Source organism: Zalophus californianus, chromosome 5, assembly GCF_009762305.2.
Source record: "Zalophus californianus isolate mZalCal1 chromosome 5, mZalCal1.pri.v2, whole genome shotgun sequence".
NCBI classification, from domain to species: domain Eukaryota; kingdom Metazoa; phylum Chordata; class Mammalia; order Carnivora; family Otariidae; genus Zalophus; species Zalophus californianus.
In genome coordinates, this window is record NC_045599.1 from 122431463 (window position 1) to 122492002 (window position 60540).

The 60540-nt window shown below is 37.7% G+C and overlaps 1 protein-coding gene across 1 annotated transcript; it reads left to right on the plus strand.

The window, feature by feature from the left end:
* The first annotated feature begins 3508 nt into the window (after positions 1–3508).
* Positions 3509–49619, plus strand: LOC118356967 (60S ribosomal protein L30-like). The gene is made up of 2 exons (XM_035727533.1): positions 3509–3638; positions 49223–49619. The coding sequence occupies exons 1-2, from the start codon at positions 3509–3511 to the stop codon at positions 49576–49578; spliced, it is 486 nt and encodes a 161-aa protein (XP_035583426.1). The 3' UTR covers positions 49579–49619.
* The last annotated feature ends 10921 nt before the right edge of the window (positions 49620–60540 follow it).

Consider the following 60540-nt stretch of genomic DNA (forward strand, 5'->3'; position numbering starts at 1 on the left):
GGTGTTGGGGGATTTGGGGCTAGGAGAAGACACTAAAAGGAGTGGGGTATTGGTGGAAGAGAACAGCAGGATGAAAGCTGGGGATGTATAGACTATTCTCCACTAACCTAGACAACATCCAGGTGGGGATCCCTAGAGAGCTGAGCAGTGGCTCTCCATGCTTGCATATGGTGCTTTGGGAGGAATTGGATAGACCAAAGGCGAAAAGTCGTTCTTGGTTTCACCCCTTTCCCAAACTCACTACAGCTGGACTCAGCCACCGTGAACTTAGAATAGTTGATTGAGACTTGTTAGGGTATGTGTTCACATGACAGAGGGAAAGGAACAGACCACGTCTCCCATCTCCACCTGGTCAATGACAGATATCTAAGACACTTTCAGTGTGTTCATCATTGAACACAATGATGAGGGTGGGGCCAGCAGGGAAGCTGTTTTTCATTATTATGAGGCTAGAGGAGCACTAAGACCTATTTCTAAGCTTGTAGCATTTTTATGCCCAGTTGTTTGCTTAGCCAAACTAACTTCCACCCATACTTCTTGTCCCAACTGAGGTGCTTCTCTCTCCCAGAAGGGTTTTTTTTTTTTTTCAAATTAAGTAATGCTCTTTTGCTCTCTCCCTTTACCTTGCCCACAGTTAGCATGGCACCCTGTACTACCTCTGTCCTAGCAGTTACAACTTTGGGTTGCAATTGCACGTATATTGTTTGTATTCCCAGACTGAAACATAAGAGGGCAAGAACTGGATCTTGTGTATGATCATACCTGGGACATCCAGCTCTGTGCTGGGAATATAGCAAATGCTCAGTTTGCTTTGGTGGTTGTATCTATCATTAAAGAACTAAATAATAACAATCAATAATACTTGTATAGTGACCACTATGTGCCAGGCTGGATTCTAGAAACTTTACATATATTAACTAATTTAATCCACACAATAGATAGGTACTACTTATTATATATAATAGAAAAATTTTGTATAATTTAGTCTGTGCACTATAAGCAGACACTGTTAGAAAGGATTTAAGTTTTGCAGATGAGTAAACTAAGGTACAGAAAAGTTAAGTAACTTGTCAAAGGTCACACAGCTAGGAAATGGTGAGGCTAGGATTTTAATTCAGTTGATCTAGTACCTGAATGTGTGTTCTTAGCAACAATATTATACTGCTTCTAAATTAAGGTATTCTCTACCTCCAATAATTGGAAATAATAAATTTTTTTTTCACTTAAAAGAGACCAATTATCCTGGACAACTCTGAGATAAACATAAATATCCTCCCAAGAATGACTTCAGAGGTCAGGAAAGAGCCAGTTTATGAAAACCATAACTTGCATGCGGAGGAAAATTATTTTCCTGTAAAAAGGTCAAAGGAAATCACTTACCAGACAAGCTGAAAGATGTGAAGCAGGCTTGGGTTTTTTAATATTATTCTTGACAAAGAGAATAGATATTGTAGCTTAATTGTTCACCTGACAGAGATCCAACAAAGAGGTCAATGGCTCTGTGAAACTATATTTTCAAATGATAGCTTTTCTCTGAGTACAAAGAATGATCCTGGTGGGCAAAATTTCAAGTATGCATCTCCTAGGTATAATTGAAATACATCAAGTCTTAGCCCTTTTCCCCTCTTAGGTCAGCTACACAATGCACCTGGAAGTATGAATATTGCTAGGTTTAATCTGGGTGTGGATAATGTCCTGTAACAGAAGTTGAGGAGGAATTTGGCTTACAGTCTTAGCTTGCCTGTCAATTAACATGGTGAACTTGGTCAAATTACTTAACTTCTTTGTGCCCTAATATAACTCTTCTATACGTAGCCCTCTATGTCCAAACTAGAGACTGAACTTTGACCTCAAAGACCTGATCTTTGACATCACTGCTCCTGTTCCTTCTTTCAACTGCTCAGCAAGAAAGTCAGAGTTCTATCTTATTTTTAGCGGCAACTCTGTAACCAACCCAACCTCAGAAACAATGAGACACCAAATGGTTGGTTGTTCATGTTCCAGTAGTAGAATTGAAGGTAAATCCGAAGTGCTTTCTGGAGGCTGGGCTACTTCTAAAGAGGGAAGAGAGTGTTGAGGTATCAGGATGCTTTCAGTTAAAGTAATGGGAAACTAATTCAGCCTTGCTTATACTGTATAAGTACTTTTTAAAAGTTTCACATAACTTCCATGGGTAAGGGGGACATTAGGCTTGTTATACAAGGCCTCTAATTTTATTTCTTTGAGATTTTATTAATTGTATTCTTTTTCTTGTGTTAACTTTATCTTCTGGTTGATTCAGAGATGGTGGTAGTATTTCAGACATCTCATTTAAATATGAACATGTATGGGGAAGAAGAGTCTATTTCTCTTCTTTCTCCATAATAATGAGACTATTTCTAGAAGTGCCCCAGCTGACTCTCCTCATGTCTTATTGGCTGGGATTGTATTAAATATCTATTCCTAAGCCAATCACTGACAAGGAAAATGAATTGCATGACTGGCTTAGATTCTGACAGTTTTTGTAGTTTATTAGTTGTTTTTGTGAAGAGGCAGAGCTCTGATGTTCCCTACAGGGATGTCACCTTAGCTTTCTGATTGGCTTAGATTAATCAACATTTACCTTTGGAGCTGGGGATGCATAGAGTCATTTTTAGAAGAGAGAGAACCCAGATAAATCAAGCTTAGCAAGGAGGAATGGACAACAGTGTTTACTATGAGAGATGATTCTAATAAAAGAGTTAAGCATCATGAAGGAAGGAAGGTGATTATAGATGAGAGTATCTATTTAGGAGGAGAGTGCTAGGCCAGAGCAGCGAAAGGAGCAATCCACCAATGGAGAAGACATCAGAGTCTTTGGAGGAGGATAGACTTAGGCTCCAAATCTGCTTTATCACCCTCTAGGTATATGAGTGTGGGGAAATCAGTTAACTTTGTTGTATCTCAGTCTCATAATCACAATAAGATGGGGATGATAATGTCCCCATTTTTGAATTGATGTTAAAGAGATATAGGAACTAAAATATGTCTGAGGGAACTTAGCGTATCGTCGATGGTTATGGTTATTATGCTGATAATGTGACTGACCCTCCTGGAACAGAGACTAGCAGAGCAGACTAAGTAGGGAGTTATTGGTAGTTGAATAACTGGTTAAATCACAGTGTTCAGTCTTTATTGAGTGCTTCCCATATGTCAGGGGTCACTTATTGATTCTATCAACAAGTCATTACTGAGTGCCTATAATGTGTCAGGCACTGTTCCTGGTACTGGAGATACAGCACTAAAATACAAAAGAAAAACACCCGGTTCTCAAGGAGTTTACAGCCTAGCAGGGGAAGACAGACACAAGTAAATGTATGACGCATTTTGAATGTGAGATAGTGCTGAGTGCCGAGGGGAAGTGTGAGGCAGGGAAGGAGGATAGGGAGGGCCGGAGTGGGAAGGCAAGTTTAAACAGGGTGGCCAGGGAAGGTCCTCCAGAGGAAGACGATGTGTGAGCAAAGAACTGGAGGATGTGAGGGAGTAAGCCATGTGGCCTTCTGAAGGAGGAGGTCGCCAAGCAGAGGGAACAGCAAGTGGAGTGTGCCTGGGAAGTTCAAAGACGAGCAATGAAGACAGTGTGGCTGGAAAACAGAGGGCAAAGCAAAGATCAGGAGGAGGTAAGGTCAGAAAGGTGGCAGGTGAGATCAGGTGGGGGAGTTTGTAGAGCCTTCAACGTGATTTTATAGACTTTGGACTTCATTCTGAGTGATACAGAAAGTTGTGGAGGGATTTGAGCAGAGGAATGGTTATTTTCCTTCACTCTTCTTTTGATTTTCTTCTATTTGCATTCCTTTTATTTTTTTAAATTACTTTTTAAATTTATTTTTTTTGGTCAGTCCCTGCTCAGTTCCTAGTCTTTGGTATATTAATATTTCCTACACCTGTAGCAGCTGTTTTCTCCAGATGCCTAGACATTCTTCCTCTGCCCTGAAACTACTCTGAAGCAGTTTAGCAATAAATCAGTAGCCTCGTTTCATTTACCAATAAGGTGTGGGCATAACCTTTGCCTGCTTCTGCCTGAGAGGACTCTTAACATGTCCCTAAGGAGGTTAGTCCTTGGCTTCTGGAAATCCTTAGGAGGCTGGTGCTTGTTAAAAGCTACCTCCTAGCCCTTGAGTTACCTGGCTAGAGCCTGGGTCAGGGTTGGTGACGCATTGTCCTGGTCTCTTTGCAATGTGGGATGGATTCCCCAGGCTCTGCTGTGAACTAACAATGAAGTCAAGCCTGGAGACTTCCTCGAGTGCGCTTATGTACATTTCCCGGACCTTGCTGACAGCCTGCATGCATCTAGATTGTAGATGCCTAATCTCTTGGTTAGCGGTCTCACCTCCCCTTTTAGACATGTGTTAGGTTCTCTTTTTCTATCCCCTATGTATCCTAGCTGCTCTTTCAAAATTTTTATCCTTGTCCTCTGTTCTGCATATGAGAAATTCCTCAGCACTATATTTTTATTTATTAATTCCTTCTTCGTTAAATCCTGAGTTCATCTCTTTTTTGTTGCTGTTTTCATTATTTAAAAAATAACTAATTTTTATATCTATACTAATTCTTATTTTACTTTCCTGTTTTTCTGTGACAATTTATGATTCTCAACAAATGTTCTCTGTTTCTTTATTTGTATGAACGTTCAAAATACTTTTTATAATTCTTGGGTGGAATATTCTTTGAATGTTAATCGCCTGAAGGGGATTCTTTTTCCCATTATGGATTTTGTTGGCTGCCTTTCTTTACAGTAGATTTCTTTTTTTTTTTAAGATTTTTAAGATTTTAAGATTTAAGATTTTTTTTTAAAGATCTTTAAAAAAAAGATTTTATTTATTTGACAGAGAGAGACACAGCGAGAGAGGGAACACAAGCAGGGGGAGTGGCAGAAGGAGAAACAGGCTTCCCGCGGAGCAGGGAGCCGGACTCAGGGCTCGATCCCAGGACCCTGGGATCATGACCTGAGCCGAAGGCAGACGCTTAACGACTGAGCCACCCAGGCGCCCCCTACGGTAGATTTCTTCCTTTAGTGTGCAGGATCAGCTTTTGAGTGATACGATTTTATCTTCTCTCTTTTCTCTTTTGTGCTCACCTCCTCCTTGGCTAGTGGTTTTCTCTGTTGTCTCCATCCAGGTCTCAGGGCCTCCAGTCTAGAATCAGGTTTTAGCAGATTGGGGCTCCTGCTTTGTTGTGAGATTTGATATAGTGTAGATCCAGTCTGGAAGCCAGTTCCTGAGCATGGGGTCATGCCTTGTCAACCAGCTTCACTGAGTCCACAGTTTATAAAGCCTTGCTTGGGCTCTGGATGAAAGCAGTTTCATCAACCTCTTTCTATGAGCAATGAGGAGGGGAGGATAGACAGGAGGGAGTACTTCTGTGCCAGCACCTGTCTTTAAGCAGTGAGTCTGGATCCTATCCCTTGTCTGCTGTGGATTTTAAGTCCTCCCATCACTGTCATTTCAACTGCCTCTGCCTGTTTCCAGACTACAAATCCTGGAGACTCTGGGCTATAGTCATATTCCCTGCTTTGGGTTTCTGTTCCAATTCTAGTCCATAACAGTGTTTTTTTTTGCTTTGAAGCCTGGTTATATATTGTGGATTTTCTCATTTTACATTTTTCAAGTATTCTTTTGGAGGAAAAAGGGTATGTCAAGGTATGAAGTTAATTCACCATCTTGATTGGAGTTTTCAAATAGATTTTTAGGTAGAAATTTAGAATGCTAGTTGTGTCAGTAAGTTGTGCAACCAGTTAAACCCTAATTTTCTTACCTGGGTATCTCAGTCTGCTCAGGCTGCTGTAACAAAACACTAGGGGGCTTCAACAGCAGACATGTATTTCTCACAGTTCCAGGAGCTGGGAAGGCCAAGGTCAGGGTGCCAGCAGATTCAATTCTTGGTGACAGTCCTCTTTCAAGCTTGCAGATGGCCATCATCTCTCTGTGGGCTCACATGGTCTTTTCTTTGTGCTAGTGCAGAGGGAGAGAGAGAGCTTTAGGGTCTCTTCCTCTTCTTATAAGGCCACTAATCCCATAATGAGAGCATCACCTTCATGACCTCATCCAAACCTAATTACCTCCCAAAGGGCTTAGGACTTTAGCATATGACTTTTTGGGGAACACATTCAGTCCATAACATTGGAAAATCACTACATTATTGTTTCTGAGTTTGATTCAGAACTGTGGTTCTAGTAAATTCAATAGGTATATTGATAACAAAGAGTGTCCCACTAAAACAAATTTGATAAATTCTGTATTAATCCAGGTCAAACAGATTTTTCCCTGAAGTTCCTTTTGGAACCTGAAATGTGTGTTACTTATAAAGAGATTAAATATGCATAGTCTCCCAAACTCATTTCAACATGACATTTTTTTCATGCCATGCTTACTACTATATCCCAGAGGAGTATTCCATGGAACAAAATGTAGAAAATGTTAATACTAACCAGACAAAAATGTTTACATATATACACATATATATGTATATATATAAATGTTTATATATATGTATGTATATAAATGTTTACATATATATGTATAAAATATGAATTTGAATGTGAATTTACATTTATGTGTGAGTTTCTGAGTACCTAGAAAAAGAATGGTGTTATATATATATGCATGTGTTAAGTATTATTGCATCATATGTAATTAACATCAACAAATAGCATAATATATGAATAAAAAGTCATTGTAAAGTGTCTTGCTTCTTAATCAATGGAACATAGGAAATAGGAATTATAGAGCAATCGAATGTCAGAATGAAGGGTATATTGATACAGAATTGAATATTTTTCAAATTTTTAAAGTTCAAATTTTATACGGAAACTATCTCATATGTATGCATATATATCATATATATATATAGCAGAGTTGCACTGTTTGAAGTGAAGTTGGGAAAATGGGAGTCCTCACTCTTCCTTTTTAAGGTCAATCTTGAGGACCCTCGAGGACCCTTCTTACCTTCATAGGGCCTGGCTTAAATTCTACCATCTGTTGCTTCAGTTCCACAGCAGGGGAGTCAGGCTCTAAAAAGGTAACATGAGTTCTCAAAGTCTACTGGCTAATTAGGGTCAGAAGCAGGACTAGAGTGAAGATATCCTAATTCTTAGTTCAGTGCTCATTCCCCCACAACACTGGTTCTTCATTTTTTTAAAGCCTTTGAATTACTTTTTTCAAATGAAATATCATATAGAAATTCTACATATAAAACAAATAAAGCTCAGCTTCCCTGGTTGAAGGATGAGAGATGGGTCAGATGTCTGGAAGGACGGCTGAGGGTACTGTGGCTTTGTGTACTACTCTCTAGTCCTCCCATACTGGCCCTTAGTGGCTTAGGGCAACACTGTTTAAAAATGATACATGAAACTGGGCAGAAACAATGCACCCTGTTCTTCAAACCAGAGAGGATACCATTAATACACATGAGAGGGAATCTCTTGATACCCATTGGTCTTACCCCTTACAAGAGATCGTGGCTCTTATCTAAAAGAGAAAGAAAACTTTGTCTAGCTACGGGATTGTTCTTTGTCAAAGAGCAAAATGGCAAAGTTTATTCTTTAATTTAAATGAGGAGACCAGAGTTCCTGCAAACTTTACCATTTGAGCTGGCATCAGAGTTGTCACACACAGCAGAAGCAGAAATAATCCAGCTCTTGGGCCTTAGGGCACAAGCTTCTAGAACTTCGGTCATTATGCGTGTGATTCAGTGGTGAATCAGTGCCTTTCTGTGATTTCAAATAATAACAAGTACCCAGGAGGGTACAAGGCGGCAGCATTGTTCAGAGCAATCAGTCTCTCATTTGTGTGCTCAACTGAATGAGGAGAAACACAAGTAAATATTCCGCGTTAATAGCAAAATCATGCCTTTGTGCCAAGTTATTCACACAAAGTTGAAAATGAGTCACACATAACATTCTGTGGGTTTTCTGCCTTTTGTTCTTCCTATTTAAGAGAGTGAAGATGAGCTTAGAAATCTGATTGCTGTGTTGCCAAGGGAGATGAGAGGGGTAATTGGAGCAAGGACTATTTCTTACAGACTCAGCCCCAAGGTAGACAATGGGAAGCTAACTTCTGTTGGAGGATTGGTCCAGTGCTGAGATATGAGGGGTTTCATGGCTATTTTTCAGAATCTTCCCTCCTCAGAAGAAGGCAAGGAATCCTATTACCAGGGACTCTTTATTTGAGAACACAAAACAGTAAACATCAAGCTTTGACTAGGAGAAGTTACATTTAGGAGTAAAGATATATATATATATATAATCTACCTAAGCTAAGAACAAATAAATACATATTTTCCTATTAGAGTCTCTGCAGTATTTTGTTTTGCTTTTATCTAGGAACTTATTTTTAATTAGAAGACCTGCATCTAAACTTGTTTCATTTCTAGTTTGTCTATGCAGGGATTCTGTGGAATCTGGAGACACTTTAATACTATTCAAAAACAGTCCTTAATAGATTTTAATCTCCATTCTTTCTACTGTTTAGAAGTTGTGGGAAAATAGCTGTGGTGTTTATTGGTTTATTGATTGATTGATTATTTATTTCGAAAAATATATTGAGCACATACTATATGTCAGCCATCATACTAGTGTCTGAGGAAGAGAAATGAACAAGAGAGACAGTCCCTGCTTTCAATGAGCTTAAAGTCTAGTTGTAATTATATATATTCTGTTAACCTACATTTATGAAGTACATACAGCTTTCATCGTTTTAGCATTTTGAAACAAGAATGTTTTGTTCCAAAAGTACTTGAAACCTTCAAGATACAAGATACACAGTTGGAATTAGTTGTAATGGATGCATTAGGAGTTGAGTAGTAATGCCCGTAGAGGTGATCAGTTACAGCAAGAGATTATGACTTTCAAAAGGAGGGTGATGAGGATAAAGAACAACACCGAAGAATAAGAAAAATTCACTTGCATTTAATTTTGGAATGTATATGACACTTTTTTTTTTTAAAGTTTGTTCTCATTAGAGACATGTACCTTGATTTATTGATTATTTTGATTGGGCTATTTGTATTCATTCTGGAAGTCCATGCTGAGTACCAGGGAAATCTGCCTAAAAGGTGAGTTAAAAAAAATTTTTTTTAAGAAGGAACAAGGTGGTAGAACTCTGTCATTTTCTCATCTCATGAATGTATTATAGGGTTGCATATTCAATACACCAGTCTTGGTACCATGCCCTTGGTCATTCCTAAGTGAAACTTCTTTACTTGTAGTTAATATAGCAGGTCTAGGAGTACTATGTGACCTCATAGTCTTTCCTACCAAAATCCAGAGACTGGCTAATGACCTATATTTGGCCTGGTGCAAAAAGATGTATAAGCCAAACAGATTTTTTTCTTGTTTGGACCAAATTAGGAAATACAGAGAGAAGTGGGAGGCACATCCAAGAACATATAGAGATAATTAAGCTATGTGGTTGAGGTGATAAGTGAGGGTCAAGCTGGAGTTAGAGGAAAGCAAGGAGTATTAAGGAGATACATAAGAAAATGTATGAAGGTGAAAAGAAAAAAAAAATCAAGAAATTGGTGATAGGTTAGAAAAAGGCAAGCAGAAGAACTCATACAGGAATTTAGTAAAGTGGCAAGATATAAAATCAATCCACAGAAATCAGTGGCATTCCTATACACCAACAACAAGACAGAAGAAAGAGAAATTAAGGAGTCGATCCCATTTAAAATTGTACCCAAAACCATAAGATACCTAGGAATAAATCTAACCAAAGAGGCAAAGAATCTGTACTCAGAAAACTATAGAATACTCGTGGAAGAAATTGAGGAAGACACAAAGAAATGGAAAAACGTTACATGCTCATGGATTAGAAGAACAAATATTGTGAAGATGTCAATGCTACCTAAAGCAATCTACACATTCAATACAATCCCTATCAAAATACCACCAACTTTTTTCAAAGAAATGGAACAAATTATCCTAAAATTTGTATGGAACTAGAAAAGACCCCAAGTAGCCAGAGGAATGTTGAAAAAGAAAAGCAAAGCTGGTGGCATCACAATTCCAGACTTCAAGCTCTATTACAAAGCTGTCATCATCAAGACAGTGTGGTACTGGCACAAAAACAGACACATAGATCAATGGAACAGAATAGAGAGCCCAGAAATGGACCCTCAACTCTATGGTCAACTCATCTTCAACAAAGCAGGAAAGAATGTCCAATGGAAAAAAGACAGTCTCTTCAACAAATGGTGTTGGGAAAATTGGACAGCCACATGCAGAAGAATGAAACTGGACCATTTCCTTACACCACACACAAAAATAGACTCAAAATGGATGAAAGACCTCAATGTGAGACAGGAATCCATCAAAATCCTCGAGGAGAACACAGGCAGCAACCTCCTCGACCTCAGCCGCAGCAACTTCTTTCTAGAAACATCGCCAAAGGCAAGGGAAGCAAGGACAAAAATGAACTATGGAGACTTCATCAAGATAAAAAGCTTTTACACAGCAAAGGAAATAGTAACAAAACCAAAAGACAACCGACAGAATAGGAGAAGATATTTGTAAATGACATATCAGATAAAGGGCTAGTATCCAAAATCTATAAAGAACTTATCAAACTCAACACCCAAAGAACAAATAATCCAATCAAGAAATGGGCAGAAGACAGGAACAGACATTTCTGCAAAGAAGACATCCAAATGGCCAACAGACACATGAAAAAGTGCTCAACATCACTCGGCATCAAGGAAATCCAAATCAAAACCTCAATGAGATACCACCTCACACCAGTCAGAATGGCTAAAGTTAACAAGTCAGGAAACAATAGATGTTGGCGAGGATGCGGAGAAAGGGAAACCCTCCTACATTGTTGGTGGGAATGCAAGCTGGTGCAGCCAGTCTGGAAAACAGTATGGAGGTTCCTCAAAAAGTTGAAAATAGAGCTACCGTACGATCCAACAATGCACTACTGGATATTTACCCCAAAGATACAAATGGAGTGATCCAAAGGGGTACGTGCACCCCAATGTTTATAGCAGCAATGTGTACAATAGCCAAACTATGGAAAGAGCCAAAATGTCCATTAACAGATGAATGGATAAAGAAGATGTGGTGTATATATACAATGGAATATTATGCAGTCATCAAAAAAACCCGAAATCTTGCCATTTGTAACAATGTGGATGGAACTAGAAGGTATTATGCTAAGCGAAATAAGTCAATCAGGAGACAAATATCATATGATCTTACTGATATGAGGAACCCTTATTCTCAGGAAATAAACTGAGGGTTGCTGGCGTGGTGGGGGGTGGGAGGGGTGGGGTGGCTGGGTGATGGACATTGGGGAGGGTATGTGCTATGGTGAGCGCTGTGAATTGTGTAAGAGTGATGGGTCACAGACCTGTGCCTCTGAAACAAATGTACATTATATGTTTTTTTTTAAAAAGAAGATAATAGGAAGGGAAAAGTGAAGGGGGGGAAATTGGAAGGAGAGATGAACCATGAGGAACTATGGACTCTGAGAAACAAACTGAAGGTTTTAGAGGGGAGGGGGTGGGGGGATGGGTTAGCCTGGTAATGGGTATTAAGGAGGGCACACGTTGCATGGAGCACTGGGTGTTATATGCAAGCAATGAATCATGGAACACTACATCAAAAACTAATGATGTAATGTATGGTGACTAACATAACATAATAAAATTAAATTAAAAAAAGAAAAAGGAAGCAGAGATATTAGTAACATATCGGTACAGGGTAGTCATAAAGTCTGAAAACAGTAGTATTTCATCATGCATTGTAATACAATACCAGTAATATGTTTGGCTATATTCATAGACTTCGTGTCTAGGCTGTAAGTAAAGATTTTGTAGCTTGGCTCTACTATGGATCCTACTCTAGTTGTTTGACTTTTCCTGGATTACTGTGTATTTGTATTCATACAGTACACCCCCTCACCATCCCCAGCATTACTTTATTACTTGGGATAACTAAAGTGAGCCATCTTTTCTTGCAACCAGAAGATACTAACTGAACCAGACTCTTTGAGGGTGGAGCACATTTCCTAACATGGATTTATATGCTTTCTATGAGTTTTCTTTGTTCTTACTTTTCTTGTGATCTGTGAAATATTTTGGCTCCTAGAATTTGTAAAACTTACATTTTCTTAATGTTGCACATCGATTAGTGCTTTTTTCCATGTAAATATTTCTACCACATTATAAACGCAGTATTTGATTTAAACCATAGATTTGTATTTACAGCATGGAAAACAAACTGTTTAGTTTACTTCTGTCCATCTAATAATAACTATAATATCATGCTTGCCAAAACCTCCATTAAAGACATATGCCTTGACTCATTGATTCCAATAATAGGAAAAAGCACCATTTCCCAGCAACTGGAGATTTGATGTTGCTTTTGAGGAGGGACAGAAAGGATCCCACCGAAATATTTATATAACATGAGAACTTGAGGAAGCCCTCAGTAGTAGAACAGGAATTGAAAGTTTTTGTAGGGATATAAGTTGGCTAGTAGTGAGAATATGGTACAGATGGATGAGACCAGTAACATAGAATAAAAGTCAAACTTTAAGTTATATAAACTTGAAGAACAGGGGCATGAAGAAGAGAGGCAAAAATAAAACAAATTTCAGACTGATAATAGTAATAATAATTAAACCCAAACTTTAATTTGGGTAGCCCAGGCAAGACAGAAACTAGGTAATGATGTAGTTCTCATTATTTGACAATAGTATATACAATATATTAGCTTATTAAAAGAAACAGCTTTTTCCTGTCTCTTTGATCCCAGGTGAGTGTATCATGAGGTTTTTATACAGACAGCATTGAATTTCAAAATTATGAATCTCAACATATAGGCAGGACACTAAGTCTGTAAGTATATTAAAACACAAAATTATGTATCAAATAGCATACTTAAAATTAAAAATCCATATGGATTACACAACCAGTGGTTTCTTACAGTGGCCTTTGGTGAAAGTCAAACTCTAAAGATAAATTTATGGAGGCTTGGGGTGGACATTGACTGGTATCTTCAAGACACATTGCTGTTATGTGCTTTCTTTGGGTGCAGAGTAAGACTTATTCCCCCTCTAATATCAATGGATTGAATAGAAGCCTCAGTTAAAATATAGACGACTAAAAAGCATCCTAAGCTTCTGACTGAGAGAAGAAGATTGATAGGATTTGATGGTATGCATAATAACTGAGAGTATGAAATTGAGAATTCAAGGATCCTGTGAAACACCTTGCCCTCTTCTGACTCCCCTTCAGTCTGTCTTCTCTCTTCCTCTCCTCCCTATCAAAACTCTATCTCTTTGAGGCTAGTTTTAATCAGGTGCTGGTCATATTAAAAAATTAATAACAAATTGGGAATAATCATCATCTTCTCCAGAACCTACTCATCTTCCTGTATTTTCTCCCTTTGGCCAGAAATAGTCTTATCTTTTTTTTCTCCTTCTTTCTAATAGTGTACAGTCCATTAGATGCCAAGAACTTCATCCTGCCACATTAATAATTTTCAAATCCATTTTATTCTATCTCTTTGCTGCTGTATTACTTTATGATTTTATTATTTCTCAACTAGATTATTTTTTTTTAAGTTTTTATTTGTTTATTTGAGAGAGAGAATGAGAGATAGAGAGCACGAGAGGGAAGAGGGTCAGAGGGAGAAGCAGGCTCCCTGCTTATGCGGGACTCGATCCCGGGACTCCAGGATCATGACCTGAGCTGAAGGCAGTTGCTTAACCAACTGAGCCACCCAGGCGCCCTCTCAACTAGATTATTGTAAGTCTTCTAACTCATTTCCAGTTAAGTTTTCATATGGTTCTAGAATGATCTTTCTAAACTGCCAATTTTGTCTTCTGCTTATAACCATTCAGCATCCCCCTAAAGTATGAGACATGAAGCATGGCAGACAATGCCCTAAATTACCCAGGCTTTGCTTACAACCCTGGACATATTTTGACATTCTCATATAAACTGTTAACAAGGGACATCATGCTATGTATCAGTTGGAGCCAGAACATCCTTGAGGATTCACATCATAAGGAAATGTAAGCCACACATTTTTTTATTTTTTAGACTCCACACCTAGCATGAAACCCAATGCAGGGCTTGAGCTGATGACCCTTGAGACCCTGAGATCAGGAGTCAGATGCTTAACCAACTAAGTCACCCAGGTGCCCCAAGCCACATATTTATTATGCCAACTATCTACTCACCATTTTGGGGAATTATATATAAATTATTGTTTAATTAAGGATTAAATTAAATCAGACATTTTGTCTCTTTTTTTTCTGCTAACCAATGTCTTGGCCTAAAGGGAAAGACATTATTTAAAGAAAAATTTAGAAATTAAAATGTCTATGTATATCTAAATGGTAGTGTGGTAGCATGATTTAAATTTTGTGACCTTGTTGCATGCAGAGTAAGAAAAAATTTATTTTATTTTATTTAGTTTTTAAAGATTTTATTTATTTGACAGAGAGAGACACAGCAAGAGAGGGAACACAAGCGGGTGGGCGGGTGGGGTGGAGGGAGAAACAGGCTTCCCACAGAGCAGGGTGCCCGATGTGGGGCTCGATCCCAGGACCCTGGGATCATGACCTGAGCTGAAGGCAGAGGCTTAAGAACTCAGCTACCCAGGTGCCCCAGAAAAACAATATTTTAAAAAACACACTTTAGGGCGCCTGGGTGGCTCAGTTGGTTAAGCGACTGCCTTCGGCTCAGGTCATGATCCTGGAGTCCCGGGATCGAGTCCCACATCGGGCTCTCTGCTCAGCAGGGAGTCTGCTTCTCCCTCTGACCCTCTTCCCTCTCGTGCTTTCTATCACTCATTCTCTCTCTCTCTGAAATAAATAAATAAAATCTTTAAAAAAAAAAAAAAAACACACACTTTAGTTATAGGGGCTATTTACCAGATTGTGTGCAGAAAAATTCCATAAACTAGGTCACCATATTACAGAAGACTTTCCACAAGTACTTTTTTCTTCCCAGAGCCTCATAGTCATAGTTTTCCCCTTCACTGTTGCATGCTGTTGTTTTTATGATGCTTACTATTAAATTTTGCTTCAACAGAGATACCAGAGAGCATGTCATTTCTGTAAACCAACATTTTACTATTGTTCTCCCGCTTTTCATCCTACTTTCTCCTACTTTTCATTCTTCATTGCCAGAAGTCCCTGGTTGCCTGGTATAAGAAAACATCATAATTATCTCATTAATATTTGGTCCTGGCCTCCCTGCTAATCAGGTTAGTATTGCTGAGAATTCAAAAAAAGAAAACAGAAATCTACTAAGAAGGAATAATTGATCCTCAGACAGTTCTAGAAAGCTGCCCAGGAACAAAAGTTCATCTGCTTGGTGAAATAGGAGATAGTAGGTTTATGTGGAGAGTATAGCTCCATCAATTTTAACTAGTCTATACTTTAGGCTTCTGGAAGGCAGAGAACATGCTCTTAGCCCTTCAGCACCTTGTCTGTAGCAGGCTCTCACATTTGTTGATTGTTTCGAAGATAAACAAATTCTGAAATGAATTTTTTTTCTTTTCTGTCCTCTCTGAATTCACTTACTGCTCCTCAGAATGTGCTTCCTGAGTGGAAAGCAGTCTGTACTGCATATGCTCAAATGGGCTGTTATAACTCTGGAGATAAGTTTTTGATCTATCATATTATTATTATTTTAAAGCCATTGGTCACAGTTGGGTAGACATGCTTGCTGAATGTTGAGTATGGTATTTGACACTGGACTATGGTATTACTCTGGGCTATATATGTGACTATAATGGATAAAACTAATTCAGGTAATAAAGCTACTTGTGGCTCAGGTAAATGAGACCCTAGAGCAAAAATAGTTAAACACCTAAATCAAAGCCAGTATTGCTGGTCACTATGACTTCCAAATATATTCTAGAACAACTGTGACTCTTGCAATAACTCCATAAAATACGAGCCAGCTTAAAAAGGAGATTCTTTTCCACTAGGTGTAGTATTATTAGACAGATGGCATTGTGTAGATTATTCATATCAATTATAATTATAGATTCTCTAAATTAGTACAGTGAATATTGACAGAACATGTTCTTTATGTCCATTCTCACTGTATTTGTTGATGTGGTCTCTAATGAAACTAGAAGTTTTTAAGAATGAATGAAAACCTATCTATTGCTTACATTCCTTCTAGAATTTGCAACACAAAGATACAAATTCCAAAAATAGCTAGTCAAGATAATAATCCATGGAAGTCTTGTCTTGTACCTCAGTTCTTTGAATTGCTCCTGGGAAATAGATGGCTGAGCACACCTTGAAATCCTATTCAATCTGGTAATATAATTGGAACCACTTTAATTTTTGCTATTGTTTATCCACTATTTGTAAAATTATAAGTGCTGTTATTTATTTGTTGAAAATGCCACAGGGGTATCTTGGTAGCTCAGTCAGTTAAGTGTCTGACTCTTGATTTTGGCTCAGGTCATGATCTCAGGCTAGTGGAATCGAGCCCTGTGTCAAGCTCTGTGCTCAGTGTAGAGTCTCCTTGGGATTCTCTTTTTCCCTCTCCCTCTGCCCCTCCCCCTGCTTATGCTTTCTCTAAATAAATAAATAAAATCTAAAAAAATAAGAAAAGAAAATGCTGCAACATAACCCACTGTCATCTATCTATCTATCTGTCTGTCTATCTATCTATCTATCTATCTATCATTTATCTATTTATTCATTTATAAGTAAGGTCTATGCCCAATGTCAATATTGAACTAATTACTCTGAGATCAATAGTCACATACGCAACTGACTGAGCTAGCCAGCACCCCCACTCTCATTTTTTAGTCTAATTAAAATGTGTTCTGATATTGAAACTTGCTTATTTTGTTTACTATCTGGAAGCAAGCAATGTGAAGAATCATGGGGTTTTGTTTGTTTGTTTTGATTTATTGTTGTTATTGTTGTTGTACCTAATTGTCAGATCATCCTGAATATGCTGTGGTTACAGAGGGCATGGTCACTTGGTAGAGGAGCAATCCTTGGAGTTGAATTTCTCAGGAAATCTCTTTGAACAGTTATTTGTTGTCCTGAAGAAAAAATAGATAGTACCGTAAGCAAAATGTGTAGTTTTTGGTTTTCCACTGAATCTGAAAATGTCAGAGCTAATGGAGACTAGTTAGGAATGAAAATACAATGTGTTGAATTGGATATGAAACATGCAGCAGGCTGCTTCTTTTTGCTGTTATTCCAGTCATAAGAAAATGACATGTACTCAAAGTCATTTGGTTTTCTGCATCAAATTCTTTGATACACAAAGGACCCTGGGGTTGATGTAGGGTTGTATGGGGCTTGTTAGAAAATTTTTCAAGCCATTTCCCTCTTCCATCAATGTGTTGTTTCATCATAGTCTTTTTTAGGTCAAATAAGGGCCAAAAAAAGCTATTCTCTGATAGAATAATGAGGAAAGAACATTGACTTATTTCCTGATTTTCAACTGGTGAGAATGTTGCTAAGCCAGTGTAGATAATTTCTAGAAGACTCAATAAGTACTTTGACTTCTCATGGTGACATTGCCCCCTAGACATTTTAGGGTCTAACATCTGTTGGGGAGAAAGAATTTACTATACCCTTTAAGGTCCTTCTAGCTGGACTAAGAATCAAACTGACACAAGACAGATTCACAGGAGAAAATCAGATTTAATAGTGTAGCTGCAGGGAAATTCCAGAGGCAGTCAGGCAACATGATGCTTGCATAATCTTAGGAGAAGGATAGGGGTCTAAGGATACAAAAGCGAGAAAGACCATTAGCAGGAGGTTGAAAGATGTTTAGAAAACAAAGGTTATCCTGTTATATAGATAAATTTCTTAGGTAAAAAGGAATCTCTGTTAATAGTTCCCTATGTGGTAAATCAGGCAGTTAAGGGGGAGATAAAGAGCTTTTCCTGAATCTGCTGGGTTTTAATTCAAAATAATGTTAATTCAAAATAATATTTTTAATTCAAAATAATGTTCATAACAAAGAAGCCCATCTTGGAGCGGCCTGCCCTTGGCCCTTACACATATAAAGAATAGATTAATAGATTTATTTTAAATCTTTTTTTTAAGATTTATTTATTTAGAGAGCATGTGTGAGTGGGGGAGGGGCAGAGGAAGAGGGAGAAAGAGAGAAGCAGACTCCCTGCTGAGTGGTGAGCCTGAGATCATGATCTGAGCCGAAATCAAGAGTTGGTTGCTCAACTAACTGAGCCACAGAGGGGCCCCAGATTTATTTTAAAGTAATCAATAAATAGGAAAGAATCAGATCTATGAGTGCTTTTCAACCACAGAGACCTGCCTATCAGATGCTAAGCATCTTGCTTTGAATCTCCTACAGTCTTCTTAAAGCAAATATATAAATCTACTTCCCCTTGGCAATTAATTCATGTGTCCAACCAATAAGAAATTTATCAAGCATCACTGAGAGCCAGACTGAAGCCTATGCACTGAGGATGAAATGTTGAACAAAACAACAGTCGTCCTTGTATTTATAGTGTTTATTATTTAGAGAGGAGAAACCCTCATTAATCACATTATTATGCAAATAGACAATTAATTCCAAGCTGGAATGAGTGCTAAGAGGGGCAACTGCAGTATGCTGTGAGAGCATCTCACAAGAGAACTGACTTCTTTGAGGGGAAGTAGGGAAAGGGACTGCAAGAAAGGCTTCCCTGACCGACTGCCAATTAAGCTAAGATAAAAGAATGAGTAATAGTTAACGAGGCAGAAGATGACATCCAGGCAGAAATTGCAACATCTGCAAAGGCCCTGAGGTCGAAGGGGTTGGGAGAGCCCAGCACATTAGAGGAACTGGAAAGAAGATTGGTATATCTGGGGGAGTGGTAAAAGTTGCAGATGTAGATGAGGTAAGCAAGGACAAGACCATGTAGGGTCCTCTAAGATGTATTACATATTTTCCTCTTAGGAAAAAGTCATTAGAGGGGCTCAGTCACTGAAGTGAAAGAATAACATTTATGCTTTGAAAATATCACTGTGGCTGCTGTTGAGAGAGTGAATTGGAGGAGAAAAGAGTAGATACAGGGGAACCAATGAGAAGGATGTTTCAGTGGTCTAGGTAAGAAATGGTAGTATTTTCTCTCATTACTCTTGTGTAGGGAAGGATGGCAGCCTCGGAGATCAAGATAAAAAACACCCAAATCTGCCTTACCATTTAATCAGCAATCTTGGAATCACCTCAATTTCAGTCTTTTTCCTACTTCTATTACCCAGTTATTCTGTTGATTTTACCTCATCATCTTTTGTATCTTTTTCCATATTTCCATTTGTTTTTGACATTTGTGGAAGACATTTGTCTTTGAGGCTGTCCATCCTTGTTCCGGCACTTTTTTCTCCTTCTTAAAGCAATTGTAGCCATTTCCCACCCCCAAGCTCTGCCCAGGCTGGTGCCGGCTACCAGCACATCCATATGATCCCCTGACTCTCTGCAGCATGCCTCAGGCCAGCAGTCCCTTGAGGAGTCCCTTGCATGAATTACTTGAATATGGACCAGAAGGGGAAGGGAGGATTGTAGCATTACTTCAGGCTTGGCCTATGATGGAAATGATGGTGCTACTGATTAAAAGAGGGGTGATCAGATTTTTGAGGAACTTGATAAATTTAGTGTTCAAATGTTGAATCTGAAATATTTATAGAATACATAACAGACAATTGAAAATATAGGTTTGGAACTTGTAGAAAAGTCTAGTCTAGTGATGAGAATTAAAAAACAAAAGTAGCTGTAGAAATCATGAGTTTATGTAAATTTACCTGAGAGAAGTGTACAGATTGAGGAGGGGGCTGAGGATGGAGCTCAGTGGAACACCCACTTGGGTAAGGGTAATGGAAGAATAGAGCCTTGGAAGGATATTGAGGAACAGCTGCCAGAGAGGTAAGAGAAAACCAGGGGAGGGTAGTCTTGTAGAAGCAATGGAAGGGGAGAGTTTCAAGAAAAACAGAATGGTCACTATGTAAATGGTTTCAGTTGTATTGTCTGCTCAACAAAGTTTGCTCTACTTGGGAACCACCTCTCCACTAACCCGTGTAGTTCTAATGGTACTGTCAATGCCAGTGTTCTGCCTGCATGCTGACACAAAGTAGATATGAAACTCAGATCTAATTTTTCTCTTCACAGGGACTGGTTCAAATTAGTAGGAATGTGGTGGAAGCAGAGCCTGAATTCTTCCATGTGAGAGTGGTTTCCCAAATTGTGTTGATACTGTTTTTTGTTTTGTTTTGTTTTGTTTTGTTTTGTTTTGTTTTGTTTTAAGCCACAAAAAAACCATTATGGGCATATAAGCCAGCTGTCAGTCTATAAGTGGGTTACAGGATCCAGATTCTAGAATCTACCATTTGATAATTAACCTTAATTTTCCTGGTTAGATTTTAATATGAAACTAACTGATGAGTTAGTAAAAAAAAAAAAAAAAAGGAGGATTTTAAATATATTCTTAAATATGAAGTACCTGAATATTGAGTTGAGTGATTCTATTGTCTGGGATGTTATTTGCAAGAGATCTATGTTACAGTAATATTAACACTTTGAAGTGATACCATTATAATAGGAAAAAGAAATGATGGTTCATTTAAAAAACTTTTTTTCAGATCTAATGAAAATCTAGGGTTGGTCATCATGCCAAATTATGATACTCAGTTCACAGGACCGTCTCTCAACCTTGGGCTATCTCATTAACCATCTTCAGTCATGAAAGAAAATGTCTTTATTCCTGATGGATTATCAGAGGGATAATACCAGGCTTCATCCTGAATATTTCACATTTTGGACTTTTATAATTTGTTACTCTAAAGGAAAATCTTGCAGTCATTCTTATGGAGTCTTAACTATACTTCTTGACCTACTCACTAATCTGAAAGGCGAAGAGCATCATAGACTTTTACATTAGAAGGATTCTTTAGAGATCATGTAAAATTTGAATCCCCTTCTATTTATAGATGAAGAAAATGAGGCTGAATTGCCCAAATTCACTCACTGGGAGGCATATCAGGAACTTGTACCAGTTCTCAGCCCAGGCTCACCTTGCCATGCTCCTCAAGGATTATCCCTTCTTAAACATCAAAGGGGGCACAACCAGCCTCTGACTTAAAATGACTAGAATGGCTTTATTATTAAATGTTTCAAGCTGTAAGGTTAAGTAGGGGTTCACATAAATAATGTGGTTAGTACTTTTTTGTGACCATGTGCTTTGTCTCTTCATAATTGGGATGTGAACATTGTTCACAGCAGCTAAGGAGACCCTGTTCTTTATAAACGTTATGGAACAGCTGCACAGTATCACTCTGGCTCTTGAAAGTTTATGAAGTAAAGCAAACTACTGAAATAGCATTAACTTAATTTTGTTTATGAGAATTATTTTTGACTATTTGTATATTTTGAACAAGATTAGTAGCATTTCAGATTTCTGACCTGAGTCTGTTATTTTTACAACCACTGTTATGAATGGTGGTTCACTGTCCTATCTGTGGTCCATTAATAAGGGGATTATGAGAATGGTCTGATATGTCCAGTTTAATTCAGTGTACTCCTGTAGACTTCCCAGGAGTACCTGGAGGATACATTAAAATGTGCTTTTGGATGCCTCCTAGTTTCCAGTTCAGTCGACTTCATGAAATGTCCACAAGTTAGGTACTTCAGGAGCTTTAGCACATTTAATTCTATCATGCACATAACATGGCCAGCATTGGCAGTGATCCCATAATATCATGACCTGGTGAACTTGAAAAGGGTTATTATGTACCAAATTTAAGCGCTGTCAAATTATAGTGGGCACCATCATATACAGCCCAATCCCCATTAACAAAGGGCTTATTGGGAGTGCAGTCAGCAGACATCCTTCAGTTGTCAACCCCTTCAGAGATTATTTGTTATAGGTAGCTATCTTGCCTAGGGTCATACCCTTTTCCAGATAACCCATGCCCAATGACTGACAGAGAATAAATGTCTGATTATCTTGGTCCAACTCAGGACAACTCAGAGGCCCTTTCTAGCTTCAGAGTTCTCCATTGCATCAGCCAAGGCTCTTTTTTGGGTGGTCACTGTAGTTTGACTTTTCTTTTTGCCTATTTATACTTCTCCTTCTTACCTTACACATATATTGATCCCAAGGGCATGCAAAACTATCTCAGAGTCTGCTTCCTGGGGAATTCAACCTGGGATGTAAATATTTGCCTTTTTCCTATTAGCTGAAATGTATTGTCCAACATCACCATCTATTTGCATGTTGGGCAATTCCATGCTTAGGAAAATATATTTTTATTTTATTATTTTTTAAAAGATTTTATTTATTTATTTGACAGAGAGAGAGCGAGAGCACAAGTAGGCAGAGTGACAGGCAGCTGGAGAGGGAGAAACAGGCTCTCCGCTGAGCAGGGAGCCGGATGTGGGTCTTGATCCCAAGACCTGAGCTGAAGGCAGCCACTCAACAGACTGAGCCACCCAGGTGCCCCAGGAAAATACATTTTTAAAAGTGAACCTGTTTTTCAGGATGATAGAAAGTGCAGAAGCAGAAAGGATGGAGAAAACAGGCAGCATGGAATGCCCCTGTATTTTATTAAAGCAGTTGTCCCTACATACTAGGTGGAGGATGGGGTGTCTTGGCCAGACTGCAGCAGGTTACAGGCTCACTCGAGGGACAAAGGACTCTAAATAGGAATAGATGGAGGTCATTTCTGCAATTTTGTTTCAACTTCTTATTGGGGAAGTCAGATGGCTGTAGGTAGAATAAGTGAGAAAGAGATCTAACTGGTGTTGCCACTTTGCTGCTTTGATTAGTGGTTCTAGATGAAGGGTTAAAACTTGCACTTCCTATGCTACCATCTCTCTTGCCCATTTATTGTTTTTAGTAAGTGGGAATATTTATCATAGGTACTTTTGTTGGTATATAATGCTAGGTTTAAGAAAGACTAGAGGTAAAGAGGAAGCAGTAGTTTCCAACGGATATAAGACATGTGGGAATTCTTTTCACTTGGAATTAGCCTGTAAGTACATTGCTTACTGTGGGTAGGGAATAAAAGTTTGATGAATGAAAGTGATTTTGTGAACAATTTTGGATCTGAAAAGAGACTTGCCTTTAACCCAAAGCCTGAACTCATCAATAGTTTTTCCAGGGATGTCACTTTTAGAAAGAAATACGAAATAGTAGCAAAATAAACTATTAAGAAATTTCTTCAGTAAAAAATTCCAATTTCTCACTTTATCTTGGAGCTAGTCTATAATCACTGAAATGTTTTTCAAGAATTGCATCTACATGGTCAATGCTGTAAAATTACTGAGTTGCTCAGACTCCTGGGAGATAAAATTTCTGTATTTAAAATTATAGCCCTGACTCAGGTAAGAGCTTTAAGTAGTAAAGACTGACTCATTTATGTTTACAAGAGAGAGATCAACTTACCATAAACATTAATGGATGAAACAAAATAGTTTCCGATTTATTCTCTCATTAATTGGAAAATTCAATTAACAAGAAAAGTCTGCACACTGAAGGGTCTTGTTGAAAGTTTCATTAGCCATATCTATTCTTATAGGGGCAAGGGGGTCTTTGAAAGAGCTCTTTCCTTGGAATGAAATTCAGATCTAACAGAAGTGCTGAAGGAATAACCTCCTGAAGGGAAAAAGTCTTTCTTCTTTGGATGACCTAAGGATAGGCTGGAAATAAAAATGGTAAGATATCAGCTAGAAGCAGAGAAAGCAGGACAAGAAAACATTGACAAGTACATTATTTATGAGATGAACTTTTAAAAACCATTGAGTTGAGCATAAGGAAAGGCGTTCAACTTTGGAACTAAAAGGTTTAAAATGTAATATTGGGAACTATGTATGTGTATATGGTCTCTTTAAACAGAGGAATGTGAAGTATATTTTCATTAAAGGTACTTATATAGAATAGATAATATAATAGCACTAATTACTACAGTTATTTATTCAGCACATGTTTCAATTTTTATTTTGTTTTGCTTTTTATAATTTTATGATTTTTAAAATGTGTCTGTATAAATTTTATTTAATTCCATAATTTCCTATTATTTTAGATTTATTATTCTCATTTTACACTTGAGAAGAGTAGAGGACCAAAAAGCTAACATTTATCCAAAGTCACATTTTTTCTAAAGATTATTTATTTATTTGAGAGAGTGAGAGATGAGCACCTGAGCAGGGGGAGGGGCAGAGGGAGAGGGAGAGAGAGAATCTCAAGCAGACTCACAGCCCAGAGATTATGACCTGAGCTGATATCAAGAGTCAGATGCTTAACTGACTGAGCCATCTTTGTGTCCCCAAAGTCACATTTTTTAATTGGTAAAGGAATCATGGGATTTAAACCTTCTGACCTCAAAGCCTTTTCTAGCCACCATGCTTATGGGTGTTAATTGTTCTGGTAATTTTTAGCAGACCTGCAGAGTGGACAGCCAAGGCACATTGATTTTGCTGTTCTTTCCCTCCTGTAGATGTGGGATTGAGGAAGATGAATTCCTGGAGTTGCTTCAGCTCAGATTGCAGGTCAGCAAAACACCTGGAGTGGAACAAACTGTCCTTGCCTTCTCGCTGTCTCCTTGCAGAGTGCAGTGGTTTCTTACGCTCTTTCAGATCTCTATCTGATTGGGAATGCCAAAGGGTGGTAAATTACTCTGCTTCTTCCAGTTGTGAAATATATTGACAGCTACTTGCTGTTAATGATCTTTCTGAGAATATCCTTCATGCCCTGGAATTTCAGGCCCAGCAGTTCACATCTTGTTTATTTCTTGAGTTTATCTTAGCACAGTCATACCGATTAAGCTCTTAAAGAATAGGAAACTCAAGGAAATGGAAACACGGTTTAAAGGTATTTCTCAGAATTTCATATGCTTAGTGGGCAAGAGGCTCGAGATTCTTTAGCTATGGTGTTTAGGAAGAGAATATCCAAAGGAAATAATTTTCCAGCTTCCACATTTACTCTGACTTCTTTAGCAGCATCTTCACAGTGATTCCTACCCTCCAATACATCATGGGTCACTCTGAACTGCAGTCATTGTGCTGGCACGCTCTGCTAGGTAATGCATTTTGATTAGTAGCAAAGTTTGAAATTCTAATGCTTTTGAAGTTTGTTTGTTTTTGCAGATATGTGGATTTAATACATGAGTATCTTCAAATGTTGGTACACAAACACCTGACATCTAACTAATCCAAACTTGCACTCCTAATTCCCAACCAAACCTGCTCTCATCAAACTTAGTAGTTACAGCACTGTTTTTCTAGTCAGGAGGCAAAAAACGTATCATTAAAAAAATTTTCCTTCTCTCTCTTCCTCTGTAGGTAATTACATGCTATGTTTTGTTGTTTCTGCCTTCCCAATATTTCTCTGTTATTCTTCCCAAACTGGGTGCATAGAATACTAGTATAACTATTAGATGTTTACAGGCTTTTCATGGGATCAAATGAATTTGGAAAATGGTGTATTAAAAAAAAGTTAAACTTGTTTCTTTATGGTGACATATCATAGGTCTTTTAGATCTTTGTGTACATTTTGAATGTTCGAGAGGGGAATGTAATATATGACATTTCTAAAGTTTGTTAGCTCAAAAACAATCCCCTTAATTCACCAATTATATAAATGTTAGTAATAACACTGACACTAATGAGTAATCAAAGATGTTCATTAATAAATACCAGTGTTCTAGTTTGGGAAATACCATTTGAATCCACTTTCTTGGTTTCCTTTGACACTTTTCTATTCAGATCCAGTCATCTTGCCCAAGATTCTAATATTGGAAGGATAATTTAAGAGCTGTCCTTTCCAATCTCTCATCTCCAAATGTGGGTTTTTCACTATTAACACTGGTTTCTTTCTAAAGCATAGGTAAGATTATGTGACTTTCCTCCTGAAAACCATTTTATTGTCCCTAACATCTCCAGAATAAATTATTTATATAATAACTCTTCGGCATGGTGTCCAAAGTCATTGATGATCAAGTTACAATATGCTTTCTATTTAATCTCCGCAAATCTATATTCTTTGCTGATGGTATTCCATTGCCTGGAGCAACCTTCTATTCATTTTTAAGATCCATCTCAAGCATTTGAAAACCCAAGCATTAGCTGGGACTAACCTGTTCCCATGTGACTTGCCTTCTCCGCTGTAAGCATAGAAGAAGATGGCATTAATTTTGAGAATTCTGTCTCACTAGGTATATATTACAGAAAGAGTATTAAAATGAAGTACAAGAAAATAAACATCATACATAATCCTACCACCTCAAAATGACTAGTTAAAACTTGCCGTATATCTTTATAGTGTAATATGTGTCAGGGTCTATGTTTGTGACTATATCTATTTATATCTACACACACACACACATGCAGATAATGCTATACCGTTCTGTCAGGTCAATTGATAAATACTCTCTTTTAAGGACATTGGGGAGGTTATGAGTTGTGGTTAGTGCTATGTATTGTGTAAGACTAATGAATCACAGACCTGTACCCCTGAAACAAATAATACATTATATGTTAATAATAAAATAAAAATAAAAACAAAATGTAGTAATTGCAAAAAAAAAAAACATTTTTTTTAAATCAAGGTATAATTGACACAACCTTGTATTGGTTTCAGGTGTACAACATAATGATTCTAAATTTGTTTGCATTGCAAAATGATCACCGTAATAAATCTAGTTAACATCCATTCTCATAAACAGTTACAAATTTTGTTTTTTTTCTTATGAAGCCTTTTAAGATCTACTCTCTTAGCAGCATTCAAATGTGCAATACAGCATTATTCACTATAGTCAACATGATGGGCATTACATCCCCATGACTTATTTATTTTATAGCTGGGAGTTTGTGCCTTTTGACCCCCTTCACCCATTTTGCCCTCCCCAACGTCCCCCTTCTTCCACAGTCAGAGAAGTCTGTTCTCTGGATCTATGATCTTGGTTTCGCTTGTTTGTTTTGTTTTGTAGATTCCACTTATAAGAGAGATCATGGAGTGTCTGTCTGTCTCTGTCTGACTTATTTCACTGAGTATAATGCCCTCAAGGTCCATCCTTGTTGTCACAAATGGCAAGATTTCGTTCATTTTTATGGCCAAATAGTATTCCATTGTATATATATATATCACATCTTTATCCATTTCTTCATCAGTGAACACTGATGAATGCCAAAAATAGAATCCCAAAGGGAGATTGGAATATTGTACTGAATTTAACAAAATGCATTTAAAAATTGATAAATGTAAATGTCTACAATGAGTTAATATGCACAAAAGAGAGGTGGCTTTATAACAATATGTATAGAAAAGACTTAAAGGTTTTAGTTCATAGGAAGCAGTATATATTCAAAAGTATAGTCTGAAGTGACTATCAAAAAGTTAACAGGATTTTAGCCTTACTGGAAGTAAATTATCTAATAAAATAGAAGTGTTTGTCTCACTCTAGTCTGCTTGTCAAAACATACATACAATCATGTGTTTAATTCTGGACCCTAGGACTTTAAGAGGTATGAACCAAACTAGAATGTGTTCTCGGAAGGTAATCAGATTGGTGGAGAAAGAACAGAGAAAGGAGTTGCTCAGGGAGCATAAGACTCAGGGGCACATGAAAATGCCTTCTCATTTCTGAGGGACTGTCATGTAAAAGAAATATTAGGCTTGCTATAGGCCTTCTCAAAAAACAGAAACCAAACAAATATGTGAAAAACGCAGGAACTCAGCCTTTTGGTCAAATATACAGAATGTACCACAGTGACTCTTATATTTAGCTTTATATTGAATACCAAAACCAAATGACACATTTCTTCCCCTAAAATCTTAAAGATACAGTATTTCAAAATATTTTCTGTATTTAGTGATTTTTAAAAATTAGTATCTGAAACTTATGTATAATTTTTCAAAATGATTGTACCAGTTTACACTCCCTATGTATACATATTCCTATTGCTGTATGTCACTGCCAAATTTGATCTTGATATTCTTTTTGTTTTTAGCCATTCAGGAATGTATGCATTAGTATCTGAAAGTGGTTATAATTTGCATTTCTTTGAGTTTCTTTTTGTATGTTTACTGAATACTTGTCAATATTTTTCTTATTTTTGAAGGGCTCATTGAAATCTCTTCCTCATTTTTCTTAATGGTGGTGTGTTTCTTTTTGATTTGAAGTAGTTCTTTATATATTCAATATCTTTCAGTTATTAAAATGAAATATCATTTCCCACTCTGTGGCTTTCCTTTTTACTCTCTTTATGCTATCTTTCCAGAAACAGAAGTTCTAAAATTTAGTGTAATCATAGTGCCAGTCATCTCCTTTAGGAACAGTGTTATTTGTGTCTTATTTCAGAAATACTTGCCTATCCCAAAGTCACAAATATATTTTCGTACAAAAATGTTTAGAGCCTGTATTGTTTTATCTTTCACATTTAGATCTTTCCACATTTATTCCACCTGGAACTGATTTTTGTGTATGCTATGAGAAAGGGATCAAAATTTAATTTTTTCCCATATGGGCATCCAATTCACCCAGCAATTATTGAAAAGATGGTCTTTTTTCCAATACTCTGCAAGCGTCTTCATTACAAATCAAGTGTTAAATAATGTGTGACTGCTTTTTCTGGACATTGTATTATGTTCCCTAAGACTATTGCCTATCTTTGGCTAACAGCACATAGTCTTAATTACTGTAGCTTTATTATTAGATTGATATTTGGTAGAGCAAGCCACCCATCTTTTTCTTCTTCAAGATTGACTTGATTATTCTAGGTTACTGCCATTTCCATATAAATTTTAGAATCAGCTTGTTAAATTTTGCAGGAAAAAACTGTTGGAAATTAGATTGACATTGCAGTGAATCTATAAATCCAATGAACAACTGATATGTTCCAATTTTGACTAATTTCATCAATGAAAATAATGTATCTCTTTGTTTATTTGGTGTTAATGTCTCATTATTTTATAGTTTTCTGCTTAGAAATCTGGATGGAAGGACTTAAAGCCATGACCTATGATTTATTTATTTCCCTCTGATTACTGACCTGGTCTTTTCTCCTTACAGACATAATAACTAGACCTCCAGACAAATAGAATAGTGGCAGTTGCTAAGAGAAGAGTGCTTATCTATGGAATGATTTGAGGGGGATGTCCCTGGTTTAGGATTGCCTATTGTAAACAAAACTGCAATATATGGATTTATGAGACATGGCTTCTTGGAGAATGTCACATAAGCTATAAAACTCTCTGGGTTATAAAATGAGATATTTCATAACAAAATTTCCCCAGTGTATGAAATGACTTACATATCTCATTAGAGACCTCGTCTATTACTCAGGACCAGAGAACTCCTGCCTGATGCAGAAAGGAAGGACTAAGAGCTACAAAGGATATTTCAGATCTTTTCCAACTTTGTTGGTGCCTCCTGATTGCTCATATGGTTGGCAGTATTAGTAAAACTTAGTAAAGAGTAAGAGTTCTGATTTTTATCAGTTTGATTTGACAATCACATATGTTGCATTAGGTCAAGATTTTATACATATTTTGTTAGTTTATTCCTAGGTACATGGTATTTTCATACTATTTTAAATGCAATTTTTAAATTCTTATTTTCTGTTTGTTACTGATACATAGAATTATAGTTGATTTACTTTGTATCCATCAACCATCAAAGTTTTGATTTTTAATTCTAATGATTTACTGTATTTTTTTTGGATTTTTTATGTATACAACCATGTTATTTTTAGATTTTGACAGTTTTATTTTTTCCATTATTTATACCTTTCAAGTTATCTTTTTGTTTTTTTGCACTAATTATGAACTTCTTGTTTTTTTTGCACATTGTTATGAATTCCCCAATTTTAGAAGAAAAGCATTATTTTATCATTAATTATGATGTTAGCTGTGGGTTCTTCTGCAATACTCTGTATCAGATTAATAAAGTTCTTCTCTATTTCTTGTTTGCTAATAGTTTATTTTTAAAATCATGGATGTAAAATTTTATCAAACTTTTTTATAACTAGTGAAATGATTTTTTCTTTATTCTGTTATTGATATTTTAGATATTGATAATGAAAATTAAATTGATTATTTTTTTAAAAACTTTTCAATGGCACTATAATTTCATCCAGAAAAGTATAGCATTACAATAATCAGAAGACCAGTAAAGTTCCAGAAATGTGATGATGATGATAATGATAGATGGTGATGATGTTTATTATCACCACTATAAATATCTTAGTAAAACAGACCCTTGTAAATTGTGGAGGGAAACTAGGAAAGAAGTAGAGGCAGCAGAATAGAACCTTCTTCTTATGGTTTGCTGATTCTGTCTCCAGCAGTCTCTGGTTGACTATAAGGAATAAGATTTCTTGTTTTTAGTCTGAAGCTTGTAAGGTACAAGTAATCCTTTAGTCATGATAACAATCTTTCATGAAATGAGGTGAGAAGGTTTTAAAACAAATACTATGTGAAATAGCCCCTATGATTCAAGGACTTACACAAAGAAGTTAAATACATTACAGGAGAGTAGGTGGGAGGGGGAACTACTAAATTCTATATTCTGTGACTTCATTTGGGGAGATTTTCACTGTTTTCCATTAAAGGCATGGCATCTCCAGAACCAAGACTATTAACTGCCCTCAATTATGGATGTGGAAATGAAAGCTTAGAAAGGTTAAGTGACTGGCAGCAGCTGCACGTATCGTCACTGTGGTGGGGTCATTGTTGGAGCTCATGACTGACCCACTGCATGCTGTGCCAGAATGTAACCGAAAATAGGAAGCCTTGAAATCCTCAACAGGATAGGGGATTTCCTACTAGATATCTTCCTATAAAAGTCACTTAGATTAGCATAATGAAAATAAATATTCTATAAAAACCCTAGGACAAGGGCAAGATTTTTTTAAGGGTCTTATATTCCCTTTGCCTTTGGCATTAATCAAGCTCCCACCAGTAGTATGAGATGCTTTGTTCCCCAGTGTGTTTAGACAATCACATTATCATGGTCCTGACAAGTTCTCTCAGTTTATCCCCAAACTGAGATTAAATTTCTTTCATTTTGGTTCTTTCTCTGGTTTGAGAATAAGGACACTACCAGAGATAGACTGTCAGGCATCAATAAACCATTTGGTCCTTCCACAGAGGAAAGAAAATCTTAGGCAACTTCTGAGCTTGGTCTCTGCCTTGTCTGTGGTTATCCATGGTCGTTCCTGGTAGTTGTGATTCTGCCTGCTGAGTCAGTAAGGTGCCCAATAGGGAGAGCTGAAGAGAGTTTGTGCCATCATTGTTCATGTCACCTGAGGGCTGTGCCTCATCTCTGAGAATCTGTTCTCCCAGTCAAGATTTTGGGTATGAGGGGGAGAAGAACGGGGGCTGTAGTGCAGCAAAACTTGTGTTCCCCTCTGTTACGGTGTGAATTGTGTCCCTCCCCCAATTTATATGTTGAAGCCCTAGCCCCCAGTACCTTAGAATGTGACTGTATTTGGAGATAGAGTCTTAAAAGAGATGATTTAAGTTAAAATGAGGCTGAAGTGTGGGCTCTAATCCACTCTGTCTGGTACCCTTATAAGAAGTGGGAATTTGGACACACAGAGAGACACTAGGGGTGTGCATACACATGGGAAAAACCAACTGAGGACACAGCAAGAAGGCAAGCCGAGGAGAGAGGCCTCAGAAGAAACCAACACCTTAATCTTGGACTTCTAGCCTCCAGAATTATGAGAAAATGAATTTCTGTTTTTTTGTTTTGTTTTAATTTTTAAAATTTTATCATGTTATGTTAGTCACCATACAATACATCATCAGTTTTTGATGTGGTGATCCACGATTCATTGTTTTCGTATAACACCCAGTGCTCCATGCAGTACGTGCCCTCCTTAATACCCATCACCAGGCTAACCCATCCCCCACCCCCCTCCCCTCTAGAACCCTCTTTGTTTCTCGGAGTCCATAGTCTCTCATGGTTCATCTCTCCCTCCGATTCCCCCCCCTTCATTTTTCCCTTCCTTCTCCTAATGTCCTCCATGCTGTTCCTCATGTTCCACAAATAAGTGAAACCAGATGATAATGGGCTTTCTCTGCTTGACTTATTTCACTTAGCATCATCTCCTCCAGTCCCAACCATGTTGATGTAAAAGTTGGGCATTCATCCTTTCTGATGGCTGAGTAATACTCCATTGTCTATATGGACCACATCTTCTTTATCCATTCATGTATTGAAGGGCGTCTCAGCTCCTTCCACAGTTCGGCTATTGTGGAAATTGCTGCTATGAACATTGGGGTCCATGTGGCCCTTCTTTTCACTACATCTGTGTCTTTGGGGTAAATACCCAGGAGTGCAATTGCTGGGTCATGGGGTAGCTCTATTTTTAATTTTTTGAGGAACCTCCACACTATTTTCCAAAGTGTACACAACAGTGTAAGAGGGTTCCCCTTTTTCCACAACCTCTCCAACATGTGTTGTTCCTTTCCCTGTCCATTTTTGCCATTCTAACTGGTGTAAGGTGGTATCTCAATGTGGTTTTGATTTGAATTTCCCTGATGGCTAATGATGATGAACATCTTTTCATATGACTGTTAGCCATTTGTGTCTTCTTCAGAGAAGTATCTTTTCATATCTTCTGCCCATTTTTTGACTTATTTGTTTTTTGGGTGTTGAGTTTGAGAAGTTCTTTATAGATCTTGGATACTAGCCCTTTATCTGTAGTGTCATTTGCAAATATCTTCTCCCATTCTGTGGGTTGCCTCTTTGTTTTGTTGACTGTTTCCTTTGCCCTGCAGAAGCTTTTTTCTTGATGAAGTCCCAAAAGTTCATTTTTCCTTCTGTTTCACTAGCTTTTGGAGATGTATCTTGAAAGAAGTTGCTGTGGCCGATGTCAAAGAAGTTACTGTGTATGTTCTCCTTTAGGATTTTGATGGATTCCTGTCTCACATTGAGGTCTTTCATCCATTTTGAGTTTATCTTTGTGTATGGTGTTAGGGAATGGTCGAATTTCATTCTTCTGCATGTGGCTGTCCAATTTTCCCAGCACCATTTATGGAAGAGACTGTCTTTTTTCCATTGCATGTTTTTTCCTGCTTTGTCGAAGATTATTTGACCACAGAGTTGAGGGTCCATATCTGGGTTCTCTATTCTGTTCCATTGGTCTATATGTCTATTTTTGTGCCGGTACCATGGTGTCTTGGTGATCACAGCTTTGTAATATAGCTTGAAATTGGGCAACGTGATGCCCCCAGCTTTGTTTTTCTTTTTCAACATTTCCTTGGCGATTTGGGGTCTTTTCTGATTTCATACAAATTTTAGGATTGTTTGTTCCAGCAATTTGAAAAATGTCATTGGAATTTTGATTGGGATGGCATTGAAGGTATAGATTGCTCTGGGTAGCATAGACATTTTAACAATGTTTATTCTTCCGGTCTATGAGCATTGAATATTTTTCCATCTTTTTGTGTCTTCTTCAATTTCTCTCATGAGTGTTCTGTATTTCCTGGAGTATAGATCCTTTACCTCTTTGGTTAGGTTTATTCCGAGGTATCTTATGGTTTTTGGTGCTGTTGTAAATGGAATCGTTTCTCTAATTTCTCTTTCTACAGTTGCGTTGTTATTGTATAAGCAAGCAACTGATTTCTGTGCATCGATTTTGTATCCTGCCCCATTATTGAATTTCTGTATGAGTTCTAGTAATTTGGGGGTGGAGTCCTTTGGGTTTTCCACATAAAGTATCATGTCGTCTGTGAAAAAGTAGAGTTTGACTTCTTCTTTGCCAATTTGAATACCTTTTATTTTTTTTGTTGTTGTTGTCTGATTGCTGTTGCTAGGACTTCTAGTACTGTGTTGAACAATAGTGGCGAGAGTGGGCATCCTTGCCATGTTCCTGATCTTAAGGGAAAGGCTCTCAGCTATTCCCCATTGAGGATGGGGATTCTCTATTCACTGTGGGTTTTTCATAGATGGATTTTATGAATCTGAGGAATGTTCCCTCTATCCCTATATTCTGAAGAGTTTTAGTCAGGAAAGGATGTTGTATTTTGTCAAATGCTTTTTCTGCATCAATTGAGAGGACCATATGGTTCTTCTCTCTCCTCTTATTAATGTGTTCTATCACATTGATTGATTTGCAGATGTTGAATGACCCTTGCATCCCGGGGATAATTCCCACTGGTTGTGGTGGATGATCCTTTTAATGTGTTGTTGCATCCTATTAGCTAGGATTTTATTGAGGATTTTGGAATCCATATTCATCAAGGATATCGGTCTTAAATTCTCCTTTTTGATGGGGTCTTTGCCTGGTTTGGGGATTAAGGTAATGCTGGCCTCATAGAATGAGTTTGGAAGTTTTCCTTCTGTTTCTATTTTTTGAAACAGCTTCCGTAGTATAGGTATTATTTCTTCTTTGAATGTTTGGTAGAATTCCTCAGGGAATCCATCAGGCCCTGGACTCTTGTTTTTTTGGGAGGTTTTTGATCACTGCTTCAATCTCATTACTGGTTATTGGCCTATTCAGGTTGTCAATTTCTTCCTGTTTCAGTCTTGGCAGCTTATAGGTTTCCAGGAAGGCCTCCATTTCACCCAGATTGCTCAGTTTATTAGCATATAGTTGTTGACGATAATTTCTAATAATTGTTTCTTGGTGTTAGTCGTGATCTCTCCCCTTTCATTCATAATTTCATTAATTTCCCCCTTAGGACCGCCTTTGCAGTATCCCATAGGTTTTGGACCAATGTGTTTTTGTTCTCATTGATTTCCATGAATTGTTTAAGTTCTTCTTTGATTTTCTGGTTGACCCAAACATTCTTGAGCAGAGTGGTCTTTAGCTTCCAAGTGTTTGAATTTCTGCCAAATTTTGTCTTGTGATTGAGTTCCAGTTTTAAAGCATTGTGGCCTGAGAATATGCAGGGAATAATCTCAGTCTCTTGGTATCAGTTGAGACCTGATTTGTGACCCAGCATGTGGTATATTCTGGAGAAAGTTCCATGTGCACTTGGGAAGAATGAGTATTCTGTTGTTTTAGGGTGGAATGTTCTGTAAATATCTATAAGGTCCATCTGGTCCAGCGTATCATTCAAAGCTCTAGTTTCCTTGTTGCTTTTCTGCTTAGATGATCTGTCCATTGCTGAGAGTAGAGTATTGAGGTCTCCTACAATTAACGTATTGTTATCAGTATGACTCTTTATTTTGGTTAACAGTTGGCTTATGTAGATGGCTGCTCCCATGTTGGGGGCATAGATATTTACAATTGTTAGATCTTCTTGTTGGATAGGCCCTTTAAGAATGATGTAGTGTCCTTCTGTGTCTCTAACTACAGACTTCAGTTTAAAATCTAATATGTCTGATAGAAGAATTGCTACCCCAGCTTTCTTTTGAGGTCCACTGGGATGGAAGATGGATCTCCATCCCTTCACTTTCAGTCTGGATATATCTTTAGGTTCAAAATGAGTCTCTTGTAGACAGCATATGGATGGGTCCTGTCTTTTTATCCAATCTGCAAACCTGTGCCGTTTTATGGGAGCATTTAGGCCATTCACGTTGAGAGTGATTATTGAAAATATGAATTAATTGTCGTCATGTTACCTGTGAAGACGTTGTTTTTATAGATTGTCCCTGTAAATTTCTGTTGTCTATCACTCTTGGGGTCTTTCTCCTTTTATAGAACCCCCCTTAATATTTCTTGCAGGGCCGGCTTAGTGGTCACATATTCTTTCAGTTTCTGCCGGTCTTGGAAACTCTGCATCTCTCCATCCATTCTAAATGACAGACTTGCCAGATAAAGTATTCTTGGCTGCATGTTCTTCTCGTTTAGTACCCTGAATATGTCTTGCCAGGCCTTTCTGGCTTGCCAGGTCTCTGTGGATAGGTCTGACTTTATTCTGATGTTCCTCCCTCTGTACGTAAGGAATCTCTTCCCCCTAACTGCTCTTAAGATGGTTTCCTTGGTTCTAAGATTTGCAAGTTTTACTATTACATGCTGGGGGTATTGGCCTATTTTCCTTGATCTTGGGAGGGGTCTTCTCTGCCTCTAGGACATGAATGTTTGTTTCATTCCCCAGATTAGGGAAGTTCTCACCTAAGATTTGCTCAAATATATCTTCTAATCCTCTCTCTCTCCACGGAATCACGGCTCCCCACTTCCTACCTGGATACCAGTTGCCTGCAATATTCTGTTTGTAGAGATCCAGATCTATCTTCTTACATCTCAGGCTGATTTTGTGGGTGTTCAGCTGGTAGATATCCAGCTCAATTCCGGGGACTGGTTGGAATAGGGTCCCCTACTCCTCCGCCATCTTTTCTCCACCCATCTAAATTTCTGTTTTTTAAGACAGCCAGTCTGTAGTATTTTGTTATGGCAGCCCTAGCAGACTAATACTCCCCCTGATCTCATTCCCTGTGTATTTTACTGCATTACTTCAGAATTTCATCCTCTCTTTCTCTTTCCTTTCTTCCCTTCCTTCCAGAGATGTTTGGAAAGCATGCACTTATCCTAGGAATTAAAAGCAGTTCCTGTTCATTCTTGATGCCTGCTGCATTGCTAAAAGCTACGTTGCTGCCATGTCTCAGTATGTGCTACATCCAGTTGCACTGTGGGAAGTGTTGCTACTGGCTATTGCTTTATCTTCATGTGGAATATCAGGTCTTATCTCCCACCTGCTGGAGATGTGAGGTTGGGTTCTTTAATTTCTTCCCACCTATTGCAGAGGACAAAATTCACCTGAAACATACCAGTGGAAGGAGAGTATTTAGAATGGAGACTCTAGTGTCACACCATTTCTCTTTCCCACTGTTGGGATTTTACCTCTACCTTCTTTCTCAAAGAGGGACCTGGAAAAACCTAGCCCCATATCTATTCAGGTCCAGAGAAACCAACTATACCACCTACTTTTTAGCTCCTAACAGACATGGATGAGTTTGGGAGGTGGTAGGTGGAAATGACCATCACCCTACTGTCACTGCTTGGTGGACCTTCCAGTACCTGCCCACAACTTCCAAGTCAGCTGATTTCTTGGCACCTGAAAAATATATTCCTTTGACCCTTACCAGGAATACAGGCCATTCTCCCAGTCTTGCAGGGGCCACTGAATCATGACCTCCTGTAGCTCTTTTGGAATCCTAGTGCAGAAGAGGAAACACCAAGCCCCTTGAGGGGTTCTGGGCTTCTGGATTTCACATTTTGCAAAAGTTGTTACAAAATATTATCTAAATGCTTACTTAATCTCTGGTTTTTTTTTCAATCAGGAGTTTAACTTGACATCAGGTGTTCTTAGCATGAGTCTTATAATTTAACTTCAAGAGTCCACAGCCCTCTGAATTATGTTGTGCAATAGTGCTGTGTATGTCCATTTTTTTTTCCAGGAAGAGATTCAGATTCTCAAAGGGGCTCGGAGACTGCCACAACACTATGAGTTGTTGATTCTTAATGCTTTTGTATATTTGACTTGGGCAGAAAATTCTCTACCGATTTCTGTCCTTTTGTGATTGTTGTGCATGATCCATACTCTGTTTCCACAAAGCTAACCTTGATAGAAACACATGTGGAAGTGCCACATTTGAGTCTGGTATTTTGGTATTACCGCATATGTTTTAAATCATTGATATAACAAAGACTATAAATCATTCTTTTGGTATTTTTTATTTTTAAATAATTCCCATGGATTGCCAAATGATCCTTTGATGAATTTTAGTCTCACTGAAAAAAAAAAAAAGATAGTATTTTCTTCCCAGTATCCTTTGGTATGACTTCGGGTCTGTTACTAGAGGAAGAGTTTGAAAGAGTCACTCTGGGAGAGGCTGACTCATTTTTTTATAAGGATTTTTAGGGTATTTTCCATTTTTCAAGTTTCTGTTTGTTTTTTTTTTTTTTCTATCATTCTCTGCTTCTATAACAACTGACTCTGATTCGGTTTTATAGGGATATAGATGTGTATTTGTTAATTTCTTTTTTCTTTTGTGTGTTAACATCTACAGACTGCAAATTATTTTAAAACCAAACAAACACTGACTCCATAGCCCTGTAAATTATTTTATTTTCCCATAATGTTTTTTCTGAGCACATGCATCTTGTTTAAATGAAACTAGCAGTAGTAATTTAGATGTAGCAAATGACACTGAGAAAATTTCAGATGGTTGTTAGGAGTTTGGGTAGCTTTCATCCAAAAGATTCTTCAAAATGGTATGGAATGCCAGGTCATTTAACCAAACTTCTTTGGATCAAAACTCTTGGCATCATTTATGGATCTGTGGTACCTTTTTTTTGGATTTGATTTCAAGGGTAAATGATTACATTAATATGGTTACAATAAATTATGTGAAGAATATAAAAGATTGGAATGTAATGTCAACCTCAGTCATCCCTCAAATTCAGTCTTTTTAAAGAAATGTAAATCTTCTTCTTCCTTACTTATTTAAGGAAGAAGAAATAGGGATGGATAAGGCAAGTAGAGTTAGGGATTTAGTGTGGGTGGGTGTTCAGTGAGTTTTCTTAGTAAGTCCTTATTCTTTCCCCATCTGTAATTACTTATTAGTATTCAGGAATTGAACAATTTTTTAGAGGAAAGAACTCAGGAGGAACTGTAAAAGGGATAATCTTTCTCCTTCCCCTGATCTGAAACTAATCTCCAGAGAGTAGGTTAAAATTAGCAGCCCCAGAAAGTATGTTTAAATAGTCAATTGCTCTTTGTTGAGTCTTGAAAGAAGGGAGAAAGTGTTGATTGAGTGGAGCCTCTTCCTTAGCCATCTGTGATGTTGGATGGGAAGTGGATAAAGGAGAGAGACAGAGGGAAAGACAGTGGAGGAAAGACACGGCCAGGTTCTCCTAGCCTGACCCAAAGCAGGAGAGCTATAGGTTTCTGTCGACCTCAGAGGTCGACAGGTTTCAAGCATGCAGCCCAGACCCTTCAGCCTGGCCAACCACATCCCGCATTTATACATTTATTTATCTTTTTTAAATTGAAGTATAGTTGACACACAGTGTTAATTAGTTTCAGGTGTACAACATAGTGATTCAACAAGTCTATCTGTTATGCTATGTTCACCATCTGTGTACAGTGTAGCTACCATCTGTCACCACACATCACTATAATAATACCATTGACTATATTCCCTGTTCTGTGCCTTCTATCCCCATGACCTGTTCATTCCATAACTGGAAGCCTGTGTCTTCCACTCCCCTTCACCCATTTTGTCTGTCTCCTCAACCCCCCCTTCCCTGTCAATATCAGTTTATTTTCTGTATTATATGAGTCTCTTTCTGTTTTTGTTCATTTGTTTTTGTCTTTTAGATTCTACATGTAAGTGAAATTACATGGTTTGTCTCTCTCTGACTTTTTTCACTTAGCATAATACCCTCTAAGTCTATTCATGTGGTTGTGAATGGCAAGATATCCTTTTTAATGGCTAATATTCCATTGTGTGTGTGGGGGGGGGTATATATATGCCACATATTCTTTATTCATCATCCCTTTCTTTTAAGAATATCCTTAGGCCTCCCTTTTTTTCACTTAAATAGCAGAATCCAGGTATGTTCACACCATGTCTTTGGTTTTCTCTACCACCTGCCTAACCCTCACCTCCATTCTTCTAGAATTTTCTCGCCTTTAATTCCCATTCCAAGTTCTTACCAATTTCCCCTTCCCACTGTCCCTTCTTGCAGTATTCATCACTTGCTAGGAAAGTCTTCTAAAAGACATTGAAGAGACATTTGGGAGCTGGGCAGCAAGAATCCCAACAGACATGGCTTATGTCTCCCAGCTACGTGATGACAGATAAAAAACCACCCCACTAACTGTGCAGAATTAACACAGACCAAACAGAACAAAGTGCCATACAGCTGAGCTAGCTTTATGAGCAGAACCTGAGCTGGGCCAACTTAATTGGCTTTTAAAATGACTTGATCTATATTCATGAAGTCTTCTATCTTAACAAAAGAAAACACAGAGATTGTAAGTTTTCATCTTTTGCTTAGAAACATTTTATTTATTAATGTTGAACTAGGACTCCTTGAAGGTTCCAATAGAAATATTATGTTGTCTGAATACCTTTTTGATGCTTGGTACTATGAAAAAAGTTGAAGCTGTCAATTTTAGGTAAGATATTTGGATACTTATGTGAGGTGGCAGATCTAAGGTGGGAATAAACAGCTGCTGACTTGGCATGATTTAGGAGGAATTGGAAAAATTGTTCGTGTTCATCGAAAGTCACTAAACAGGAGACCTCGATTGCATTCTGTTTTGTTTGGGGTAAATTTCTCCACTCTTAGCTTTAATTTCCTAGCTATGAAACAAGGGCTGCAGGGAGAAGTAAAATTACTGCTTTCTAAGGTTAGAGCTCTAAAATCCCATTCTTTTAGACAATTTTGCCAAAATTACCTCCTTCGTTGGCCTGCCCGAATAACTGAAATTCCACATTTAGAGACTGTTTTGCAAAACTTAAGTTGAAGACATTTTTCTCTGGGAAGCAACAATAAATTATGGGCTATTAAGCACTTAGCAGAAGAATAATTTACCAGACAGGTAGCTAAGAAGGTAGCAATGTACAGGAGAGGCTTGTGAAAGAATTAAAGTTCATACAGAATGTTAGCAGGGGATAATTCCTCCAAAATAACTTGGGCCTCAAGGTTCTGGGTGCTAAAGGAGGTGTAGAAGTCTGGCCAATGTGATGGCCCCATGACCAAACCTGCTTTGTAATTTTTCAAAAAGCAGACTGATGCTGGAAGAAAATGTTTCTTCCTCTAAAGGACCCGAGATGATGGTATGGCTTAGATGACTGCCTTCAAAGGTAGAATGACCAGTTTCCACAGAGTTTATCTTACTTCTGGGAAGGGTGGTATTTTTGTGTAAGAGAGTAGATGAGGATTTAGATATGTGCACTATAGACCCAAAAAAGGAAGGAAGCCAAGATGTACAACTATACAGGATTTTCTATGTATTGGGCATTACATCATTCATTAATGCATATAAAGATATGCATGTACTTCCTGTACAACCTACAGGAAGTCTGTAGGTTACACAGATCTGAAATACAAATCCATATCAAAGGGCCTGAAAAGAAAAATTAATCACATCAGATGAGTGTATCATGTAGCACCTGTGCCAGCAGCACCAGAAAACGAGGAATAATTCAAAGTGATATCTCGGCAGGGAAAGAAATTGCTTCAGTGGGAACCAAACAGAAGAACCTAGGTCTGGTATTAGACTGATCAGAAGTGAACCCTGGTTCTCTCTGTCCTAACTGTGTGCATTTGGGTAGGTGGCTTAACCTCTGTGAGTCTCAGTTTCATTCTCTGTAAGATTGCAGTCAGCCTCTATCTCTTAGAGTTGGGGAATTAAGTGAAACAGCGTGTAAAAGATGAGGCATCACTTGTTCTCAGCAAACAGTTGTTAGAATCATTAGCAATAAGACTATCCTTAGGTGAACACATCAAATTTAAAAAATGATAAAAATTCTTCCCAATTACACTAGGTTAATAAGACCCTAAATGCCCACAGTTGGCTTGGCTAGTTCTATCCATTTCACTCTCCTTGCCCTCTTGCCACTGGAAGAGTTGAGCCATGAGCAGGATTTGCCAGTGTCTAGTGTTGAAGTACAGAGAGTTCCCAGTAAGGGCTCAGGACCTAGAAGTTTCCAGAAAGGTCTGAAAGATGTTTTATCATCTCACCAGGATTCCCTTGGGCACAGGATTCTCTCTCTCTCTCTCTTTTAAGATTTTATTTATTTATCTGAGGGAGAGTGAGTAAGAGAGAGAGCAGGAGCAGGGGTAGAGAGAGAGGGACAAGTGGACTCCCCGCTGAGCAGGGAGCCCGACATGGGGCTTGATCCCAGGACCCTGGGATCATGATCTGAGTTGAAGGCAGACCTTTAACCGACTGAGCCACCCAGCCGCCTCCTCTCTCTCTATCTTTATATGCATTAATGAATGATGTAATGCCCAATACATAGAAAATCCTGTCTTGTGATTTATTTAATTAGAAGTAGCAGAATTCTGAGGAACTGTGTTTTAGGCTGCACACCATTGAGTATTGAATGAGTCACATGTGACATGCAACGATATCATGTGATTTTCCATTTTTATCCTATAGTGACTTCCTTGCATTGGCAAGATTTTTGGAACCAGAATATTAAAGTGGCACTTTCTAAATTTTTTTGTATCTTAGACATAAATTATATTGTGGGTCCTTATACTTCTGAAGCAGTTTTCCCTACTCAAAAATAATTTACACCAAGTGTTACTGACTGATTGCAAATAGGACATTGGATTTGCACAATGAGATTTTACTGCCTGGCTCACATGATTTTAGTATGCTTTAGTGTGGAGTAAGTTTTCCAAGTGAGAAGATTTGGCAAGTATAAGAGGCTGAAGTTTTCATTTCAGGTACCCTCCTTCCCAAGTCTCTCCAAGGATGAGGGAAATGGTTGGCACGCTGACAGATGTTTTATTGCTATGTGAACATCACATTTCCAGAATTCTTCTTACACAGGCTAATTAACATTGCACCTGACTACTTGTACTTACCTTTTTCAGGTTGTAATTTCCCTTTGACCAAATCATTACTGGCCTCAAGAGGAGTTGAACTTACTCAGTTTTATGTGAAACACAGAAGCATGTGAACAAAGAGCCAGGACATAGAGAAATCCTTTCTACTCGTTTAAACTTCAGTATCTGTGGGCACCAGGTTTCATCTACAATCCGAGACACCCCCACCTCCTTGGATAAATGTGCCCATGGCAGGGAAGCTACTGCTTTCTGTCTGTATTTGCTTCTCACTACTTTTGCTTTTTGTTGTTTCTGTAGTGGGCTGAAATGATAGCTCCCACAAAAGATATGTCTATGTCCTAATCCCCAGAACTTGTAATGTGACCTTATTTGGAAAAAGGATCTTTGCTGATGTAATTAAGTTGAGGATCTTGAGAGGAGGAGCTTATCCTGCATTCAAAATGCAATCATAAGTATTCTTAGGAGAGAGAGACAATGAGAAGACACACAGAGAAGAGGAGGAGGCAGTGTGACCATGAGGCAGAGACTGGAGCCCTGCAGCCATAAAGCAACAATTGCCAAGAGCCAGCAGAAGCTTGCAGAGGCAAGGAAGGATTTTTCCCTACAGCCTTTGGAGGGACTGGCTCTGTGACATCTTGATTTTGGTCTCCTGGCTTTCAGAACTGAGAGAATACATTTCTATTGTTTTTAGCCTCCCATTTGTGGGAACTTGTTACAATGGCCACAGGAAACTACTTTTCACTGTCTCTTTTACTCCATTTCAGTTCTTCTATACTTTAGTGCTCTTGCCTGTTTATGCCCTCCCTCAAAATTTCTCTCCTTCTCTCTCTGTCCATCTGTCTCATTATTGTATCATTGCCAAGGGAAAGCATATACCAATAATGAATGCATATGGTTATGATTGGGCTTTTGCAAAGTTGATTTGACTGTTAAGGCAAGCTAACCATGTTTTAAACTTTAATGGACATGTAGATCACTTGGGGGTTTTGTTAAAAAATGCAGATTCCTGACTTCTACCCTAAGACATTTCTGATTTTATCCATCTGGAATGGGACCTGAGAACCTGCTTTTTATAGAAGACCCTGAGGGATTCTTATATAGATGGTCATCAGTCCACACTTTGGAAAACATTAAAGTAAGGCATGACTCCCTTAATCTATCAAAAACTTATGTGGATTTATGGTATGGGCCTGTCAGTACAAAAGCCCATTACAATCCAGTAAGTTGTGTTTATGGAAATCCTGGCCCTCTGTCTGTGGAAACATAGGTAGCATCAAAAGTATTTAGTTAGAGTTGCATTTAACAACACATACGGGGAGTTCAAGGAAACACGAGTGCTTCCTCAACACTCATTGCAAAGCCAAGAGGGGCTGGCATGCCATTTTCTGGTACATTCCTTACTGCCACTGTCTAGAAAGAGGATTGGACAGGTTTGACTAGGCCATGTTCTCACACCCTGGGCCAATTTTTGGTTTTGCCTCATGGTTGTGTCACTCAGGGTGGAAAGTGCCTTTGTCACCAGTTTTGCCCCACAGTGGAGCGAGCTCTTCTCGCCGTCTGCTTAGCAGCTCTAAACACTGCCCAAAGGAAGAGTGGCTGTGGAATTCTAGAAGGGTTCTGACTGGAAGCAGCCCCAGCTTACTTCTTCAGTTTTCCTACAGTCCTCCTCAGACTTGGGAGTTCTCTGGAGCCACTTGGTTTTAGATGTTGCCAGAGGCCACCCAGCCAGAAGGTGATCAGCTTTCAATCCTTGATGGACTGTAAACTCTGCTACACTGGGGACAGAAAGTAGAGGCTGAATAGAGGCTGAAAAGGGTTGTCAGTTTGTGCCTAGAGGAGGGCATTGTATGGATGTGATGGGGCACAGAGTCATCTTTTCTTTCTTCTTCTTCTTCTTCTTCTTTTTATTTTTTGGTAATTGGAGTAAGCATTCTCTCATGAATTAGAAATGCTGGTTTATTAGGCAAGTCTCCTATAAGGACCCCATCACAGTACTCTTTGTGGATGCCTCCAGACCATATTGGCTTTATCTCCTTCCTGCCTCCTCACAGTGCTCCTCAGGCATTTGGTTTGGTTCCTTGATGGCACCCTGTCTTGACCTGTTCTTTAATTGTTTTGTATGCATTGCTGAAATTGCTCCTTTAGGCCAGGATTTACACCTTTCACAGCAACAGTGTAAACACAGCAAAAACTTTACAAATTGATTTAAAATCTTGGCCTTTTAACAATTGAACTTTAAAGTATGCTGTTTTTACCTATCATTGAGCAGTGGTTCTCAAACCTTAGCTGAAGGGTTTGTTACAACAGAAATTGATAGGTCCCACCCCTAGAGTTTCTGCTTCTGCTTCTGTTAGAATTTTCATTTTTAACAAGTTCCCAACTAATGCTGCTGACTCGGGGATAACTCTTAGAGAACCTCTGCTCTAGAGAATGTACACTTTTTCCTCTGATGGTTTCCTATTATGGGCTACAAAAGTCTGATTTTTATATTTTTGGAGAAATTAAATGGTATCTTTGTAACTCAAGTACCAGACTTCAAATTAGTAAGCCAAACAAATGTGATTAACACCTTTATAAGTGTTATGATGCTTTAAAAATAGTCAACCATGATGGAATGCTAAGTTGTAAACTACGGTTCATTTGAAACTTGGTAGGCTGCCTATTGTGTCATGCTCAGCTTTTCAACTCATGCTTTTTGACCTACAACCATTTCTCTACAAGCAGCCTCAACCCCAGGTTAGATGTCCTGATCATACTTCCCCTTGTTTCACTCCCATTCTCAGAGGGTCATCTTCAGCATCCCCATGCCCAAGAAATCTCATGGTTTGGGGAAAAATTAGGTATGACCTCCCTTTCACCAACTACCTATTTAAAATTTTTTTTTTTTAAGATTTTTTTTTATTTATTTATTGGACAGAGAGAGACACAGAGAGGGAACAGAAGCAGTGGGAGAAAGAGAGGGAGAAGCAGGCTTCCTGCTGAGCAGGGAGCCTGATGTGGGGCTCGATCCCAGGACCCTGAGATCATGACCTGAGCCGAAGGCAGAAGCTTAACGACTGAGCCACCGAGGCGCCCCACCAACTACCTATTTTAAAGCACATGAATAAAATGCATGTTGTAACCAATATCATGCACTTTTGTTTTAGCTCCATGGCCTGTGGGGCTCTTCAGGTTAACATTATATACTTATTCCTAGCCTCATAAGTACAATGAGGTATATTACAGAACTTTTGACGTTTGAAAGTCCTTACTCTCGGAAAGAGAAGAATATTCTAAGCTGAGAAAATGCACTTTCATGTGGATAAGTGGAGCAGAATTGGAGGCTATCAAAAGTTTTGGTAAGTCTGTTCTACAGTAGGAGCTTCTCGCAGCTTCAGGACTAATATTTTGAAGTCTTTGTTTTTTATGGCTTTACAGGGCAAGCTTGATTCCCAGAGTGAGGATGAGCCTATCCCCAGGACTTTAACAATGTCTTCATAATAGATCAGATGTTGTGAGGTTTCTTCTTTTACCTAGCCTTCCGTTGAACCTAATACCCTTGCCACTTATTGCTCAATGTCTTCATATACTTTCTTTGTGTGTGGGAGGTTTGCTGGTCCAGCTCTCTGCACATAGTAGGCTTCATAAGGATAAGTCTGTACATTTTTAGGTGTCCTCCCCTCCCCCATCACGAGACTAAAATGGTCAGATCATGAGACAAACAAATCAAAGAAAATAAGCAAAACAGATCGTGTAAAAGACAAATACTGCAATTATCAAGCAGAAAAGAAGTGAAAGTCTTTTAAAAAGACAACATATTTGGAATAGGTTGTGGAAACGGAGGCTTCAGAAACTGCCACCCATGTACACAGAACTACTTCTCAGCTGTATTTCACTGAGTAGATGAAAGGAAGAGATTGCAAAAGAAAAAAGAAACAAAGCAAAACAAAGCTGCTCAAGTCATTACCACAGGACAAAGCTCCTGACATTCTAAGTTTTTCAGAAGAAATAGACCATAGAAATGTTATAAACAGCCAGAGTCTCCTCTCCTTGCCCTTACTCAAATTCTTTACACTAATACAAATTTCAGAGTTGTAGTACAGGTCTTTTTGTTTTGTTTTGCTTTGTTTTAAATAGTTTGTAATTAGGGAGATTTCTTTGTTTAGTACAGTCTGTCCAGCCGGTAACTTAGATGTGCCAAGAGTAGCATGGCGTCCTTAGGTCTTGTACTAGGGAGTAGTAATTAGAACTGGATGAATCTCATTTAACATAGTGGTCTGATGTCAGGCCCACACCCTTGTTCTTCAAATTCAGAGAAAAGTTAAATTGGTACAAAAATAAATTTTCTTGAAACATTGCTCCCTGGACTTGACATTTTGGTGTTTTGGCTCTTTTGATCTTTAGCAATGAGTACTGAGGAGTAAATAACAATGGGAGCCTTTCTGAGAATACCACATGAACATGGTAATTTATAAAGTAAAAGTTGCCAGATGTCCAGGAGTCTCCATTTTAGGCTCTTGGACTGCAATTCCAGTATCCATGACCCTGGTCTGTTAAATGAGAGTCTGAACTGGTGAAGGTACATCCCATCACATGTGAAGGTGTCTTCACATTGAGCATTGGTTGGAAAGTTCATTAACAGAGAGATTTAAGCTTTGTGTATGTGTGTGTATCTGTATTTTTGTGCAGTTCAGCAATATAAATTACAAATGACAATGTACTCGAAAACTTTAGAGTAAAATACCCATAAAATAAATAAAACAAAAAAGATAAAATGCCAGAACTGAAAGTAGCCTCAGAGTTCTTCTTTTGCACCACTCATTATAGGTTAAAAAATCGGTGTTAAGAAAGGGGAAATGATGTTTAAGACCCCACAGCTTTATGCCATTTCCTGTTTATCTACTTTTTATTTTTTAAAGATTTTATTTATTTATTTGACAGAGAGAGACACAGCGAGAGAGGGAACACAAGCAGGGGGAGTGGGAGGGGGAGAAGCAGGCCTCCTGCAGAGCAGGAAGCCCAATGTGGGGCTCGATGCGGGGCTTGATCTCAGGACCCTAGGATCATGACCTGAGCTGAAGGCAGATGCTTAACAACTGAGCCACCCTGGCACCCCTGCCACTTCCTGTTTAGATCCCCTATGGGATTTCAATGACTTTCACTCACTGTACCTTTGCCAAGACTTTTTAAAAAATGAAAGAGTGGTGGGCTGAGGATCAGGCAAAGAGAATGGATGAAGAAAATTAGTTGCTGCAGGAAGAGCACCATTTATCAGGAGAAACCCGCACAGTAGTGACAAGAATGTTCTTGAGTTGGCTGTCCTCCACCCTCACCCTACCCTACCCAGCTGAACTACAGAAGTGATGGCTGGTAGAGACAGTCTCTCCTGTGTCCAGGGAAGCGGTGCTGTTTGATCTCATCCTCATGCTTCTTCCCATTTACCAAGATATCTAAAGCTTTTTTTTTCCTTCCCAAAGGTCAGAAATGCTCACTCCCATTTAAGATGATTTTTTATTTTTTTTGAGGTTGGCAACTGCATGTCTGAGACTAGATAACAAAAATGCTTTCATAAGGGTCAAAATGCAAAAAGGCAAACCTATGTCATGACACAGGGAAGGATTTTGACTGCTTTTCCAAAGACAGTGAACCAAGAGTGAAATGGAGGGAGAAGTCATGAAAACCAAGTGCATGAAAAAATAAAGACTCTCAGAAAAGCAATCTGAACCTAGGACTTCATTCAGCACTTTTCTTAATCTTTGGGGCTTTTGACATTTTTTTCTCTCCAAATGTAAGAAAATAAGGATAGTTTTCTAGAACAGAGAACAAAATATCTTCTCCAAAACATTAGCTTATGCAGGCTGACTGGGAAAGCAGTTCTTAATGGGGCACTGAATTGATGATAACCCCCCTAGTGATTTGGGGATTACTGAGTGAAGAACTTCTTTTTGGCTCCAAAAAATCTAACTGAATTTCTACTTGAAGTTTAACACAAGGTCGGGATAACCCAGCATCATCCTGGAGTTGAGTGAGTTTACTTCTTCAATCAGCTTTTTTGAAAAGCTTTGAATAATTTAATAATAACAGACAGCATATAATTAGTAAATAGATGTTTTAGGAATCCTAAAAGGTTTGGGAAACATGAAGTTTCTTAAAAGAGGAAATTTAGGAAATTAATGGAATTAAGTACCTTCACTTGTAAAGAACTGTAATACTATTCAGCATCAGGAAGACAAGAATAGTGTAGAAGAAACACTCTTAAATTTGGAAAATTTTAGTACAATGGCAAAAGAGGAATTAAATTAATCTTGATAAAGGAAATGGGAGTGAGTACAATAAAAGAGAATACACTATTTTTCTAAGATTACGGTGCACGAATACACCAAGCATCTGGAAATATCTTCCAGTAAGAGTTAATGGCTAGTATATATGCAAAGCAATTGCAGTTATAGTGAAAGGTCTCATTTACTTGGTGCTTGCTATTGACTAGACTCAGGGGTGAAGAATTTTGCAAATGATGTCTAATTTAATCCTTGAGACAATCCAGTGAATTAAGTGCTTTTACATCTGTTTTACAGATAAAGAAAATGGAGGTTTATGAAGGTTGAATAACATGTCAAGTCTTAGAGCTAATAGGCGTGGGAAGTAGAATTTGTAGCTCATCTCTCTTTGCTCTGAGCCTTTACTTCAACCACTTAATTGTTCTTTCTGTATCCATTGTTTCCTTTAACTGTCTCTTAAGAAGTTCACTCCAGGGCCATTTTGGCGGCTGGTTTTAGGTTGGGGCCGTCCCGCATCTAAGGCAGGAAGCTGGTGGCCGCAAAGAAGACAAAAAAGTCGCTGGAGTCGGTCAACTCCAGGCTCCAGCTTGTTATGAAAAGTGGAAAGTACGTGCTGGGGTACAAGCAGACTCTGAAAATGATCAGACATGGCAAAGCGAAACTGGTCATCCTCGCCAACAACTGCCCAGCCTTGAGGAAATCTGAAATAGAATACTATGCCATGTTGGCCAAAACTGGTGTCCATCACTACAGTGGCAATAATATTGAATTGGGCACAGCATGTGGGAAATACTACAGAGTATGCACACTGGCTATCATTGATCCAGGTGATTCTGATATCATTCGAAGCATGCCAGAACAGACTGGTGAAAAGTAAATCACGCATAATTTTTCTTTAATAAAACTGGCCACAGCTTGTTTAAAAAAAAAAAAAAGAAATTCAGTCCAAATGCCTGTCAGAAATCTCTATAAGTGTTGGAAATTAAACCAATTCTCCTTTTTAATTTGTGTGGGAATAGTCTGATATTTACTAATCGAAAGACTATAATCCTGAAAGCAGACTGAGGTTTAAAAGCAATTTAAATTAGATGAAACTTTGCATTATTATATATGAAAATATGCATAGCTTACATTTTAAAAAATGCCATTCATCTAAATTTTAACATTTTCTAGTATAAGCATATTTATATGAGATTACTATTTTTAAAAAAATGTGCTTTTTAATCTAGATTTAGTTTTTGCTAGCATAAACATATTTATATTAGATTAGTATTCCACTGGGTTCAAATATTTGCTTTTTGCTTCAGTGAACACCTGTTAGTCACATTAGAAATCTGTTTTTGACATTTACTATTTAACAAGCCCATTATTTGGCACCCACTCTTTTAAAAGTGACCAGTTCAAGAACTGACTGTGACTTGGGTAGTTCTTCTTAACAAATGAGGTTATTAAATTCCTTGTAACTGGCTCAAAATGAAGCTTATATTTTATTTACAAAGTGGCAGTTGACACCAGTTGTTTGAAAAATGTCAGTCTGATGAGAAAACCGCTGCCACCTGAAAAATGTAGGCCAAACTCCAAGAAAAGCATTATTTTGTATAAGTCCTGTGAGGATTCAGCTTGAACTAAAGGGCTCTCATTTGGCTCTGATGATGAAGTTCATGATTCACTTTTTAAAAATGAGAAGGTGCAAACCAACTGCTCATTCTTTATGAAGTCTTTTACAAGTTTGCAAATGCATTGCCTACTCAAGTACATTGCTAAGTAGACAATCACACAAGTATATCATAGTGGAATACATGTTAGAAAAATGGACAGTGGTTTTGGGGGTCCAGAGCAGAGGGTGGCTGAGTCTTCTAGCAGGGATGGGGGAAACGATCATAAAGGAGGAGTATTTTCTCTGGGTTTGAAGGTGTTGGCAAAATACATCAGATCAAGGCTACCATGCATCAGAAGAATTTGCTGTTAAGAAATTTGAATTGATAACTACTTTTTTTCTTTAAAGTTTTCTAGTGGAAATTAACCTTTATTTGTCTTTTGCACAGAGAACAGTTTTACCTGCTTTTTTCCCACTTACTCCCATTGAATGTATGTTGGGTGTACCCAGTCCTCTGTCATTCCATAGATCTCTGAAGCCCCTGGGAATCAAATGAGGACCAAGTAGTGTGAATAATGTGTTCCTTGGCGAACATCTCCTCTTTAAATGTCCTCATTTCAGGAGAAAAAAGGGATATGCTTGGAGACTGGCCTGAGAAGTCAGCATAATTCAAATGAAAAATATATTAGATCAATTAAAAATAATTTAGCTCTCTGCTAGCTAGCTGCTAGCTTCCTTAAATCATTTCTTATCCAAGCTAGCCCAGTTGGATATATAGATTATATATAGATTAGATTATAATCAAGTTGTGCCAAATTCTGCAATTTACCTCCTTAGTTTTCTGGGGTCTCAATGGGTTTTCAGGGACCATAGCAAAGAAACCAGAAGGTGGGCACTAGATTACCACATTTGCTTGGCTTATCAGCAAAACCAAGAGGTTACTGTGTACCTCTATCCCACCACTATTGTTCAGGGAGATTTTGTGGGCACACACTATACTCATTTCCTAGATTGGCAGGGCACACTAAATTCTGGACTATGATTTGAAATGGAGATCACTGTTATCTCATTAGCCATGAACTTCATTTTTTTAAAAAGATTTTATTTATTTATTTGACAGAAAGAGTGATAGCAAGAGCAGGAACACAAGCAGGGAGGGTGGGAGAGGGAGAAGCAGGCTTCCAGTGGAGCAGGGAGACCAACACAGGGCCTGATCCCAGGACCCTGGGATCATGACCTGAGTTGAAGGCAGACACTTAACGACTGAACCACCCAGGTGCCCCATGAACTTCATTTTTTGAGGAATTGAAAGAATTATATAGGGGCGCCTGGGTAGCTCAGTCGTTAAGCGTCTGTCTTCGACTCAGGTCATGATCCCAGGGTCCTGGGATCAAGCCCTGCATCGGGCTCCCTGCTCAGCAGGAAGCCTGCTTCTCCCTCTCCCACTCCCCCTGCTTGTGTTCACTCTCTTGCTGTCTCTCTCTCTCTCTCTGTCAAATAAATAAATAAAATCTTAAAAAAAAAAGGAATTAGATAACTCAGAGGACATTGGACAGTTATTGATAGCCTTTGTAATAAACTTAAAAATTGACATTTAAAAAAATAGAGGTAGAAACATTTTAATGTTGGACCCATTTTTCCTGGTGAAACCACACTAAGATTTTGAAAACAATCTAGATTTGCCTGATAATGGTGGTTCTTCACATTTTTTCTATTGTGATACATATGGTTACATGTGAAACACTCTTATGGCTAAACACAGATTTGGAAGTTGAATTACTACTTAGATAAAATAGATTTTGAATCATGCACAAATCATGTACTCTAATCTCTACTCTTTTTTCAAAATTCACTTGCCATACAACTGTGTATCTCAAGATCCCAGTTAAGGAGAACTTAGTGTAGAAGAGTAAAGATTTTGTTCTTCACTTCCTATTCCCCCTGAGTATTTCTGGTTGAGATCAACACAGGCAAATTTAAAGATCTAGAACAGATGTCTAATGTTATTAGTGGTGAGGATGAAGTGGGGAGTGAGTAGGAGGACACAGTAGTCAGTATGAGTTTTCTGCTTAGTCATAAAAGTTCTTGAGAGACTAAAATATGAGATGGAGAGTATATTGTGGTATGCCTCTTGTTAGGTATGCCCATGGAATTATTCTTGCACATATTTACATATGAAGTATAGTAGAATAAGAAAAAAAAGATGGAAAGCCACTGTTAAATGTGCTATATTTAAAAAGATCATGAGCTCAATTAAGAATATAATGATGTATTAGCCTATACCTCTTTTCTGACCATCATTCATACATTTACCTGTACCCCAAATTTAGGGGTCAGCTTGTCACCTCCCCCTAACTCCAACATAAATCCAATTTATGACCTATTTCATTTACAAATAGAAATTAATTCTATAATTGATTATAATTAATATTTCCCTGTCCAAGTCTAGTTATATCATCAGAACCTTAGTTCAAGTTGTCACTTTTCTTTGCCTGGACCATTATAATTATTGCCTTACTATTATCACTAAATACATTTGACACATGCCAATTGAAATCAGAATATTGGAATTTTAGGACAAAGAAAATCATTCTGTCAGCTAGGTTTTGTTTTTATTAAAGAAAAAACTATTGTTGACCCTTGAAAAATGTGGGGCTTAGGAGAACTGACACCTCTGCCATCAAAAATCTGTGTATAACACTCGACTCCCCCAAAACTTAACTACTAATAGCCTATTGTTGACCAGAAGTCTTACTGATAACATAAACAGCTTACACATATATTGTATGTTATGTGTATTATATACTGTATTGTTACAATGAAGTAAGCTAGAGAAAAGAAAACGTTATTAAGGGAATCATAAGGATGAGAAAATACGTTTATAGTATTGTATTTATAAAAAAAAAAATCTGCCCATAAGTAGACCTGTTCAGTTCAAACCTGTATTGTTCAAGGGTCAACTATATATATAGATGGTTTCTATTAAATGCTATTAAAATAGCATTTATGCTCTTGTTTTTTGTAACTCCAAAGAAATTGTACTTCAAACACAATCTCCATCAACTATGTAGCTCATGCCAGGTGCACAATTAGCTATTAACAAGAGATTTCTGCATAATCAATCACAACAATAATTCATATCTAGAAGAGGAAGGAAAAAATCCTTCTTTTTGTCAACAAAGAAATTTAGAGTGGGGCAATATGATGTTAACTTGAATTATCTAGATAATTGGGCATTGTTAAATTGATTTTATGACTTTAGTGAAAATGGCAGAAAATTCTCTCCATAAAAGCAATGAGAAAACTGGCAAAAATTGTCAGAATCAGAATTTTCAGAACTCTGGAATTTGATAAAAGGCTGGTAGCAATCTGGAGCGCATTTACTCAGGAAAAGTGGCTGAATCTCAGTAAGAGCAGAGAGCTTTGTGATGTTTTAATTTATTATAGCTCCATCCTCTGGTCTTCAGCTCTGTGGTAGACTTGAAAACCAACAGTCTGCAGTCACAGTGAAACCCAGCAGCCTGGCAGCAAACTGGAAGGGATAGAAGGGGGTTGAAACTCCTTTAAAGACCTGTTACTAGAGCACTGTCATTATTTGTCCTGTTTGTCAGTCCACTGGAAGACCCCACTTGCAAAACTGTTTATTTGAACTCAGAGATCACCAGTGCAAAAAACCTCTGCTTTGAGGATGTTCCTCAAAAACAATCACAGGAATTGCTTAATTTCATAGCTCCCTGAAGCAGTGGATAACTGTTATGGAGACTGACCATAAAACCAAAAAGGAAAATGGGGGAATGATTTCCATAGGGACTTTGAAAAATGCTAATATATTCTTGGGAGTCTATGAGGCCATGAACATGCATAAGCATATGAGCATGCTCAAAAAAAACCCGTAAGGCTCTAACTTTTCACCTGGTTGTTGTTTGTTGAGGCTGGTTGTTTTTTGAGGCTCTGTGTAAGCAGGAAGTGAAAGCTAAGGCAGAGTCCTCAAGTGTTTGGCTAAAAGTTAAAAAGTGTTATTGAAGTTCCATGAGAACTAGAGCTAAAAAGAAGGGATCACTCAGAGAGAGCTTTAGCCTCCCATTAGCCAAACCTAATATTGGTAAGGGAATCCAGGATTGGTCCAAATCTAAGACAAAAGAACCCAGGGGGGTAGGTTTAGGTCCTGCCTTTGGACATTTTTCAATTAAAAGGAAATGGTGGGAAAGCTTCTTTTGGAAGATTGTTAGGGCCCAGGGAAAATAATCAAAACCCACAAATAAACAAAATAAAACAGTGGTTGTCAGAGAACTGGAAAAGGGGGAGGGCATTGCCTGCAAATGGGCACAAGGAACTTTTTGGGATAAGGAAAATATTTCATCTCTTGATTGTGGTGTTTGTTAAATAATTACTTATTTGTAAAAACCCATTCAATTTTATGCTTAAAATGGGTGAATTTTTGGGTGAATTTTATTATATGTAAATATGCATTAATAACCCAAGCTTAAAAAACAAATATTTCCTAAATAATAAAACAAAGATAAACAACCCAACTAAAAAGGAACAAAGAAAATAAAAAGGCAATTTATAGAAGAGATGACTTTTATCTCCCTCTCTCACTCACCAAAAATAAGAAGATGCTCAAACTTTAGAATAATTAATAAAATGAAACTTTATACAACATTGAGATAACATTTTACATCCTATTGACAAAAATTTTAAATGTATATTGTGTGAAATGGTGGGAAATTAAGACCTCAGGGTAGGAATGTAATTTGGAAAAACCATGTAGAAAACAATGTAAGAGGATCTTGAAAAATTATGTGTACATTCCGTATGACTCAGCAGTTCCATTTTTAGCCATTTACTATGACAAATTCTGCATCTTATTATAGTAAGAAGCCCAAATAAGGAGCTTATGCCAGCCTTGCAGTTTTTGCTCTGGCACTTTCCTGAATCTACAGAAGATCTTCATATGGCTGGTTCTTCTTGTCATCAGTGTTAGTGCAAACATTGCTTCTACTGTGAGGCCTTCCCTAACTGTCCAGTCTAAATTAGCACTTCTTCCCATCCACAGTTATTGTCACATCAGTGTTTCATTTTGCTCATGGCTATATCACTCTCTGAAATTATTTATTTGTAGCTATTTGTACTTTCTGTCTCTCCCAAATAGAATGTAAACAGCCAAAGGGCAACAACCTTGTCTACCTCCTTCTATAAATAGGCCCTTTAATAGGATCTGGCATATTAGACACTCAAATACTTAATGTCACGATGTTGCTTGTTAAAGCAAAATACTGGAAACAATCAAAATGTCTATCAATAGTGGATATTATCATATCAGATATAAAGATAACTAAATGCACTAGTAAAAAACAGTGCTAAGTGAAAAAAAATCAACTTGTCAAAATGTATATTTAGTATTGAACTATTAAAGTAAATTAAAAAACATCTTCTAGACACTGCTACTCAAAATGTGAGGATCAGTGTAGATTTGTGAACTGTCTGTTATGGTCTATTATTAGAAAGTGGGAATGTGTTTAGAAATTTTTTTTAAAGATAGATTTATTCATTTATTTATTTATTTGAGAGAGTGAGAGAGAGCACAAGCAGGGGGTAGGGGCAGAGGGAGAGGGAGAATCTCAAGCAGACTGCCAGCTGAGTGCAGAGCCCAACAAGCTCAATCTCATAATCCTGAGATAACGACCTGAGTTGAAATCAAGAGCCGGACACTTAATGAACTGAGCCACCCAAGGGCCCCTGTGTTTAGAAATTTTATAGCAGTTTGGTGGTGCCATGATATCTAAGTATGGAATCAGTGGATTTGTTTCAATAAACAATGACATATAGACTAGTGTAGGTGTGACTGAATTCCCTAGTGAGTTGAATGTAGTTGTATGTATCAGACAAACAATAGCATGATATATGGTCTGCAACAGATTGTGGAAAACACAAAATTAAAAACTAAAACACCCCGCTCTTCACTATATATAAATGAGAAACATAGCTTCAGACAATATTTCATATTATTAAAGCTTACATAAATGTTGAGCAGTATGAACATTGATTGGAAAAATACAAAAAAACTAAATTCGTGGCAGCAATTGTGGGTGTGTGTGCAATAGGTAGAAGAATGGGCTGGGGGACTGGAGATGAATGAGGGATTATGTTTATCCAGTATGCTTTAATCTATTTAATTGAAAGAAAATAAGGCATGTGACAAACAGTTATTAATTCTGGGTGTAGGCGATATGGGTTTTTTATATTGTTATTTATACTTTTATGCATTTTTCTTAAAATAAAACCTAATAAAAAAAAGAAAGGAATTCTTCCAAATTAGAACAGGAAGTCAGTTGGCTCCAAGAAGAATGTCTTCAACAAGAGGAATGGAATGGATCCTAGCAACAGAAAAATCAACTAAAAAGCTGGAAGGTATTAATGACATGGTGAAATAGCATCTGCTGCTTATCTCACAAAGGGGAGAGAAAGCCAGTTAGTTTTGGGAGAAGGGGGGATGCTCCATGAGAAATACATGGTTCAGAATTAAATAAAATGGTGATATGATTTCAAAGATCTAGTGCAATGTAAAGAAAGAGTGCTAGTTTTACCAGTATGTTAGGTACATTTGTACATGGGACAAAGATTGTGATGTTTTACACAATGAGAAAAAAAGGTTATCCAAGTATGTTTCTGGTTTATGATAATGGAAATACCATGTATTCATTTTTAGTATTTAGAGTCACCTATAAAACAAATATGGAATATTTAAATATGGTGACAAAATAGAATATGAATGTTATTAACCTAGGCAATATGAGAGTAGAGGTATAACTCGTCCTTTTTATAATTTAGTGTTACAAATGGATAATGTGATAATTCTGTGAAAGATTTGGAGAATTAAACTCGATGTCATTTGAATATCTATAAAAACTGTGGTCCTGCCGCATAGAAATATTTTGAAAATAATTCAGCATAAAATTAGACAAAAGTAGATTAGATTTAACTAATTAATTTAACATTGAGTGATAAAGCAACTTGACAGGAGGGTTAGAGACTAAAATAAGACCTAAATTAATTAAACTGTAAAATGAATCCATGGTAAATGGGCTCTAAGATCACCCCAATTGGAGGCCATGGCCTAAGATCCCCACTGACATAGGGGCTATACAGTAAGGCTTGGTTGTTCATTATTGTGAGAAACATCAACCTGCGTATCTGAGTTCTGTATCTAATATCCTGTTAAAAACTCTTTTTGATGAACAACTTGTAGCCAAGTAAGACCACCTTTCCACATTCATGTGGGAAGACAAAGCCAAATTGCTCAAGACCATGTTTTTTTTAAGCGGCTAGTAAATTTAACCCTGGGAAGATTTAACATTAACGATGGGGATAATAAAATAAACCATTTTATTATTTTTGTGCAGATTTGAAAATATTCTATTGATTAGTTATTTCAATTTATATTCTAAGAGAATTAAGAACTTGGGAAAGTGATGACTCCTCATTGATAGTCCTTAAAAAATAAAATTGAATATATTAAACTGATTTAAAATTGTTTAGGGGAATTTAGTTAGCTGACTGGCAGTAGCCTCCTTCGAAAGATTGTTAAAATTTCTAGATTTATAAATGTAATAATGGAACCCTTATATTGGGTTTAAAAAACAATGTAATATATTGAAGCATTAAAAATATTGTATAAAAAGTTTGGAGACAAATATTACATAAAGGTGAGAGAATTAGAAATAAACATTAAAGTATATTGTGAAAGGTGAAAGGATAACAAATAATTCTGATTCTGGTAATGGCAGACTAGGTAATTTGGAACAACATTCCCACTGAGGATAATGGGAAAATCTGGTCAAAACACATTTATTATTTATTTATTTATTTATTTATTTATTTATTTATTTATTTATTTATTATTTTGGTCAAAACACATTTAAAAAGTCTATAAGTAACTTAAATGCTAACAAGATAGGAGAATTACAAGTCCAGGATTTGGGGGAGTTTAGAGGAATGCATGTGGGGATATTTTTCTCCTGGTGATGATTGCTGATTTTGTGGTGGGCAAAAGTGAGACTCAGCAGCACTTTTGATAGTGAGGTTAGTAAGAGACACATTGGAGCTCAAGTTTGCGAAGGGGGAGTGAATCCTGATGAGTTCACTTAAACTGGATTGAGATCCCAAATATTGCTTCATCAAAGGAATAAGGGGAACCCAGACAGTTTTGCAAAGATAGACAAACAGATATTGGAATAGAATAGACAGCTCAGAAACAGACCAGTGTATATAAGGAAACTTGATTTATGGCAAAAGCACAAAAGATCAGTCTTCTTAACAAGGGTTACTTGGGAAAATTGGATATTCATATGGAAAATAAAAAACAACCCAACAGATCAGTCTGATCCTTACTCACACCATACACAAAAATAAATTCCAGATGGATTTTAAATCTAAACATGAAAGGTACACCAATAAAATTCTAGAATATAATGTAAGGCATTATTTTCATGAACTTGCGCTAGGAAAATACTAAGTAAAACACAAAGCACTATTCTTAGTGGACAAGATTGTTAAATTTATCCACTTAAAAAATCAGAACTTCTGGGGGCGCCCGGGTGGCTCAGTTGATTAAGTGTCTGCCTTTGGCTCAGGTCATGGTCCCAGGGTCCTGGGATCGAGCCCCGCGTCGGGCTCCCTGCTCCGCGGGAAGCCTGCTTCTCCCTCTCCCACTCCCTCTGCTTGTGTTCCCTCTCTCGCTGTGTCTCTCTCTGTCAAATAAATAAATAAAATCTTTAAAAAAAAATCAGAACTGTCAAGCAAGATGTCAATAAGTGAAAAATCAAGATACAGAATTGGAGATGATATTTGTAACACATATAACTGACAAAGGATCATATTCAATATATACATATATTTTTAGTTTGGTTTACTCTGAAGTGGACCCTGAGAAAAGGATTTAAATATAAATAGTTTGTGTCCTAAGAAGCACTTGTAAGGGTCTGAAGAAATGAGACAGGGAAGGAAAGAAAGGCAATACAGGGCACACTGATAAGCAGATTATTATAGTTTTGCTCTATTACCATCCCCATCCTTCCATTTGAGCCCTTAGAGCTTACAAACTAGGAAGACTGAGTGCAGTTACAGGTCAGCAGGTCTTCTATTTTAGAATTCTGACAGTCCACCTATGTATGAAGGAAGCACAACAAAATATATGAGTTAAAGGTGAAGGAAGAAAGGGGAAAAGAGGAAAAAAATATTTCAGTTTTGAAAATCGGTAGTAGTGGGTGAAAATATCTCTGTAGCTTGGTAGAGGCAAGAGCTCGGAAAGGTGATGTATAATCCATTCCCTTAAATTTACTTTTAATTATTACCCACAAACATACTTTACAATTACTAGGAATAAATTACTGTTGGGCATCGAACACTTTTAATGTTTGTTCCCAGATTTGGGGAACAAATTTTCCTAGATAATACCATTATCACGAAATTTTTTGCGGTGACTGTTAGAGCTCGCTGTAACACTGAGTAGATGTATGCATAAATCCAAGGTCTTCAATTGGGAATGCATGTTTGTTGCCACCCCAGATTCGTATTTTCTTCCACCTCAGAAGTTCCTAACAAGGGTTTTCATTACAAGAAGCCAAATGTCATGAAAAATAGTAGGTATTAAATATTAGGTAGTTGAAATATGGTGCATTGGAGAGCCATAAACCAGCAGGTAAGAACCAACAGTAGACGTACATAGGGAGGTTTTTTTTCTAATGCACTGTTACAAACATGCAGTCACACAGCATGAGTGGCTACTGAGTGTATCCATTCCCCTTTGTAGCCATGACAGTCCTCCTTCCTTGTGTGAAGCTGCAGGGGCACAGGGCTGCCCTATGACTCAAGCCCAGAGTCTCATGTAAATTTAGCTAATAGGCACAACCTGACTGTCATTAACATTTGCAAAAGGGATCATCTCCTGAATTATGCAGTGATTTCCAACCTGTTGAAAGAACTTTGTAAAAGAAATTCTTGGGGAAGTATCATTTTGACCTGCCATTGTTTAAATGCCCTAAGGAACTAAAGGCTCTAAAGGCATCAATGCTGAAAAAAGTGTGAATGACTTTTTTTAAGTGAGTCATATGTGTGTATCATTAGTCAATTAACAGAAACTACTTCTTATGTGCCTGGGCACAGTGAATTTTAGTTAAAGGACAATGAGTCTACTGCAAAGATTAGCTGTTCCAAAATAAATTTCCCAAGGGGCCTGTGAGC

Bases quoted from the DNA above. Each gene is read 5' to 3' on its own strand.
- LOC118356967 (XM_035727533.1), top strand. From the start codon at position 3,509: ATGTGGCCTTCTGAAGGAGGAGGTCGCCAAGCAGAGGGAACAGCAAGT. The intron at 3,639-49,222 runs GTAAGGTCAGAA...CCCGCATCTAAG, and splicing joins AAAGCAAAGATCAGGAGGAG to GCAGGAAGCTGGTGGCCGCA.